Below are 72,089 nucleotides of genomic sequence, written 5' to 3' on the forward strand. Positions count from 1 at the left end.
AATTCCCCTGTAGTTACTGCAGGTCTGCACATCTTCCTTATGCTTAAAGATCGGTACCAGCACACTCCTTCTCCATTCCTCAGGCATCCTCTCCCCTTCCAGAATCCTGTTAAACAATCTGGTTAAAAACTCCACTGCCATCTTTCCTAAACATCTCCACGCTTCTACCGGTATGTCATCTGGTCCAACCGACTTTCCATTCTTCATCCTCTTAATCGCTGCTCTCACTTCCTCCTTACTAATCCTATCTACATCCTGCTTCACCAACTCCACATCCTCCAACCTTCTCTCTCTCTGATTTTCCTCATTCATCAGCTGCTCAAAATACTCCCTCCATCTTCTCAACACACTCTCCTCATTAGTCAACACATTTCCCTCTCCATCCTTTATTGCTCTAACTTGCAGTACATCCTTCCCAGCTCGGTCCCTCTGCCTGGCCAATTGGTATAAATCCTTTTCTCCTTCCTTAGTGTCCAACCTCTTACACAGTTCCTCATATGCCTTTTCCTTGGCTTTCGCCACATCCCTTTTTACCTGCTGCCGCATCTCCTTGTACTCCTGCCTACTTTTCTTATCACTCTGTCGATCCCACTTCTGTTTTGCCAACCTCTTTCCCCTAATGCTCTCCTGCACTTCCTCATTCCACCACCACGTCTCCTTGTCTTGCTTTCTATTTCCAGATGTCACACCAAGTACTTTTCTAGCTGCCTCCCTCATCACTCCTGCAGTAGTTGCCCAATCATCCGGCACCTCTTCACCACCACCAAGCCCCTGTCTGACCTCTTCCCTGAACCTCACACTACACTCTTCCTCCTTCAGTTTCCACCATCTTATTCTTCTTTTAATCCTTACTTTCCTCCTCTTCTTCTTCGCCTCCAAAATCATCCTACAGACCACCATCCGATGCTGTCTAGCTACACTGTCCCCCGCCAACACCTTACAGTCTCCAATCTCCTTCAGGTTGCATCTCCTACACAAAACATAATTCACCTGTGTGCACCTTCCTCCACTCTTATACGTCACCCTATGATCCTCCTTCTTCTTAAAATACGTGTTCACCACTGCCATTTCCATCCTTTTAGCAAAATCTACCACCATCTGCCCTTCCACATTCCTCTCCTTAAAACCATACCTACCCATCACCTCCTCATCACCTCTGTTCCCTTCACCTACATGCCCATTAAAGTCTGCCCCAATCACCAATCGTTCTTTCCTAGGTACACCATCTACCACTTCATCTAATTCACTCCAGAATCTTTCCTTCTCCTCCATCTCACAGCCAACTTGGGGAGCATAGGCACTGATGACATTTATCATCATCCCTTCAACTTCTACCTTCACGATCATCACCCTATCAGAAACTCTCTTCACCTCCACTACACTCTTACTGTACTCTTCCTTCAGAATCACCCCTACACCATTTCTCTTTCCATCCACACCATGATAAAACCCACCTCCAATGTTCCTGGCCTTACTCCCTTTCCACTTGGTCTCCTGAACACACAGCATATCTACCTTTCTCCTCTCCATCATATCAGCTACCTCTCTCCCTTTACCCGTCATAGTACCAACATTTAAAGTACCAACCCGAACCTCTACTCTCATACACTGCTCCTTTTCCTGCCGTCTCTGTAGATGTCTTCCTCCTCTCCTTCTCCTCCTTCGGCCAACAGTAGCCCAATTTCCACCGGTACCCTGTCGGCTAACGATACCTGTGGCGGTCGTTGTTAACCCGGGCCTCGACCGATCCGGTATGAAATTCTCATTTGTGATCCGCATATTTGATTTGGCACATGTTTTACGCTGGATGCCCTTCCTAACGCAACCCTCCCCAATTACCCAGGCTTGGGACCGGCACTAAGAGTGCACTGGCTTGTGCACCCCTAATGGCTGGGTTTATATATATATATAAAATTATTATTATTATTATTATTATTATTATTATTATTATTATTATTATTATATCATTATTAGGGAAGAGATGAGTCTCCATGAAGCTTTGGCTTCATGTAAAGCATATTGCTAATTAGTTTGTGATTTTCTGCTAGGTATCTGGTATTAATATCCATGCTAGATATCTACAGCATGTCTTTAGACTCAACCCTTTCTTTAGTTGCCTCTAGCCTCCACTGACTATCTATTAGCCAGGCTGTGCACCAAGTCTTTGTGAATAACAGTCTGTGTGCTGAACATCACACTTAAATTGAGCAAAAATTCAATTTATCAAGCGAGAGATGCCATTTGTCAGTGGTGTGATTAGATATTGTTGAGGGGGATTTTAAGTAAACACTAAAGCAGGTGCCATGCACATTTACAGCAGATCTTATGACTTCACTGCTCAATGTTTATGGGTAATAAAAGCTTAAACCTTCAAATCCCCCTCCATTTTTATCCTGCCATTGCTCCATCACTGCTGGGCAGAGTTCATGTCTATAAAATGTGTGTGTGTGTGTGTGTGTGTGTGTGTGTGTGTGTGTGTGTGTGTGTGTGTGTGTGTGTTGTGTGCAATCGTGTGGACAAATTAGAACTTTTGAAATTAAATGGCCATTAAACATTATTTTGTGGTGTAGGATATTTTGCTAATTGTTGCATAGTCAAATCAGCAAAGATGATACATTGCCCTATTACACATGTAGTTAAAGCTCTGCACAATCGTGAACTGAAAAATGTCATTATTACCAATAGCAGTAGTGATTACTTTTGCCGGAAAGAGAATTTTGATCAGATGTCAGCATTTTTTGAAAAATAAATTAATTGCCCTATGCATCATAAATGGAATTAATTTGATTACGGATCAAACTTTTGGGAACAGCCAGAATATTTTAATAAATAAAACATTTTTCTTATCATTTTGCATGAGCTTTACAGAAAAAAAAATAATAAGGTCTATAAATTAATTATTCCATAAAATATCCGTTACCAGCTATTTCTGATGCATGGACTTTCTTCATTTGGTTTTTCCAGGCATTCATGAGAGGCTGCAGGTTTGTGGAGCTGGTTAGACAACCTTTTGACCTAACTCCTCCCAGAGCAGTCTAAACAGGTTACAGATGGGTGACTGAGTAGGCATTTGCCTTACAAACAGCATTAGATCTTTCCTCTCCAAATATCCTTCACAAAATTGTTTGTTTGAAGTTGGTAAAAATGTAATATAACTTGAAAAAGAAAACAAGGAAAATTGTTCTAAAACTTTTTGTGCAGTGTATCGCTTTATCTTTTTAATAATATATGTATGAAAAAGTACTTATAAATATATAGTTTTGCAAAGCAGTGTTTTCAAATCAAGTAGGCAAAATCACAAGTCTTTTCTTTTGCATAAAGCACTAATGTTTTAGGGCTGTGTTCCAGGTTTTTGAAAAGCCATGCTAATTTAAGTAGCTGTAATGGCCATAATTCAGCCTATTGATGAAACAGCAGTAAAGAACTCTCACTGTCAGATTTAATGAACACTGCACGCACAGCAATAATTACATGGCCTGACCTTTGCACTTCAGCCTGCAAGAAAGCTTCCCCACCCGGCACCTTCGAATAAGGTACCAATCATCGGTTCCCTGGTTGGCTTCATCCTGCTGTCCCTCTCAAAGATGGAGTGGCAGCTCTCAGCGTGTGCTTTTGTCAGATAAGGATGATTGGCCCTCCTGGACAGCTACCTTTAGCACCAGCTTCATAAAGCAGGGCAGTTAAAGGTTCTCATTTTGAAATCAACGTCCTCGAAAAACTTGGGAACACCTGCTTTTTTAAATGACGCTTGTCTCCAGGTCTGAAGCACTTTATTGGGTGGTGTTTGGAGCTGGGGTTCAGTCAGGGTGCTGGGGAGCATTTTCAGAAGGAGGGGCAGAGTAGGGAAGTTTGAAGAGGACGCGTTGGCTTTCAGCCATTGTTGGAACAAAAAGGCGACTCTCTTTACATGCATAGCCAGACAGAGAGGACTGTTCTGGCTTCCAGTAAAACCAAACAGGAAAAAAAAAACCACACACATACATACAAACTTAAGCACACATACACACAAGGAATAGACTAGAGAAAAACAAACCATCTCTGAATCTCCTCAATTTCCTGACTGCAACATTTCAGTGTTTTTCTCCTTTTCTGTTCATAAGCAATATTTATCTAAATGCCTGAAATCAGAGAGCTATCAACTGCTTGGCTTTGATGCTGTTTGCATTCAATATTGCGTGTGAGTTGGTGGGTAAAGGGATGCTATCCCTCAGTAAACATTAGCGTGAATGAATAAATAAATGAGAGTTTGTCCACAGGTGCAGAGAACGATAGAGAAAGAGAGAGAGAGAGAAAGAGAGAGAAAGAGAGAGAGAGAGAGAGAGAGAGAGAGAGAGAGAGAGAGAGAGAGAGAGAGAGAGACTAGAAAGAGTTGATGTAAAGTAGGCTGAAGTAGATTTACTTCAAATCAAATCAAATTTTTTGCATTTTGGCCTGCTCTATTAAAAAGTCTTCCAGAAGACATATATTTTATTGGTATTTCTTACAAGTGCAGTTATTTATAGGGAAAGAAGCAGCAGCAAAATATATCATAATTACAATTTTGCATTTATTTATTATATATGAAATATGACTTACAGTTGAACTGGATATTTAAAGTTCTAGTGCAGCAGTATGTTTTTGCCAGTCTTGGTATTTAAATACAAATCCCAAGCTTTTAGTAGCTTTAAACCTTAACTAATAACCTAAACATAATCTCACTGATTTCTTAACAATCATGGTTAGACTGCAGTAACCACAACTACCAAATAAATATTTAAGCAAAAAAAAATATATGAATATGAAAAAATGAATGCATGCTTGTTAACGAAACCATTTCCAATCACAAAAGCCTTAAACCTTCTCAAAGTTTTACTTTGTGGGCAATTTTTTAAAGCATGTGAAGGACCCAAAATAATTGCAGTTTCCTTTTGAAGAAAACAAAAAGCTTTCTAAAGAAATATTAAATTGTTAAATTCTAACTTGTAGAAAGTTAAAGGCAAATCTTAACCTTATTTATTTTGTATATAAGACAATATATGGTCTGTAGTACAAAAATTATAATTAAATAATATATTGTCTTATCAGAATCTCGAGAACCCAATTCCAATCTTAACCTTAAAAACGTTTTATTCAACTTATACCTGGTGATACTAATGAAGTTTGAGACACTAATAAATGTTAAATAAGAACGTTTTGTTCTTAACCCCTGGGGCCATTATGTCTGTCTATTAAAAAAAAACACCAGACTAATACACTTATGTCTACTAAATGTCACTCTGACTCTCTTTTAGTTTTCCCATCATTCCTTTCACTCCCCCTCTCCTTGTGTTAAGTATTGTGTGGTTCTCTGGGCAGTTTGTCACTCAGTATCATTAAATGTAAGACTTAGCTTTTAGCCAGATCACAATAATTAACTGGAGAGGTTACAAGCTAATGAAATGAAAAGATCCCCAAAATGGTGCTTGTTAATCCGTCCTATAGCAGGGCTTTATTAAAATAGGCAAAGATGGTGGGGTGGAGGTTAAAAAAAACCCTGCAAATGCATAATCAATAACTATGAACTATGAAGAATGTTCACATACATTCATATTTGTTTTTATTAGATTTGGGTGTGTGCATCTCCTTTCATCTCATAAAAACAACATTACTGTTAGGGAAATTTTAGAGACGGCTCTCCTAGGGATGTGGTGTGAAAATAAAGAGGGCAATTATAGCAATTTAGCAGTTAAGTTGCACATTGTACAAAATCCCATAGTAGGAAGTTGGCATGTCTGACATGTTTAAATGAAAAGAAAAACATTTTCGTTAGTGGTATGTTTAGGGGAAGCCACAATGATAGGATGATAAAAAATAATTGTGTGTATTTAACACATCCATGTACATTCTTTAAAGGTCAGCATCACACCTGAGAACTATATATTGTACCTTCTAAAAAACTGCTGCTGTAACCTTATTCAAAATAATCACAATACTGGCAATCTGTTCAACACACTTAGATGCAGTGATGTTTACCTTTACTCTTCTAAAGCTATTCAATGTAAGGTTATATGATCTCCTTATGCTGGCTTTCCCAGAAAAGGATTGGATTCTCTTTTCAGTCTGGTTCCTTTAATGATTTCATGATCACATTTTTTTGTTGCCAGTGTAAACTATATCTTGTTTATTAAACCTTTCTGAACAGCTTTCAGCTATTGTTAAATCTACTATAAAAGTGCTTAAAATATTTATTTTGTGAGGTGTAAATCAAATGTAAATCAAATTTGGTTGGTAAAGTAGTCTGTAACATTCTACGTAACATTTTATACCAAATAATTATAACTTCATCCACAGTAACTGCTTTGTCTTTTTTAGGGTTGAAGTGGATCCACCCTACTGCCAATTGCTGCCACTAAATTTTTGCAGATTTATAAAAAAAAAAACAAAAAAAAAAACAGGTCAGTAATCAGAAGAACTTTGATTGATTGCATAGGCTTTAAGGACCTTAGATGTAGCTAGGTGGTGACATAACATGGTGCTGGTCTCTAAAATATCATGCCAAACTAAAGAAATGTTGAATTTTCATGAATGTTACAGTTTTTATCCAAGTGGATGGTATGTTATGATTCAGCTTAGTAATGCAAATGTGCTATACACATTCTGTGAATTTAAGTCCTTCAATATGATTTTATATGAAAGGATATACGCAGTCTTAAACTGGTTCACACTCCTTTGTTTTCTCAATTTTTCTCAGACCAAATTTCTAAAGTAATTCTGGATAACTTTAACGTAACTAAAGTTTATTTAAAAAAATAAAAAAATAAAAAAATAAATAAATTGGTCAAACAGTTAATACTAACATATTAATATTGAGAAGTTTAAAACATCTGTTCACACATTTGCATTTGCTATTTTTAAACCTCTGACAAACTTTAGAAGTTATTTTATATCATCAGAACAGCTTGTAGACCTTCTCATTTTAAAATACAGCAAGAACCCATTGAGGATACCACCATTTGCCCTCAGCTATGTATAGGAAAGCATTAAAAAGTTACTTTTATGGCAGTTATTCTAAAATTTTAAAGCTGAATTAGTTTTTTATTTTATAATGAGACATTTTCTAATTAACTCTAGGCACAATCTTAGTTTCAGTATATGTATTGTGGTCACATGCTGTGTAATAAAAGCTCACAAACATTCTGTTTTTATTATTTAAACATCAATACAAAGCGTGCCCAAGATTCAACATATGAGCTGTCATTAGGCTGATAAGCTCACTGTCAGAAGAGCCTAGCAGAGTCCAAATGAATAAACCTCAATTAGCAGTTGTTTTGGGCAGCATTACTCTAAATCAAGAATGCCTCTGACAAAAGGAACTGGAGATAATATGGGGCAAAAAAAGTGTGGGTGCCACAGAAAAGTGAGAGAAGGAGAGTAAGGGGGTGGAGAAGGGGAGAAGACAAAGAGAGATTAAAATTTTTTGAATTAAGTGCACACTCGGCCTATTCATTTGGTATTCTGCTCAAATCAAGGCTTTTGTTCAGACCAAAGTAAAGTGGCATCAATCATCTCGACCTGGTTTTTGTGTGGCTGAAGTATTTATTATGAATTTTGCCACAATGAGAAACCCAACCCTTCAAACTGAATTTCCAATCTGTCTTCCATATAACCCAAGCCAGAAAGGAGGAGAGAGCTGGGGGTAGACAGAGAGACAGACAGATAAATTGATGGGGGAAATGAGAATTATAGGTCTAGTAAAAGATAAAGAGAGAGAAAGAAAGAAAGAAAGAAAGAAAGAAAGAAAGAGAGAGAGAGAGAGAGAGAGAGAGAGAGAGAGAGAGAGAGAGAGAGAGAGAGAGAGAGAGAGGAAATCATGAAAAAAACAAAGATAAAAAAGAGAGAAGCAGAGGAGAGAGAAGTTTACTACTACCAAGCTACTTGCTCTCTGGAACCACATCAAAGTGACAGAAATGTCCAATCAGATTTGTCTTACAGGCATTACATGATGAATATGGTGCAGCCATGGCACAAAAGGGCTTTTGTGGGGACCTGGAGCAGAGGCCATTCACACCCCCAAACAGACAGCCAGAGTGGAAGTAAATGGCCAAAAGGCCCTCACTGAAAAAAAAGCAGCCAAACTTGTGCAGCACAATGGTGCATGCAAATGACTGTGGACCCTCCCACAAACCCCTCATGGCTCAGTGAGAGAGAGAGAGAGAGAGAGAGAGAGAGAGAGAGAGAGAGAGAGAGAGAGAGAGAGAGAGAGAGAGAGAGAGAGAGATAGGTCGTCTGAAGTTTAGAGCTCCTTTTATTTCTGCTAAGAGGTGTCAGTTGAAAGTGTTAGACTGAGCACATTCAAACCCTTTTCTTATTTTATTCAAAAACCTTCTTTCGAGATAGAAGTCCACTGACTTTTTTGTCAGAGTGTGCAGTGTTGCAGAATGGAGACAGGCTTTCTACTGAAATAGAGCATTAGAACACTAGTGAGGTCTCCTGACATTAGACTGCATTAGAAGAAAGTGTAATAAAACTCTGGCAAAGGAAAAAAAGCCACTGTGCACCTATTTCTACTGCAGGGTCAGTTGTTGAAGGACTTTTTAAAGGGCCTGGCCTGTGTAGGTAGCAGCAGGTAGCTACATGTAGGGAACACATATTATGTGGTTTCACGAAGAACGACAGCCACCTATAAAGAGTTTAAATTTACCAATTTAAAAGAATGTAGTATTTCATGATTCAAGGTTACAGACACATTTGCACACAACTGACAAATTGATTTCTTCAGCTCTTTAATGAACCTTACATCATCGAATGTATGTGTGTGTGTGTGTGTGTGTGTGTGTGTGTGTGTGTGTGTGTGTGTGTGTGTGTGTGTGTGTGTGTGTGTGTGTGTGTGTGTGTTTGTTTGCACAGATAGATATGTACTAAAGATGTGTTACAAAGTGTCTGATTGGGTGGAAAGACTCTTTGCACCCTTTTTTGGTGCATGTTTTGGCTAAAAATTAACATCTACTGAAAGCAAAACACACACACACACACACACACACACACACACACACACACACACACACACACACACACACACACACAAACAAACACACACACACATAGCTTGGTGAACACATTATATACTTGAAATTCATTCTTTAGTTATGGCCCAGAAAATACTACATCTGATTCATCGCTCTTCAGCTTGATTGAATACATACATTAAAATGATTTATTTTACATTTTATTTTATCTATAATTTGGAGTAAAAAAAAAAAAAAAAGCTTATATACTGTATACAGTACATTGTTTAGACTTTTTCTTGGTATGCACAATGTGTCATTCCCCACTATTTTGTTGGCAAGAAATCAGCACTTGGCAACTACTGAACAGATATTATTTGGGTGCTGGAACACAGTGTGTTTGGGTTCTTATACATACTTAGTTATCTGGAAGAAATACTATTGGAGACTACTATCATCCCTTTAGTTTTTGGCATCAAGTCATAGTGAGGTATTTTTATTCACCCCTTTGAGCCCCTTGATCAGGTACAACTTCCACATGTGCAATTTATAGATATACATTGACTGACAGTCCACTTTGCCTACTTTAGTACACAAAACTAGTGCAGTTGAAGGGATCTAATCCAAGCATTAACAATGTAATGGCAAGAAGCCAACTTGGATTTATTGTACTGTGAACCACAAGAATAGAAAACTGAAATTATTATATCTTAGCAGGTAGAAATATCTGGAAATTCAGGGGTTTTTTGGGGGTTTTTTTGGATTGCTTTAAAAAAAATTGTCTTATTCTGTATGAAGACAATTGTGCATGTTGTAATTGTTAAGTTCAAGACAAATATAATCATTTCCCATTGGGAAAAGATATGTTAAATGTTGAAATTAACAAATGATTAAAATAAGAGTAATTGTTTAATATTCGCAGAGTTTATATTATATTTAGAATTCTGTGTAACGAATTATTTATTTAATTTATTTTACAGTGAAAGCAGTTCCTGGCTGCAAAAAGGTTGAGCACCCCTGACCTATACACAATGAGCTTAAAGGGTCTATTGATCATTTTAATTACTACATTACTGTTGAGTGAATTATATTGAATTCATCCTCCTAATGATTGTTTTGTAAATATAAAAGGTTATATAAACAGAAGAATTGCTGCCATAAATCATTTGATCTTTTTTTACAGGTCCAGAGTTCACAAGATCGAGACTGGGGCAGAATGGCCAGCCGGCAGTAATCAGTACATACGGGTCACTAAGTGCCAGCACGTGGCCTTGCACCTGCTGACAGATCCAAGAGTTTGTAGAGGGGTAACAGGGGTTTAAAGGGGTTGCCGGGATTTATGTGTGTGCTGAGTGAGACTTCGATGAAAAAAAAGGGTTAATGAATGAGAACAATCTTTTTAGCAATACATATTTTTCATTTGCAAAAATTTTTTCATTATAGTGCAGTAGGTCTATACATGTTTCGGTATTTACGGTAACATGCACTTTTGATGTAAACCACGACTCTATAACACAGAATTGTATGTTTGAGAGGCTGTAAATTGGACTAACCCTCTTTTAAAAGGTCATGATGTGTGGTCCCATCTCTTTCATTACTCTCATACTCTCATTCTCTAAATGCAAACGCCTGCAGGTGAAATTCAACTTATCATTTCATTTCACTGCAACTAGTGTTTGGTTAGAATGGATAAGTACTATAACATGGATAATGGGCAACAACAGTGTGCACAATAGAGCTGCATGTATTACACTCTCAGAGATAATACAAAAATAATGGTTTTGGCACAGTGGGCCTCTCTAAACCTACCCCTTATTTTAACAGATGACTTGTGTAAAGACCTCAACATTAAAGGTAAAATAATCTACAGTATGTCCATAGTGTCTAGCTTCATGGTTTTATTCCCAAAATGCAAATTTACCTTTGAATCTTTCTTGCATCTTTGTTCTAGTACTAGTGCTTTGAGTTTCTCTATATTCATACCTGTCTTAGTTTTAATTGTATTATTGCACATGAAATGTGTCTGGATGTGAATTAAGTCAGTAACAAGTTCAGCATGTAAAAAAGAGGCAGTTTGTATGTATAAATAGAATGAATTTATTTATATATTTATATATATATATAAAAAAGCATTTTACACAAAATACAGCATATCTGTTAAATCACATATAATGTACATTTTCTTAGTCTACAGAAGGAGAGAACAAGTGCATATATTGTAAAAAAAATAAAAAAAAAATAAAATTAAATAAAATTAAAAAAGCATTTCCATACACGTTGCCCATTAGCAAGGAGCATCATGTTTAATCAGTAATGTGTTCTATCCCATTATTTCAGTGTTACAAGCAACAACGTGCTGTATATTAAATTCATTCATTCATTTACAGCATAGTCGTTGTCACAGAGAGGCAGTGTACTTTCTTTTTTGTTTTTTTGTTTGTTTTGTTTTGAGCGGCATACAAAAATAAATCTTCATTTTCTATTAACAATACAGCATATTGTACAAGTTTCATATAAAAAAAAACTTTCAGGTCCGGAACTAGCTAACTCCGCAGAGACACACTAGATATCACCTGCATATTTCTGTACTATCACTAAAAGTCAACATTCGCACTGGGCATGCGCAGCATTTTCCCGCGTGAACGCGCGCGTTTGAATCAAAGCAGTGCCACTGACTGTCTGTCTCTTCTGGCTGGTGTGGATTTATAATGATGAGGGATGACCTACAACACAACAGTTTATAATTGCACTTTTAAACATCTTTACGCCGAGTTCAATCATTTCTCCAAACGGAGAGAGAAATACATTTTCCCCCAGTGGTGTTCGAGGTAAGATGAACATAATCACCGCTCTAATCCTTGTCTTGCGGTCTTGTCTTGTCTCTGATCCTTCAGAACTGTTAGGTTCTGGATTGATATTGGCATTTGCATTGAGTCGGCGCTCAGTAAGAAGACTGGAACCCAGGTGCGCTCGGATGGAGTTTTACGCGTAATGCATACTTCATCAGTATCTGTTGAACCATGTGGTGAAGTCCAGCAGCTCCTGCTCCTCGGAGCTCAGAGGCTCGTAACTCCCGTCGTCAGAGGAGTACGATGAATGTGGCGACTCTGGGTCCGCGGAGTAGCTGTTGGAGAGAGTTGGAGAAGGCACGCCGCACCGAAACGCCGCAGAAATGGCATCGTGCTCGTCTAAGAGTTGCTGCAGAGCGCGGATGTACTCTACCGCCGAACGCAGGGTTTCTACTTTGCTCATCTTTTTGTTGGCCGCGCCGTTCGGGACGTGCTGGCGCAGGGTCTGGAATCCCATGTTTACTTGCTTGACCCGGTTCCTCTCTCTCTCGTTGCGCCGCGCCACGGCGACCGGCTGCTGCTGCGGAATGCTGTAGCCGAGACCGGTGAAGCTGAGCCTCCTCTTGCAGCGCAGGAGTTCCGGAGAGCTGGAGCGCTGTCTCTTCAGCACTTTGCTCTTGCTCTGACTCTGGCTCGCGCTGGACAGTGCGAACTCTTGACGCCTCTCCGAGCGTCCGAAATGGTATTGACCCTGAGCCAGCTGCATCGTTGACATACTGGTGGTAGTCTCCATCTTGATCTTGGGGTGCGCCAAGGCGGACTTGTACAATGTTTCCACTCAAGAAGGAAAAACAAAGTGGCAACGAAAAACTTTCGCGTCTCTTTTGCGTGTGTGGCCAGTTCTCGCTTTCTAAATGTCCAAGTGTCTACCGGCCCCCTACCAGTCCTCGATCTGATACAAACTTTGGCAGCACCCGACCCTTTTTCAACACGCGTCCGACACCCCACCCCCTTAAAAAGACGCACGCTCGTGTGGGAGTCTCCGCCCCGCTGCGGGATTCTTGAGCTGCGGTTCGGCGGGCCAGGCGCGTGGCTGCACGGTGCTCAATAAACAATCCGCCGCTTTCACTGCGCCAGCACGCGCTGCGCTCATTTACATCCCAATATCTGGAGGCTGAAAGCCTATTGGTGGATGCAAAACGCCTTGCAAACTAGCAAGAGAGAGGGGAAAAAAGAAATAAAAAGAGAATAGGGTTTTTTTTTGTTGCTGCTTTGAAATGCTTTTCTTTTATTTAACAATGTACCCATTGGAAATAATACAATTTATCGTTTTTTTCCCCACTTCCCCTCCCGGTCCCAAGCTTTTAAAATCCCAAATACCAAACAGACTCGGTGGTATCCAAGGTGCTGCCTGTTTGTAGAAAGTGAATGCCAGAGGCGCCCGGCCGAACGTGTGCCCTTTGCGTATTTGCGCGGTGCAAACTGTGCACCTAAAATGTGTGCATATTAGAGAACAGCAAACAGAAGCCAAATCACAAATGAAATGATGGACTGGACAAAGGGCTGTTGATGCAAACTTAAACTTTATCTTAAAGGCTGCACTTTTCATTTCGTTCTATTAATCAGTGCCGCAGATGTGATCCATTTGTGGTTCTTACCCACACTTATTATTAGCATATTCATTACTAATGTTTCTGCACAATCATGCACCAAAATAAAATTTTTATACAAGTGCTTGCAAAGTAAGCGTGCTGTCTCCACATTCAACTGCATTTTAACTATGCTTATAAAAAAATTAAATTATTGATGTTATTTACTGGATTCTTTCTTCCTCTTCAAACTTTTTCCTCAACTGTAGCCAATATACTTTTGTTTGAACGAATCATTCGGAGACTCGGGACAGACTACACACACTTTTTTTTTTTACTTCACACCATTTCTTCCCTTTGCCACGGCTTACAATGCGATTATTATTCGTATTGCCTGAAATAAACGCATGAGGTTTCACAGATCATCATTCATTTTTTACTGCCCAGCAAACAAACAAAAAAACCTCAAGAATGTTAATAAAATAGATGTCATGTGACATCCAGTGGACACTAGTGGTAATGCAGTTCACTTTACAGTGGCATTTCAAAAATGGGTTGAACTCTATTTCGAATTATACACCGATCAGCTCTATCTCCTAGAGTCATAGACTTCACAAGACCTCTGAAGATGTGCTGTGATAGTGGCTCCAAGATGTTATTAGCGGATCCTGTAAGTTATGAGGTGGAGCCTCTCTGGATTTGTTTGTCCAATAAATTCATAATTTGCTCGATCGGATTGATATCTGGGGAAGTTGGAAGTTAAATCAATACCTTAAACTTGTAAACCATGTTTTCCAAACCACGCCAACAACTGTTGAAAAGATCACAACCATTAGGGAATACAAATACACCCAAGAAGGGCTGTAATTGCACCAGTCTTTAGGTAGGTGGTATGTGTCTATTCACATGAAAGCCAGAACCCTGTTTCTCATGAAAACATTGCCCAGAGTATCACATTGCCTCTGGGAGTGGAACAGACAGGTTAGCATTTGCTCCTGACTTGCATTAATGTGTCGTTGCAGGTTCATAACTTGTCCTTCCTTGGGACACCTTTTTGGTAGGTACTAACCACTGCATACTGGAAAAAAACCCACAATTTGAAAATGCTCTGTCTTAGTCATCAAGACAACACAATTTGGCCCCCTGTAAAAATCACTCAAGTATTTACACCAAATAATTTCTTGTGCCTACAACACATCACATACTGTCCAAATCCCCTTCCATATCTCACCAGGTGCCAATGTACTGAGATAATATTATTCGTGTCACCTCTCAGTTGTTTTTATGTTATAGCTTAGAGATGTCTAAACTTTATCTTACGAAGGACCAAAAATCAAACTTGAGTTAGACACGTGGGCTGAAAAATAAATTGCATTATACCAAACTGTATTATATTAAAATGAAAGTTGCCATAGTTCCCCTCATTTATGATTTCATAATTTTTTAGAAAAGAACAAATAGAAAACATTAGTTTGTAATCAGTTTAACTAATGTAGTTCTACTTCCAAGTTTTGTAGTTCAGTGCACCTATAAATAGTACAGTATGAACAGTTAGTATTACAGTCCAATGCCAATATCAGTGACCTCTAAGACTGGAGCTGGTCCTTTTTTTATTATTTTAAGTTTTTCAAACTTATGCAAATTACAATTTTCAGCTTGAAAATAAAATCATGTTATATTCTTCTTCATCTTCTTTCGGCTTCTCCAGATAGGGGTCGCCACAGCGGAACATCTTTCTCCATACTCCCCTGTCCTCTACATCTGCCTCTTTCAAGCCAACTACCTGCATGTCTTCCCTCACCATATCCATAAACCTTATAAACCGGCTCCATCCTCAGCATTCTCCTACCGATATACCCCATTCCCCTCATCTGCACATGTCCAAACCATCTCAATTGGGCCTCTCTCACCTTGTCTCCATAATGTCCTACATGCGCGGTCCCTCTAATAAACTCGTTTCTTTTCCTGTTTATCCTCATTACTCCGAATGAAAATCTCAGCATCTTCAGCTCTGCTACCTCAAGCTCTGCCTCCTGTCTATTTGTCAATGCCACTGTCTCTAAACAATATAACGTAGCAGGTTTCACCACAGTTCTATAAACTTTGCCTTTTACTCTTGCAGATACCCTTCACCCACTCCCTGCCTGCACCCTTTTCATCACTTCTCTATCACACTCTCCATTACTTTGCATTTGTTTTCCCTAGGTAACTGAACTCCTCCACCTTCACCACCTCTTTTCCCTGCAACCGCACCACTCTATTGCTTTTCCTTTCATTTATACATACAGTGAGGAAAATAAGTATTTGAACACCCTGCTATTTTGCAAGTTCTCCCACTTAGAAATCATGGAGGGGTCTGAAATTGTCATCGTAGGTGCATGTCCACTGTGAGAGACATAATCTAAAAAATAAAATCCAGAAATCACAATGTATGATTTTTTTAACTATTTATTTGTATGATACAGCTGCAAATAATTATTTGAACACCTGTCTTTCAGCTAGAATTCTGACCCTCAAAGACCTATTAGTCTGCCTTTAAAATGTTCACCTCCACTACATTTATTATCCTAAATTAGATGCACCTGTTTGAGGTCGTTAGCTGCATAAAGACACATGTCCACCCCATACAATCAGTAAGAATTCAACTACTAACATGGCCAAGACCAAAGAGCTGTCCAAAGACACTAGAGACAAAATTGTACACCTCCACAAGGCTGGAAAGGGCTACGTGGAAATTGCTAAGCAGCTTGGTGAAAAATGGTCCACTGTTGGAGCAATCATTAGATAATGGAAGAAGCTAAACATGACTGTCAATCTCCCTCGGACTGGGGCTCCATGCAAGATCTCACCTCGTGGGGTCTTAATGATCCTAAGGAAGGTGAGAAATCAGCCCAGAACTACACGGGAGGAGCTGGTCAATGACCTGAAAAGAGCTGGGACCACCGTTTCCAAGGTTACTGTTGGTAATACACTAAGACGTCATGGTTTGAAATCATGCATGGCACGGAAGGTGCCCCTGCTTAAACCAGCACATGTCCAGGCACATCTTAAGTTTGCCAGTGACCATTTGGATGATCCAGAGGAGTCATGGGAGAAAGTCATGTGGTCAGATGAGACCAAAATAGAACTTTTGGGTCATAAATCCACTAAACGTGTTTGGAGGAAAAAGAATGATGAGTACCATCCCAAGAACACCATCCCTACTGTGAAGCATGGGGGTGGTAGCATCATGCTTTGGGGGTGTTTTTCTGCACATGAGACAGGGCGACTGCACTGTATTAAGGAGAGGATGACCGGGGCCATGTATTGCGAGATTTTGGGGAACAACCTCCTTCCCTCAGTTAGAGCATTGAAGATGGGTCGATGCTGGGTCTTCCAACATGACAATGACCCGAAGCACACAGCCAGGATAACCAAGGAGTGGCTCTGTAAGAAGCATATCAAGGTTCTGGTGTGGACTAGCCAGTCTCCAGACCTAAACCCAATAGAGAATCTTTGGAGGGAGCTCAAACTCCGTGTTTCTCAGTGACAGGCCAGTAACCTGACTGATCTAGAGAAGATCTGTGTGGAGGAGTGGGCCAAAATCCCTCCTGCAGTGTGTGCAAACCTGGTGAAAAACTACAGGAAATGTTTGACCTCTGTAATTGCAAACAAAGGCTACTGTACCAAATATTAACATTGACTTTCTCAGGTGTTCAAATACTTATTTGCAGCTGTATCATACAAATAAATAGTTAAAAAATCATACATCTCTCACAGTGGACATGCACCTACGATGACAATTTCAAACCCCTCCATGATTTCTAAGTTGGAGAACTTGCAAAATAGCAGGGTGTTCAAATACTTATTTTCCTCACTGTATGTACTCTGTCTTACTCCTACCGAATTTCATTCCCCTTCTCATTCCCCTTCTCCCCAACCTCCCCTGCTCTCCAGCGCATATCTCCACCTCTCCAGGCTCTTCTCAACCTGCTCCCTACTCTCACCACAAATCACAATATCATCTGCAAACATCATAGTCCAGGGAGACTCCTGTCTGACCTCATCCGTCAACCTGTCCATCACCACTGCAAACAGGAAAGGGCTCAGGGCCGATCCTTGATGCAGTCCAACCTTCACCCTGAACCAGTCTATCGTTTCTACTGCACACTTCACTGCTGTCACACTGTCCTCATACAAGTCCTGCACCACCCTCACATACTTCTCTGACACACCTGACTACCTCTTACAATACCACAACTCCTATCTCGGCACCCTGTCGTACGCTTTCTCTAAACCACAAACACACAAAATGCAAATCCTTCTTTGTCAACATCCTCAAAGCAAATAAAGCGTCTGTGTCAAGTCAAGTTTATTTCTATAGCGCTTTTTACAACAGACATTGTCTTAAAGCAGCTTTACAGAAATCAACAGTAAAGGTGAATGGTGTGCATTTATCCCTGATGAGCAGCCATGGTGACTGTGGCAAGGAAAAACTCCCTTAGATGTTATGAGGAAGAAACCTTGAGTGTGATCATAGTCTTTAAGCAATACAGAACACTGGAGCGTGAGAACTGACATAGAATAGCCTTTATTTGTCACATATACATTACAGCACAGTGAAATTTTGTTATATGCATTTCCAAACTTGCTCAGAAGCTGGGGTCAGCCATGATACGGTGCCCCTGGAGCACGGAGGGTTAAAGGCCTTGCTCAAGGGCCCAAGAGTGGCACACACTTAGCGATACCGGGGGTTAAACCCCCGACCTTCCGATCAGTAACCCGGCACCTTAACCACTGGAGCTACCACTCCCCCACTCTCCTCCACTTCTCCTTTCCTTGCTGTCTCTGTAGATGTCTTCCTCCTCTGCTCCTCCTTAATATCAAATATTACATTTAAAATTAAGACCTGTATAAGTGATTTAGTTTTTCCTCATCTCATATATGGCATGTCAGGCCAAATCAAAAGCCACCAGGGGCCATCTTTGGCCTGCAGGCACTAGTTTGGCATCTCTGTTATAGCTGGTCTGTGTATTTTATAGACTTCCCGTCTCCAGATCTCAGTATAAATTTCCTTTAGTTCCGAATAATTAATCTGAACTTTTAGACTGTCGAGCTCGTTTTTAGTATACATTAGTATTAATATAGAGATTTTTAAGTAGTCAAATCTTAGTCGCCCAGCAGAGGGAGGTAGTAATCAAATTTCTGCATTCCTTTTACATAGCTCCGCATCAGTTCAGTATTTTTACCACTCCTTCAAAGTACAGCCACTCAGCGTCTTACACAAGTATATTAGTATGAAAGTTGAATGAAACTAAGGTACTTTATGGTACTTCCCACTGAATATTTTGCATGTTGTTTTTTCAAAAAATGTTTATGAATGCACAATGTTCCTATTAGCAAATTCTGAACTGTTTATAAACTAAATATATATTAAATTGTATATATATATATATATATATATATATATATATATATATATATATATATATATATATATATATAAACTTATTTTTCACTTCATGGTATTTGACTCTGTACTTCTCTAAATTGACGTGAGTTTTGTATATGACAGAAAAGGGATGTGAGACTTGTGTATTACGAGGATGGAAAAGGGGGACCCCAGACCAGCAGAACCAGGCCAGGACTGTGTGTGTTGAGAACAGCCACATGAATGCTGGACTGTACTTCCAGAGCTGTAAGAGGGAAGTTCATCAGTAAGAGTGAGATTCATTTCCTGTTTCCTCAGGTTAATATGGAAGATGCACATGTAGAGACCTGCTGGTGAAAAAGCACAGTATTTTCCTCTAGGACTGCAGTTCTGTGGAACTATATCCACAGCTGTTTTTACACTTTTGTCTTGTGGTTGGAAAAAAAAAAGTTGAATAAACGTTTCACACATTGAGAAACATGTTTTTCCCCAAAAGGTGTACAGACATAGAGAGAGAGAGAGAGAGAGAGAGAGAGAGAGAGAGAGAGAGAGAGAGAGAGAGAGAGAGAGACAGAGAGACAAACACCTGTTGATGAACTGAGATGAAACTGCTGTGTAACACATTAAAACACACATTCATGTGATAACTCACAAACTCTGTCACTGCACTTCTGATTGCACTCCCCTGTTTCCAGACAAATAATCCTCAGTATGCATTTGTTACTTACCAAACTTTAGTATTTGTGATTGCTGTTTTGGTTGTGGTCCTGATGGTATCCTGATTCTTTTATTTTGTATTTGTCGGTATTTTATTGTTTGCCAGTTCTTTCCCTAATGACTTGGATTTCTCTGCCAGTCAAATACTAACTGCACTTGCATCCATCTTGGGCTTCTCTCTCTGACTGATTATTTCACCATCCCCAATGATGAAGCAGGAAAGCAGGCAAACACAGCCTTAATGTGTACTGTGGGACAAATACTGGTGGCCTAAAATGCACACTGTTACCAGATCATCACTTCATGTGTTGGCAGCCTTCAAAAAAAGGTTTCTTGAACTCTGTCAGCTGGTAAATTCTGCTAACCCCTTTCACCCCTTCTACTCTACCACTTCCACCCTACCTGCTTGGGTGCCAAATCCTTGTTAATTAGAAGGCTAACTCCACTAAACCACTGGCAAAGTAAACAGGTGCACCGTCAATCTCAAGAACAACTGTCCCATAGAAATATGAAGAGCTTCTTTCTTTAAGAAAAGACTTTTAGTAAATAGTTTATTTTGTGCATTTAAATCCATTTAAGCCTACTCTCCCTGAAAATGATTAACTCGTGCAAATTGTTATCTTGATGTGTCTGAGAGTAATTGGCCTAAAATTAAATAATAAAAACTGTAGATTACATCCATGTACTCTCCCTGTCATGTAAGAGTGATGCAATTCTCATGGCATAAAAGATGTGTAAGTGTTTCTGTGTACTTTGAAAGTTTCGGGCTATGCCTAGATGTTTTATTTATTTAAATCATTGATTTAAATAATTAGCAAAAAGCCACCAGTTCTTTTATAGTTCATTTTATTTTAAGGACAGACAACAGCGAAAATTTGCATTCAACATGATTTCTGGGAGTTAAAAAGCTACAAATCTAAATATTAAGCTATTTTCTGTACCACACTTTAAAAAACACAGAGGCTACTCAATAAACTCAACAAACTAAATGCATTGGGGGTTAACAGGGACAAACCGGCTCAGTAATATGAACCATAACAAATATGGCAAAGAAGAACTGTGAGGATTCAAAAGCTGGACAGATGATGTGTTATAAGTGTAAAGGCAGTTAGGAAAGACAAAGAGTGGACATATAAATGAAATAATAGTTTCTAAGATACCGTTTAGAAGGTGTAGAGTTGAAATGCATGCACTGCCAAGCTTAGGTCCTTTGGCAGGACCCCCTAACCCAAGACCCTGTAACTTTCGGAGAGAAGAATCAGCTCTATCAGCAATGTGATACCGCTCTGGGCTTTATTCCTTACAAAATTGGGTTCTAACATATATCATTTGATAATTGTATTAGTTTTCTGTAGTACCCTGTAGCTATGATTTTGCACTCAAATGTAATTCCCTTTTAGACTTGTTTGTAATGGTTGCATTTTGTTTGGTAAATAAATCAGTAATTGAAAGGACTTTTCTTTGCCATTATAACACTACAGTCAGCGTAAGTGAATGAAATGATGATGAAATCGCAGTTTAAACAGTGTCTTTTGACAGGGAAATGTAGTAGAGGTGCGGCCCTCAAACGGAAAACCCATATATGGATCGAATCGCCCTTTTACGTCCGATTAACGTCACACTCTATAAACACTCGGTGGTTCTCGGTGAAACACACACCGCAGCTCTTCTCAGACTAAAGCACCTGAACACCTGGTCAAGCAGCATGTCGGTGGCAAACAGGTAGAGTGCATGCAAAGGTTCATTTAAAACGTTAACTTGCACATTTATATCTATATAATATAACTTCTATAATGTGCGCACTTAACAATAATCATGCAATCCAACATTTTCTGTTGTTGTTGTTGTTGTTGTTGTTGTGAGCAGCGCAGTGCGACCACAGTTTGGACAGTGGCTCCTAGGGCAAGTGCAATCCGGACGCTACGATGGACTTTACATGACCGACAGAGACACTTTCCGCATCCCGTGGAAACACAACTCGAGGAAAGACTGCGGAGACGAGGATAACAAAATATTCCGAGTGAGTAGCTGGATAAGATCAACGTGTCAAAAAACTGTGGGTGGTTATAAAATAATAAAAAAAAAAGTTCTAAGGCGCTAATTTATAGTCAGGAATTTATTCTGCACATTTTGAATAATAGGCCTAGTATCTGAATCTTGTTATTGTAGCATGTTAAATCTTGTTGCAATCAATAATTAATATACCAATGCTTTCAAAGCTACACGCCATGGTTAAAAGTTCAACTAAAAGGTTCAAGGAATGGTATAGCACCTGAGATAGGTTGGAGATTTCTAGGTGTATTAGATAGTTTCAGGTCTATTAGAATGACAATAGTGTACCTTGTAGCATATACTGTAGATGGACAAGACCTATGAGTATTGAGAGATAAAGGCTTCACTATCTGTATACTCCTTTACTGCAGCTTTACTGCTTTTTATGCCCTCCATATAAATGAAGGAAATGTTATGTTTTGCTTGTCTAGGAATGGGCTGTGGTTAGTGGTAAGATCATTGAGTATCCCAATGATAAGGCAAAATGGAAGACCAACTTCCGCTGTGCCCTCAACGGTTTGCCACAGTTCAAGATGATCCATGACAACTCCAAGGACTCGGAGAATCCCCATAAAATCTATCGCATCACGTGTCCTGAAAGTAAGATACCTGATGCCAACAGAGTAATTAAAGCCTCTAACTTGGCCTATAAGAAGGTGAGTCATGTCTGTCTTCTTCCATAGACAATCAGCAGTGTCCAGGCATTCACATTGAAGACCTGTACAGCTCCACGAACAACCAGTGTGAAAAAATGGAGGTAAGGTTCCAAAAGACTAAAAATATGAATAAATCCTGTTACGCTATAAAGATTTTCTTCACTATTAAAGATGTTTCTTCACTAAAATTGAACATAGTACATGACATTTATCTGTCTCCAAGTAAAGCGATTGAGATTGATGTGTTTCACGTTTGTACTTTGATTATAGTAGGGTGTACACTTTGTTATTTATTAAATATTGATCTCATTTTTGGTCATCATCTTATTTTAATACAGTATGATTTGCCAAACCAGATGGTCGCCTTGCATCTAAATCAACAACACACAGGTATGTCCCAAATGTTATCTTTTCTCAAAACCTTTCCAAAAAGGTCCAATTCTTTGCCCACTACGGTCTGGATATTAATTTATGGCTATAGAAATTTCAAAGTGATTTATATTTACTATAACATCCTATTGTATTATTCTATATACAGTGACATACTTTAGAATAAATAAAAGAAAATGGCATTTCTATTTGATAGAATTGCTCTTTAGAACACAGATGGTGAATAAAATTAAATGGAAATCAATGAAACAATGTGAAAATTGTATGTAAAAAAAATTAAAATAAAATAAAATACATACATTTAAATAAACTACAGTAAACTACCATCACATGTATAAATGCCCTCAGATGCCCTGAAAAGTGAAAAGAAAAGTGAAAAGAAATCTAATGCTACAGCATCAAATGACACCCTATTCTAATGTGTTAAGCTTTGTTGCAACTGCTTAAAAAGGTTTTGGCCATATAATGCATCATTACAACAGTTACTATAAAATAATTTTTAATGTCACATTTAACTACCTTTAGGATTATAAATATGCATGTAAATGAGGAATCATTATTCAAAAGAATGACTAATATAATGTGATTTATTAATCATTATTTACATTTTTGTTTTAGAAATACAATGTTGGCCAGCCTCTCAACAGCCTTTGCAAAACTACTTTGTGCCCCAAATGCCACTTATGCAGCAGCATTGTCTTCCAAATAACATGCCAGTTTTAGCACCATCTTTAGCACAGCAACCCTACAATACAGGTATGGACAAGACAAGTTGTTTACTGTTTCTTATTTAGATGTGTTTCTTGATGCAATAGTTAATCAACAATGATACTAAAATTATGACTTCATATTTCAAAATACACATTTCAAACATGACGTTACCAATACATTAGTTCCACATATAGATAAAAAAAAAACAGTGACTAATTCTTTAGTCTTGTACCTTCTCAGTGCAACAGTCTTTCAACCTGCCTTCCATAAATGAGTTGGAGATCTCCATTCACTACAGAAAAACAGAAATGCTGAAGAGGCAGTATACAGCTCAACACATTCAACTCCACTCACAGTGTGATCTCTCACAGCTGAGTGGCATGTCCTTGCCCTTCCCCAGCACTGAGGAGCTCACTGACCACAAACAGGTCCAGTTCACAAAGCGACTTCTGGACAACATCAAAAGGGGCCTGCTGCTGCAGGTCCACCCCTTAGGCATCTATGGCTTCCGCCAGGACAAGTGCAATGTGTTTGTCAGCACCTGCGACCCTGTTGAGATCCAAAACCCAGAGCCAAGAAAGCTGCCCCAGAACCTATATGTACAGCTATTCAGCTTTGACAAGTTCAAGCAAGGTAGGAGATCAATGACAAAAAACGTTTAACAAATTATCTGGAGACTAGCATCTGAGGTTGGGAAAAATGTTCTGTCATCTAACTTATTATCAAGTGTTTATGCAATTAATAACAACCAATAAAATCATGCCAACGTTGGAAAATAAGTTATTTAAGCCTGTTGTTTTCACAGAAGCTTGCAAAAGAAAATAATAATAGCACCCTACTGTACAGTATCAAGTGTTTGTTCATCTGGATGTATGTAACTTATCATAAATGTAGATCATCAGTTGTTGGCAAATTGAAGTTAAAGGCAAATCTAAGGTTGCTATGTCTAAGAACACAATTTTGACATTCAGATGTTTCAGAATGACAACTGTAAGATGCACAGTTTACATGTCACATGTTTAAAAGTTTTAACAGAACACTAAGGCACCCTGAAAAACTACCTAAAAATGACCTGACTAGATAATTACCATTACCCATTTAGGGGAAATGTAAGCTAAAACCTTTAATTACGTGGCAGGATTGGCATTTAAAATTACATAAAGAAAGACAATCACCAATTCATTTAGAAACGTCCCCCACATCAGTTTATTGTTTTGAAAGTTCATAAGAGACTTTCTTTCATGTTATCTAACTTACACCAACATCTGCATGTTCCACATGGAAGTGAAACTTCAGGATACTATTTTTATGTAATGTTTGATATAGTTTGCTCAGACTTATGTGAACTCTACTGCTTTTCTTTTCTATAAGTTGTGTTTCTGAAATAAAAAATTATTGATGTTAAATTCCCTCATTTTAGTTTATCAAAGAATTAGCAATGGAAATAACAATAACAAGCAGGACTAGCTAGTTATAGTTCCATATAAATATGCTTAGTTAAAATTTTAATAAATTGTGGACTGGATGTACTTAAAAATATTAGTTCAGGAACATTAATACAGTTTTCCACCAAAAAAAATAATTATATAAAAATGTAGTTATCACCAGTTTCATGAATGTTTTTTAAGCCTTTACCTTAATTACAGATCTCATTGACTTTAAAGAGAACAGACGTGGATCTCCTGAGTACACCATCTATTTGTGCTTTGGAGAGAAGTTCCCAGATGGAAAGCCACTGGAGAGAAAGCTGATCGTCGTGAAGGTAAAACGCTGTCTGAAATACCATCACTTGAAAAACTTTCCCTTTTGCTTGCTTGGAGCATCAGTTTTATTTTTATTATTATTTTTTTGGTAGGTCGTGCCTCTAATTTGTCGTGAGCTTCATAAGATAGCACAGCTGGAGGGAGCCTCATCTCTGCAAAATGACAACATCAGCCTGCAAATCTCCCACAGCAGCCTGTATGAACTGATTGAAGCCACTTTCTCACCACCTCCAGCAGTATAAAGTGTTTTGCTTTCATCCTGACATTGCACACTGTTTTCTGCATGTCTACTGATAAGCATGGTTTAAACCATAACACTGGCTTCGCTCATATTCTCTGCCATACAGCACTACTTGGCTACAGCAAAGCAAAATACAGTAACCGTACAAAAAAACCCAACAACTTTAGATTCTTTATTGAAAACATGCAGTTTTTTTCAAAGAAACTCTTTATGCTTTATTCCCTTCTGCTGTCAGAAACAACTTGGTTTAGGTTTTATCTTTTATTAATGAAATTTCTTTGCTTAGCCCAAAGGGCTACACTTATAAACCTTTCTTTTCTGTTACATAAAAATATTCCTTTTAATATATATTTTGTCATAAAAACAGTAAATAAATGTATACACTATCAATATTCCTTGTAATTCTTTACCATCTTTATATGTGGGTGTGGAAAAATGAGGGAACTTCTGTTTTTACTTTTATTAAATAAATTGGTACAGAAAGTTATTTACAAATCAGCAGAATAGATTCATAAATTCACCATGAGAATCAAGTATAATTCAGTAATAAGGCGGCACATTTCACACAAAGGGGATTATCAACAACCTGCTTTTAGAAACTATGAACACATTATTTCCAGTTTTTGCAAGTTTATTACACTGATTCCGTAGAATGCAGAATTACTGATTCTGAAATTAAAAGTCATAAAGAAAAGAACATAAGCACCTGGTTAAAAAGATCCTCCCCCGTCCCAAAGACACATGTCAATTGGGTTATAGCCTTTATGTTCAAGAATCTTTATTTCCATGATGCACTAAAGCACCACTCTGTGTATTGTATCCTGCAGTTAAAATCTCTGTACAAAAACAGGTATTTAATTGGTAAATCAACTTGTAGGAAAATGTTCAATAGAAACCATGAGGGGGGAAAAACAACTGATGATTTATATCCAAGTTATAATCTTCATCTAAATACACCATTTTTAACATTTTTCTATGTGGCTTGGTATATAAACAAAACATTTGTTTCAGTTTAGCTGAAATGTCATGTGTCAAAACCTTGCAAATGTATATAAAGTACTCTGAAGCTTTAAAGGAATCTGATAAAATGAAAGAAAAAAAATTTCACCAGGTTGATGATAGTAATTTAAAATGGACAGTACAATAGTCTCTTCACCGATGGTATTTCACAAAGGTTTAATAGCAGATATTCCACAATGGGAAACTATTCGGGTCTTTATCATCTGTGATCTGGAAATACCATGCCTGACAGTCATCCTGAAGCTAGTTTTGTTAAGTTTTGACTGAGGAAACTGGTATGCAAATGTTTAGATTTGAATCTATAGCAAACTCAGTGTGCTAAATATACATCTACACTATCAATATCTCCGTTATAACGAAAACCGTTACTCTAAAAAGGTCGGGTTCTAATTTTTAATGACAGCAGTACAATACGCAACAATACTGGCAAACTAAAACGATGAAAAAAAAAGATGCCGACTGGTGCAATTTCAAATTTTGCTTCGTATTAATGTCTATCAAATATTTCAAAACTGATTCTGTCTAATTTGACAAGATCAAAAATAACCAGCCTTAACAGTAGTGTATAAATTTGCTAGAGAGAAAACCGCACTTACTGTCCACATGCACACTATAAAAGGGTTGTGTTCAACCCAGAACCAGAAGCTTAGTTATGTGCAGCAGCAGCTCCACAGTGTTATCAGACACAAGCCTCAGAATCTTTGGGGGCTTCATCGGTCTGCTTCTCCTCTGCTTTACGATGTTTCCTGGCATGTTTATACTTATCCACATATGCCTTTACCAGGTTGGCTACCTTCACTGGATTAATTTCACCGCTCTTACTGTGACACACCTAGTGCACAAGAGCAGGAAGCAATGTTACTTTAAACCTTAAATGGAAAACCTGATTCAGATGAAGTCATGTGACTCACTGCCATACATGATTACATGGTCAAACCAGTAAGGAAAAATATGTTAAAAATGACTTGCATACCTTCTGCACAGCCTTCCGTAAGATCTCTTTGTACTCTTCCTTGGTTATTTCCCTTTTCTGATAAAAGGGTTTGATGGCCAGTTTCACCTCCTCTACGGCCCGTTCCTGCATATGAAGCTTCTTTATGTACTACAGGTAGCGAAAAAAAGGTTTACAGATTTAACATTTGGTACACTGTATTTCCACAGGCCCACAAATGGGCATTAATTTAACCATTACCCCATATCTTAAACTCTGGACTGTGGACCCTAACTATATGTTCAACTAAACTAAATCTTAATTCTAACCTTATTCTACTAGTGTGTTTTTGTTTTCGTTTCCAGGTGCCACATCAAAATCTCTTCCTAATATTAATTTGTAAAAATCTGCCAAAAATCTTACTCGTGTGTCACACACCTTGTCTTTCTGATCAGAATTTTGCAAGAGCTCTTCTTTGTGGGATTTGGATTTCTCCTGGCCAGAGTTGACTTCCAGTGCTGGAGAACCGATGCTTGTGGATGCTGATTTGGACCCACCCTGAACAGCAGCTGCCACCTGGGATAAAGAAAAAACAACACCGTAGTTATTTATTTTGCTGTGCTTATCTAATTACCACCACCATTGATCTTGCAATGTCAATATGGACAGAAATGGAATGTGCAGGTACAGTGATTTTTTTTATTTAATCTGTTTGGCCATCCTAACAGCAATCACTACAGAGATACTCTAAAGAGAAAGTATTCCTGTGACTCCTTGTGCTCTTCAATTTAAAACTAAACATTTTAACAGTCTGGCTCCATTAACTAATCAGGTCACAGGCTGTCTCACTGCACTGTTTATGTTATTATGCAGGCTATAAATAAACCGGACAAAAATTCACTGAAATAAGAAAGGCAAATCATTGCTTGTTTTGACTGCAACCAAAGACATGAAAGGCACAGTCTTTCGGTTTCAGAAATTCTCTAGATAGATTATAATAAAAACAGTTTAAGATGATCATGCAGACAAGACATTGAACATTAATACAGATTTCAATATGAGAATTCAAGCATTTGCAAACTAATGCCAAGATTTTTTTCTTCTGAATGATCTTCTTGATCTATTTTATAATATATATATTATAATATATATAATATATAATATAATAATCTATTTTTATCATTCTTAATTATTAGTCTTGATTGTTTCTGCTGCAATTTCAAATCCTCTAAAATTAAAACCATTCACTACACATTTCAGCTCGACTGCCTTCAGGCGATTCTCCTAAATGAACACAGAGTTTAACAAAACCCCAACTGTGGTTAATGAGAAATTAATGTGTGTGGTAATTAAAACAGCAGACATGCAATCTGTGCAAAACTGCTAAATTCTACACATAAGCATTTCTTAGAGGGTCATTGTTATGCCTGAATAGTTATGATATGGGTTCACTTTCATTTCCACAGAAAGATCTGATTAACTTTCAGTTTCAGTCTCATGACAGACATTCCAGCTCTGCCCTCTAAAAACAGACAGAAGTTACTCACAAAAAAAAGAAAGAACAAATCTGCTGCCACCTTGAGGCTGTTTTATTCATTTGCACGCTTTCTTCAGTCCTCAACCTTAGTTATTTTTATGGAACAGTCGTCCCTCGATTTATCGCAGTTCGAATCTCATTTTCAATTTTCATTTTAGCATTTAACTATATTGTTACGTGAATGATCCCGATTTCATTCCATGATAAGAAATAAGTAGCATTATACAAATAATCGTAGGTTTCCACTTATTTATTTGTTATAGTACGCTCCGACATCAAAAAAGGGCTAAAGAGTTAAAGACATACGGCACCAGATTTAGCCAATGAAAATAAAGAATACAGTGACGTGTATAATTGACTCTGCCCCTTTTTTTTTACATCACAGGACAATTCAACCAATAAGCAAACAGATAAACTGTGCATAGGCAATGCTACCGCACTGTACTACAGTATTCACCATAAATGTGATATTTCTACGAATTTACACAAAATTCATATCGCTATATTCTTGCAAATGTTTGCTGTGTCTGTTTAAAGAGTGTGGGAGGATGATTTATGGCTTAAACAATAAAAAATAAAAATCTTTTGTGGGATGCCGTCCATTTATTGCGGAAATTCTTTTTTTTCGCAGTCGGTTTTGGCACGTACCTACCGCGATAAACGGGGACGACTGTATTGAGAAATTGAGATGGAGAAAAACCTAACACAGGCACGTTACCTGGCCAGTGGTCTGCATGGAGGAGGAGGAGGAGGAGGAGGAAGCCTTGCGAAACCCTTCCTGCTTCAGTTTCAATTTGAATAGTGCAAGCTCTGAATGTGACCAGAGAAAAGAAAAACTTGAAAACATTTCCTAAAACATACCAGCACTAATCCAACTTTAAAACTAGCAATCTCTCCTTTTTTATTTATTAGTTTATTTTATTATTTTATTTTAGGTCCCTTACGAGGGAAATATCAAGGTCCGTGACGTCAGAGTGACGTGGGGCCCCCTTCCCGTGGGCTCACCACCTGCAGGAGGGACCGTAAGGGACGGTGCTGTAAGGATTGGGCAGCAGTCGAAGGCGGGGGCCTGCTTAGACTGCTGCCCCCGCGACCCGAATTACGGATAAGCGGGAGAAAATGAATGAAAGTTTATTTTAGGGAGAAAAAATAAATCCCTCTCTGACTATGAAAAAGAATTCGAATGTGTGCAAACTTTAAAAAAAAAAAAATATGTTACTGGAAGGACAATCTAGCCACTTTTAAATTAAGTACACTTTATTATTATTCTTATTATTTTTAACTATGCTGACATTTAGCAGCAGAATAATTTATAGAGTTTGACTGCACCAAACTGACTAGATTTTTTATTTTAGTAATTATTTGACTTTTTTGGGTTTTTTTTGTTTTTTTACATTTATTTGAACTAACACAAAAGATATGTTATTGATGGGGACTATAAAGCATTTCTGTCATTCATGCTGAAGTAAGCTGGTAATTACTCAGGTGTAACTGTAAATGTATGCACCTGCAATTGCAATTTTGCAATAATTCTAACTGCTCTTTCTGCTTCAGTCATTTACGCTCACAAAAAAAAAAATAAAAGTGCACTTCGGTGCTTACTAGCCACAAAGCACTTTAAATGTTCCAATTAACATTTAGCCGTGCAGGCAAAATATGCCTAGTAGTTTCCTTACACAATAACACACAATTGAGAGCATGGTTATTAATACAAAACATATATATATATAAATTTAAGATAATCTACTCACTGCTCATTTTGTCTGGCTGGGACACCACTGGTTCCTCTATATTCCAGGTGACACGTTTACCCTGTGATTTGGATTTGGTGCCTGCCATAACTAACACTGACTCCACTCCCTGTTTGACCTCTGCTGACTCTTGGCTTGTTTCACTCTGGGTCTCCACAACACCTGGATCATTAGTTATAGGTTCATCTTTCACCTCCTTCTTAATGAAGTCGAAATTGTCAATCAAATATTCCACATTGATCTCTTCATCTGAAGAGTCCACAGGTTCTTTTTTGATTGAATATGCTGCTTGCAGAGGTTCTACCTTCATCTCCTCTTTTGGCACTGCAGGCAGACTTGTTGCTTTACAATCGGTCATCTTTTTACACTCTGTGGGAGCAGGGCCAGGTGGAGATAAATTAATCACAAGAGCATCTTCACTGCAGGAAGAGGAGGACTCCTCATCAGGCCAAATCTGCTCTACTTTGACCTGTTTGGGCTCTTTTAGTACCTGAAACTTTTTATTTTTACTAAGTGGAGAGTATTTTTCTTCTTTATATTCAATAGGTTTGGATTCATGTGACTTGTGTAATACACTAATTGAAAGAACATCCTCTGATGTTTGCTTTCCAGCCTCTTTAAACTGTGAATTCTCTAGACTACCAGAATCAGTCTCCTTTTTAATCGACAGTGTAGCGTCATATACATTTTGTCCTGTATGTAACTCCTCCTTCAGCAACTGTGCATTTCTGTCGATACTAAGAGTCAGTTGCTTTTCCTCAGCAGAAGTGGATGCTACACTTTTGTCAATGGGCCGTTCTCTCTCATGAGGGACTTCTGAAACATTCTCTCTCCGTTTTCTGTCTCTAGAAGTTGATCTGGATCTTTTCCTTTTTGATCTTGTTTCATTTCTATCCCCTGATCTTGAGAAAGATCTATGTGAAAATGCTTGTTCTCTCTTCCTCTCTCTGGACCTTGACCTAGATCGAGATCTTGACCGCGAGTGAGAGTATCTTTTCTTCCTGGACCTTTTCTGTCCATCTTTCTCCCTGTTGTCATTGTGGTCACGGCTCTCAGGCTTTCTTCTTCTCTTCCTTGAGCTTTCGCTGCTGCTGGAGCGAGCCGAGCGCCTCCTGTCTCGCTCTCTAGATCTTGAGCGAGATCGCCTTTGCTGTGGAGATCTAGAATGTGACCGCCGTCTGTCTTCAGACCGTGAGTGTTTCTTCTCTTTATCAAAATGTTCCGAGGTTTTTAAAGAACTGTTGGAAGCACATTGTGAACTTTTCTCTTCTCCTGAGCGGGCGCTTGAAGATCTTATTGCTTTATCCATGCACTTGTCATTTAAATGAGATCTTTCAGATACGGATGACGGTTTATGTGTAAACCCATTTCCTTTGGTTTCCTGAGACACAACTGGAGATGTGGATTTCACAGGAGATGATTCAAAATCTGGTTCAGTTTTTACCTCAATCTTGACCTTCTGGTTATAACTGGAGAGTGAGCTAGATCTTGAATGATCCAGAGATTTTGTTAATGGCACTTCAGAATTTCCACTTTCCTTAGCATCAGAGACCACAGAGCTTCCAGTGTAAGCCACAAGAGCAGCGAGACTCTCAGACTGAGTTGCAAGCATGGTAGGTGGTTGATGAGAAGGTGATGCCCACGAGTCATCCATAGGAGACATTGGCTCCTTTTTAACTTGCACTTTCATTTCAGACATTTCATTGTGTACTGGTGAATCCAACTCCATGGGCTCTGCTTTAATTTCATTTTCAGCATCTTTATTTTGAACCTCAGATTGAACAATGGATGGAGGGCTTTGTAGAATCACGGCATTTTTTTTCTTCTCTTCTTCAGAGTCAGAGGCATCCGATCCTGTGGGATTAAAGGGATCATAGACCTCACTTTCCACAGAGGCCTTTTTAGCCTGGGAACAAGACGTCCGTTTCTCTTTCTGGTTTCTCTTTACAGATCCCTTTTCTTTTGCATGCAGGACTTGATCTGGTGCGGAAAGCCTTCGAGCATGCCATGGGTTTCCACTGCTGCTAATGCGAAAACTAATAGCAGAAGATGACGATGGCTGTGAATTTGATGTTAAACCAGCAGAGGTTGATGGAGCAGAAAAGGAGTTAGAAAAAGAAGAAGAAGGCACAGCTCTGCCCACTCTCTGCTGCTGGCTGTGGATCTGCCTACTGTGTCTGCTTTGACTTCCTCCCCGTTGATCAACTGACCCCTGCTGGCCATTTTCACCTGCTAAACTAGTAATAGAAGATCGTGGTAAGTTGTTGCTTTTGCTCCCAGCACAGCCATTTGCCTCAGAACTGTTTTCTCTCTTAATCTTTGGTATTCTTGGCAAAACAGACACATCCACCCATACTGGCTTGGCAGGTGTTTTTTTTACAGGGACATTTGAGGTATTTTGCCTCTCCACAATAGGAAAGTCTCTGTTTGTAACCCTTGCAGGTGGTTGGCCTCTGATGCTACTGGTGCTCCACTGACTGAATCCAGTTCCAGCTGAGTTTGTGGGAGTTGGCCTGTGTGGAAGAGGTGCAGATAAGTGTGGGTGTGCATGGCCAGATGAAGTTGCATTGGAAGTGCTTGGGCAGGATGGTGAATGCATTACTGGCGCAGGAGAGGGCCATGCAGAGCTTTGTGGTGGGTTTGTTAAAGGGCTGCAGGAAGGCTCAATGCTGGAGTGAAAATCAGCTGCTCCCGTGGAAGGTGTCTGTTCTGAAGCAGAGTTTTCTGAGATGCTTCTTCTTGGAGATGACAAATATGCTAAAAGGAGAACAATTATGAGACACGTTCAGACCATGATATAGCATTACACAACACAGAATCAGATTCAACAAGGATTTATACAGTGTTTCTCAATCATTATTTTAAATAATGCATGTGTTATTTTTATGCAAAATGTTTTTAAGCCATGCTCCTGGAGCTAAATTCATAGTAGATTGGGACAGATAAAGGTTTAGATTATAGGAAGTATATTTTTGATTATTTTAGTTAGGTATATTTTATAGTATACATGAATAAATAGAAACTTTACCAGGTTTGGGGGCTTTAAGAGAGCCGTCTCTGTTGATAACCACATCTGAGCTGTCCATTAGCAGTAAGCTTTGCCCGCTGAGGATACTGCCCAGCAAGTCGGGGACTGGTGCAGCCTCAGCTACCTCTTCCACTTGAACACTGTGCCCTTGCCTATCACACAACCACACACGTCACAATGAGATATACTTTAACTACACACACACCACAAGTATAAAACTTTTAAATTTATAGTAAGCTAATACAAAATGTGTCTACGTTACCAGCAAAAGAAATTCACATATCTTTGCACATGGATAAACTGTATTCTCTCAAAGAAGCATAAATCAAATATCTAGTTTTACATGCTAGATAAAGCTGACATAGTTACACTTTAATAAAATGGCAATTATCTATTGGCAGATCATGTTTGCTTCATTTTAGAAAAGAAGCACAATCATTCAAATAAGACCATTTTAAAGCTTGAAATAAGTAATATTATAATAATAATAGTAATATATACAATAATAAGCGCAACATGCTGATATATTTTTACTAACATGGCTGTTTACCTGGACAAACCACCAAGTATTGGTCTGGCCACGGGCTGATGTGAGCGCAGAGCAGAGCGGGATAATCCCTGCCGTTTAGCTTCCAGTGAAAAGGGCTGAACTGGAGCCTGCTCCGTCTCCTCATCCCTAAAAAACAATTTAAATCTTAAAGCCTAAAAAATACACACCAACACAAAACTGACTGAGTGTATATGAAAACATTTTAATTAAATTTCAATATGTAATTGTCATTTTATAGTTAAATAAGGAGTTTTTGAACAGTCAACCACTTGTCAACTACTTGATAAATTCTCATCATTTACTTGAATCTAAACTTATTTAAAGAGAACATCTGAACAACTTACTCATCATCAAAGGAATCCAAATCAAAGGGGTCTCCGTAAATAGAGAGCGAGGCTGCCCCGATGTCCGCTCTCATGCTACCCAGTGTTTGCTCACAAGGACGATATACAGAGGGGATAGAAGAGCTGCGATTGGGATTCTTTAAGCCCAGACTCTGTGCAATGCGGCCCTGAGTTGTGTTCTTCTTTCTCAGCCCCTGGCAGGTGACACAATGGATCCATTTATGAGTATGACAGGAGCTTTCAGTGCAGGTTCAATATTAACACCAATAATTAACTAATTAACAATTAACAAATATTAAAAGATGCAGCCGAGGTTTGACTGAATCAGGTTACAACATACCGCTTTTTTTCTTAATTTCGTTCTCCTCCTTCGCCTTCGTCTTTTCACCTTTGTGGTTGAGGTTTTACCCTTAATGTTCTTTCCTTCTTTTATGGCTTTCTTTCTTGGTGCTACAGTAAAGATATAAATAAATAAAAATGAATAGTGAATAAAGTATATTCAGCATGTCAAAATTTGATCCAAAATTAAATATAAAATCACATATTGCGGATCACAGGATTCTGGGAACAGTGTGAAATATGCCATGTTCATATTTTCCAATTGTATTAGCTACCTTTCCTGCGTCTCCTGCGAGCTCTTGGACGGGGAGTTAAGTCCCTCACATACACAGCTGTATTAAGTCCAGCAACTACTGCATTGATGGTCTCATCCAGCCAGGTAGATCGCATCAGGTACTGAGGTGCCAGCTGAAATGGCAATAAAAGCTATTAAGAAGCGCTGCTACGGTTCTGATAGTCCTTGAAAACAGGTGACTCCAGTTAGAGTGTAACGGCTCATTGAGTTATATCGACACAAACTTTATTGATAAGTTGGGTACACTGGTTTGGTTCACATTTCGAAGGCATAAGGTAGGTATAGAAGTATATTGGAGGTGTGTAACGGTACACAAAATCCACGGTTCGGTTATGGGGGAAAATGCATATTACATAACTCATTTTTTATTAACGCAGTTTATTATTAATGATTTTTGTGATCAACATTTGAACAGTTTACATTTTTTTCAACTATTTTAAATAAAATGCTTGTTTGGTTAAATAATATATATATAATTATGTTTTATTATACTTTATAAAAATACGATGAATCAAATGAATGCAGCACACTTTTATTATATTAATTAAATTGAGTAATCAATTAAACTGAAATAAAATTTTATAAATTAAAAAAAATATGTATTTGATAGTTTACATTTGTTAGACTCTATTTGGGTAATACAGATATGTAAGTGTGTGTTTTACATTTAATATTTAACTATTCCAGTGACATGATCTACATAACTGTTCTGCTTATTTCAGCATACATTAACAAAAGTCCTCATTCCATCATTAATTCACTCCACATGTAAAATTATCAGGATTTTTCTCTAAATTGAAAGTGGCTAGCGGCTAATGCTACGGATTCAAGATTAATTTAAATTTCTCCTTAAGTTGTATCCTGCATGTAACGACGTTTGTGACAACTTAAAAATATTCATTCTTTAGCGGTTTAATGTATGTGCAAAACAAATGTTTTTTCCAGTACGAAGGGAGTAGCCAAAGTGACAGTGCACTAACTCTAGTTTCTTTTTTACACAACAATGCCAGGGGTATATGTTTTCAAGTTTAATAATAATAATAATAATAATAATAATAATAAAAATAAATGCACTCTAATTGCGAGGCGGAAAAACTAAACAACTTGTGGTCTGTCACTATACACGTTCCAAAAGAAACTCAGATTTTAACAATGTTTCGCATGGATTGCATTCAGGATTGCATTTAATACATGTGTGTACTAAACCGAAAGCCCTGTACCAAAAGATTTTGGTACAAACACGTGTACTGTTACACCACTAGTATATGGTGAGTGGGTGTGGATGGGCTAGTATGGGTTTCTTGTAGTGTATGAAATAGATAGATGTTGGTTGAATGATAAGAAGTTTGCTGCTCGATAGGCTGTATGACAAAGTATGCCCACTGCTGCTCAGTGGTCTGTCTTTTTTAGCACATGGCCGAGAGCAATGCTACAGCAATAACTTATTATGAATGTCACTGTGAAACTTCCTCTAGTGGTAAAGCATGAAAACACATCTAAAAGGAAAACCTTTTCTATCAAAGCAGTACATTCATTTAGCATGAATGAATAATTCCAGTAGGCATGCTATGCTACAGGTCTCAGTCAAGATTTTAATGCATGTCTCCATAAACACACACACAATCCATAAAATTACATTTTGTGTGTGCCCTAGTCTAATAGTTATAGTAATAGGAATAGTTAACAGTAAACCATTGTCTAACCCTAATGTGTTAATATAACAGCAACATTTCATGTTTCACTGTCCAAATAACTTGTTGTTTAGGCAGTCAAGTTAACTGAGGGATGCAGATCACTGGTACAACCTAACTGCAACTGGCATGCATAAGTAGCATTTGTTTAGAACACTCCACAAAAGCAGGTGCAAAGGTGTGCACGTAGTGAATTAGTAAAGATTTTACAAACATTACAAACACACTGCATTTTAGACACTTTAAAGAAATTAAAATGACAAAGTACATCACATTCAAATTGTACTTTATGTTCCAAACATCCAAGTCTGTGTTAGCTAACCGAGAGCAACAGGGTTTGCAGAATGTGATGCCTTTAAAGAAACTGATAATAAGAATCAATTATCTATACAAATCTAAGCACCAGTATGTTAGGAAAGCCAGACATAAGCATCATGCAAACCTGTGCAGCAGTGCGTGCCTGTGTGATGCGGTGTCTGTTGATGTTGGCTCGGACCCTCTCGCTGTGCTGCGTCCGTGCAATTGCACGTGTGGGTCTGGGGCCTGCTGCTTGAGAGTGGCTGGTGGTAGGAAAAACATTGCCTTCCTCCTCACTCAACTGCTCAGCCCCTGTAACAGACATTGAAAAGAGTTCTTAGTCGGTCAGGTACAGATCATGTAGTTATAGTGTCCATTATAAAAAGAAAAAGACAGGATATAAAAATTTTATAATTTCCTGCTTACTTCTGTTGCGGTTGGTTGGTGCACATTCAGGGCAAAACCACTCCTCAACAGGAACAGCATTCAAGGGAGGTGTTAAACACTCCATATGGTACCTTTAAGAGGGCACCAAAAAGGTCTAGAATAAATCCCTCTATAATAAAATACATTTTATTTCAATCCTGATTAAATTAAATCACATGAAACTGCTAAAAAAACCCCACAAATATTTAAAACATCGTAAATGTCTAATTTTTTTTTTTGCATAACTAAATTATTAATACAATACATTTTAAAGTGAATTAAATTTAATAACATTCTTTCAAGATTTTTAAACATTTTAATGTTTACAAGACTTGTTAAACATACAAAAGTAAAAACTCCTAGCCAGTTGCATGATATGATAACTGTTTTTTTTTTTTTTTTATTGTCTAAAAGTGTATATATTTTTTATTATATACTGGAATACTAGAAGAGGTTGGAATATTACAGCTTTGCTGAACAATCTTGTTACAAGCTTTTACATTTGCTTACTACATCTAAAATGTCAAGTACATCACCACATTTCAGAAGCCTTCAGAACATTGTGGTAACTGCATAAATATGCAAAATGTAAAATCAACGATCTTGTGTTTTACAAACGTTTACTGTTAAACAGGACCCTAAGAGACTTATTCACAAGTACGACATGAGCGCCTCGTCTCACCCGGCATCACAGCCATCACAAAGCAGCAGACGATCTTCTCTGTCTGTCCCTCCACACACCTCACAGCTGGTCTGCTCCAGATCCACATTCACCTGCTCCTCTTGCTCTTGTGTCACTGGCCTCTGAACTGTAATCTACATGTACACAACACAAAAAGTCCAATTTTCTATTTAGTATGGCTTCTCATTACTAGTCATTATTATTCATTCGATCGATATTTTATTCTATGTCAGTTTCTAAAAACTGTGGTGCAAGAACATCAATTTGATTCAAGTTCAACAATCACTGTGAGGAGAAATCACACTTTGAATTGTTTCAGACATCTTTAGAGAAACTAACTGGTTTTTAATGCTGCATATACAGTGGTGTGAAAAAGTGTTCCTGATTTCTTTTTTTTTTTGCATGTTTGTTACACTTTAATGTTTCAGATCATCAAACTAATTTAAATATTAGTAAAAGATAACACAAGCAAACACAACATGCAGTTTTTAAATGAAGGTTTTTATTATTGAGGGAAAACAAAATCCAAAACAACATGTACCTGTGTGAAAAAATATTTGGCCCTAAACCTAATAACTGGTTGGGCCGCCCTTAGCAGCAACAACTGCAATCAAGCCTTTGCGATAACTTGCAATGAGTCTGTTACAGCGCTGTGGAGGAATTTTGGTCCACTCATCTATGCATAATTGTTGTAATTCAGCCACATTGGAGGGTTTTCGAGCATGAACCGCCTTTTTGAGGGTCATGATTCAGCATCTCAATAGGATTCAGGTCAGCACTTTGACTCGGCCACTCCAAAGTCTTCACTTTGTTTTTTCTTCTGCCATTCAGAGGTGGACCTGCTGGTGTGTTTTGGATCATTGTCCTGCTGCAGAACCCAAGTTTGCTTCAGCTTGATGTCACGAACAGATGGCCGGACATTCTCCTTCAGGATTTTTTGGTAAACAGCTGAATTAATGGTTCCATTTACCACAACAAGTCTTACAGGTTCTGAAGCAGCAAAACAGCCCCAGATCATCACACTACCACCACCATATTTTACTGTTGGTATGATGTTCTTTTCTGAAATGCGGTGTTACTTTTATGCCAGATGTAATGGGGGACACACACCGTCCAAAGAGTTCAACTTTTAACTCGTCAGTCCACAGAGTGTTTTCCCAAAAGTCTTGGGGATCATCAAGATGTATTCTGGCAAAACTGAGACAAACCTTTATGTTCTTTTTCCTCAGCAGCGGTTTTCATCTAGGTTCATTTTTGCCCAGTTTCTTTCTTATGGTGGAGTCATGAACACTGACCTTAACTGAGGCAAGTGAGGTCTGCAGTTCTTTGGATGTTGTTGTGGGGTCTTTTGTGACCTCTTGGATGAGTCATCACTGTGCTCTAGGGGTAATTTTGGTCGGCTGGCTACTCCTGGGAAGGTTCGCCACTGTTCAATGTTTTTTCCATTTGTGAATAATGGCTCTCACTGTGGTTCACTAGAGTCCCAAAGCATTTGAAATGGCTTTATAACCTTTTCCAGACTGATAGATCTCAATAACTTTTTTTATCATTTGTTTCTGAATTTCTTTGGCTCTCGACATGATGTCTACCTTTTAAAGATCTTTTGGACTACTTTACATTGTCAGGAAGGTCGTATTTAAAAGATTTCTTGATTGCGAACATGTTTTGGATTTTGTTTTCCCTCAATAATAAAAACCTTCATTTAAAAACTGCATGTTGTGTTCACTTGTGTTATTTTTTACTAATATTTAAATTAGTTTGATGATCTAAAACATTAAAGTGTGACAATCATGCACAAAACTAAGAAATCAGGAAGGGGGCAAACACGTACACACCACTGTAGTAAAACTGGCAATAAATACAATACTTAATTCATTTCCAAATAGGTTTGGACAAATATATTATTTGTGTCTTAGACAACCACACAATGAAATAAAGTGATGAGTTCCATACCGTCTTCTGGACATTTCCTCCGTAGCATTTTCTCAGTAGGATGTTACTGAAGACTATGCGGTCAATGGGACAAGAGTTGGCATTCTAATAACAAAAGAGTGCAAAAAAATTATCTCAGAGTTCAACTCTAAAGAGAGAAGACTGTTGATCGTACAATGCCATGTCCACCTTGGCCCACTCCAGAATGCAGTCCAGACAGAAGTAATGTTCACAGTTCTGCGGTGTAGCTACTGGCTGCTCATGGAAGGAGTTGAGGCAGATTGCGCATTTCTCAGCATCCTCATCTGAGCTGAGCCCAAAATCAGTTGGTTCTGTCCCTGTGGCTCCCTCCAGCTCCTTTTCACCATTCTCTTCTATCAAACACAAAGTGCATAACATGCATATTGCTCATAAATTTGCCTGCTCCTAGACATTAAAGAATAAACTAATGGAACATAATGGAGCTGCAAAAAGATAACTATTTTACTTTCAAATTTTATCATTTGTATCATAAGAATGTAATTAAGCATGTAAATCAAAAGTAGGTAAATGCACTGGACTTACATTAAACAACAAAACAAAATTGTCTGAATGCTTATTTCCCCTCACTGTAAGTTCCAAGACAGACAGCGTAAGTGCTATGAAGAAACTGAGGTAAAGCTCTGCTACACATCCTGTAGCTTGCTTTACTTAATTTACATGATTCTGTCTCCGTAACAAAACAAAAAAATTCACTTTCACTCCATTTTCCCGAAAATTGCAATTTACTATTTAAAATCAATATATATATACACACACGCTGTATTTCATGTCTTAAAATACAAACAGCTTCTTTAGAGGTTCATGAAGAATATAGCACTAAAGTGTTGAAAGAATCAGGTTCTTACGATCACTCTCATCTTCCTCATCCTCGTCCCCTTCACCTTCCTGGGAGTCTTCTTCACTCTCTGTACCTTCCTCATGCGAGTCGTCATCATCTTCCTCTAAATAGTGCAAATATTAGATCAGAAACAACGTCAGCAGCAATTAGGTTCAACTTAATGCTTTCACACTTAAAATATCATTTGGGACAAAAACAGCAGCAGTAATACATTTCTAGGTACTATTTAATGTGTCTTCATATACATACACTTACAGTTCTTTAGTTGTTTATCCGAGATAACGTATCTGACAAATGTGAGTACACCACTAGAGTAATCAATGTGCAGCTTGTATAGCAGTACAGATTTACTGTCCTCTGAAAAGAACTCAACATACAGCCATTATTGTCAAAAAACATGGCAACAAAAGTAAGTACACTAGAAGTGATCATGTCAAAACTGTCAATATTTTGTTATCTAGCACTGCCTTAATCCTCCTGGGCATGGAATTCACCAGAGCTGCACAGGTTGTTGCTGGGATCCTCTTTATGACATCACGGAGCTGCTGGATGTTACATATGGCGCTTCTCCTCCTTCCGCTTAAGGATGCACTAAAGGTGCTCAGTAGGGTTCAGGTCTGGAGACATACTTGGCCACTCCATCATCTTCAGCTTCAGCTTCCTCAGAAGAGCAGTTGTCATCTTGACAGTGTGTTTGGGGTCATTATTATTATCAACTGGCATTCGACCCAGTTTCTGTAGGCATCATGTTCTGCTTCAGAATGTCACAGTACATGTTATAATCAATGGCAGCTCCCCAGTACCAGCAGCACTCATGCTCCAGACCATCATGTTAACACCACGCTTGACTGTAGGCAAGACACAATTTTCTTGGTACTCCTCCACAGGGTGTCAGCACACATACTGGACCACATCTAAGTCAAACAAGTTTATTTTGCTCCCATCAAACCACAGGACATTGTTCCAGTAATTCATGCTCTTGGATAGGTTGACTTAAGTAAACTGTTTGCAGGCTTTCCTGTAAGTCAGCTTCAGAAGAGGCTTCCTTCTAGGATGACGGCCAGCAAACCAACATGTTGCAGTGTGCGCCATATAGTCTGAGCACTGACAAGCGGACCTTCAGCTTCTGCTACCTCTAAAGCAATGCTGCAGAACTTGACGCACATCACGAAGGACTCAACTTCTTGAGGTCTGTTCCGAGTGAAAGCAGTTTTTGGGTGTTACCAAACTTATAGTATAGGCATCTTTGTGGAGAGCAACAATTATAGTTCTCAAATCCTCAGAGCTCTTTACCATGAGGATCCATGTTGAACATCCAGTGGTCAGTATAAAAGAATTTAACTCAAAACACCAAAATGTAACTGCTTTAATACAAGATACATACATGTGTATGGTCCTGTGGCTTTGCATGGCTATACTTTTTAGACTTTTGTTGCCAGCTATTTTGACAATTATGACTGTATGTTGAGTTATTTTTAGAGGACAGTAAATCTGTACTGCTATACAAGCTACACATTAACTACTCTAAAATATATTAGAATCTCATTTCTATAGTATTTTCACTTGAGATGTACTAAAATGGTTGTTGAGATGTGAGTGGGTGTACTTAGTTTTGTAGGATAATTTATCTAGAAATAATAGCAGTAAATGAAACCTGAGATTTTGATCTAATACCTCATCTTTATCTTTTCTATTTGTGTCTTGAGGGGACTGCATTACGAAAATATGCATCTTGTTTATTTAGTGGAATAACAGAACTGAACAAACTCCTTGTATATCTGCTACACCAAAACACCACAGACTTTTTTGTATCATGAACTAAAACAAGTGTGAAAAATTGGCTTAGGCGGAAACAGTCATCTTTCAAAATTTGCAAAAGTCAATAAAATCTAAATAAAAGAAAGAAGGTAACACATTTTTATTCTGTCTTTGCCTCCCGGTACAAAATGATTCACGGCCCGGTGGTTGTGGACCCCTGTGCTACACCACTGCATATAAGCTTTCAAAATAAGGCATTGAGTATCTGATATGTGTGTCAGATTATAACCATAATGTTTGCTATTTTCTCATACTTAATATATAAGGCTTTACATTTTAACAAAGACTTTATGAGACCTGCAGACATCCTGTAATATCTTTCTTTCTGTTCTCTCAGAAAAGAGGACTTGAACAAATAAAGACTTGAGAAATAAAGTCTATTAGTACACTATACCTTCATCAGAGAGAACAGATGTGGTGGGCCGTTTGCCTTTTCCATGAGAGATGTTCTTGTTGATCAGCTCATCCTGGCTGTCCTGGTCATCCATGGTTCAGCATTCGAAATTCCACAATCTTTATCCAGTGCAGATACAGTCTTCTGTATATATAAGTACTGGATTTAAAAAACAACAACAACAAAGTCATACATACAAACAACACAAACCACCAGACGACTAACTCATGATTGTTATCTCCACTTACCCATTTCTGTATATGCATTTCACTTTAAAAACACACTGATCCCAGTACAGGCACAACTGGATTGTCCATTTGCATCATTTATGCCATAACCTTATAACCTTTACAACAGTGTCTGCACATTTTTCACTGCTATAGACTTATAACTATTTACTTGTACTTTTCAACAGTGTCTTCACACCTCTTCACTGCTATAGACTTTATATATATATCTATATCTATATCTATATCTATATATATATATATATATATATATACAGTATACAGTACAGACCAAAAGTTTGGACACACCTTCTCATTCAAAGAGTTTTCTTTATTTTCATGACTATGAAAATTGTAGAGTCACACTGAAGGCATCAAGGGCTATTTGACCAAGAAGGAGAGTGATGGGGTGCTGCACCAGATGATCTGGCCTCCACAGTCACCGGACCTGAACCCAATCGAGATGGTTTAGGGGTGAGCTGGACCGCAGAGTGAAGGCAAAAGGGCCAACAAGTGCCAAGCATCTCTCGGGGAACTCCTTCAAGACTGTTGGAAGACCATTTCAGGTGACTACCTCTTGAAGCTCATCAAGAGAATGCCAAGAGTGTGCAAAGCAGTAATCAAAGCAAAAGGTGGCTACTTTAAAGAACCTACAATATGACATATTTCAGTTGTTTCACACTTTTTTGTTATGTATATAATTCCATATATAATTCCACATGTGTTAATTCATAGTTTTGATGCCTTCAGTGTGAATCTACAATTTTCATAGTCATGAAAATAAAGAAAACTCTTTGAATGAGAAGGTGTGTCCAAACTTTAGGTGTGTCCAAACTTTTGGTCTGTACTGTATATATATATATATATATATATATATATATATATATATATATATATATATATATATATATTTACATGCTGTACATATACTTACATGTTTATCTGCACTGCTCAATTTGCACAATTGCTACTATTTGCACTTCTGGTAGCTGCTAAAATGCATTTAGTTCCTGTGTACCTGTACTATGCAATGACAAAGATCTATCTATCTATCTATCTATCTATCTATCTATCTATCTATCTATCTATCTATCTATCTTACATAAAACTAGCGAACTCTGTCTATGTAAAACCTTAACGATGATAAATGCTTATTTTCACACACTGACTATTAATAATAACTAAACTATATACCAGATCAGACTGTTCTTCTGACATCACATTATCTGGTGTGTATTTATTTGTATGAGTCACACGCTTTGTTTTGGTTCCTGTATGAGTAGGGAAAAGTGCCAAACAAACGAAGGCTACAAACACTGCAATCAAAAGTGATCATTTTTGCTATAGGGATTCAACTTGTCAAAACAGACAACTAGTGCAAAAATAAACGAGTTTTCACGCTGTATTTACTGTCTGTCAGCTCAATATGTGCTGTAAAAGCACAGCTGACTGTTATTAGCCAAAGCGCTATGCTAATTTTTACTGTGCTAGCTCAATGCTAGTGTTATGCTAGCTCAATGCTAGCTCTGCCCTGCTCCACTCGGGCTAATTTTAACTCCTCTGCTGCTAGGCTGCTTTATATACCGACCAAAGCACTGTATGCTGCTCAGCCGGTTACAGTTGGGTTTGTTGAACTCATGCATGTTTTTCTGCACTGTATTGAGTGTGTGGAAGTTGTGTACCTACCCTACACGCCTGTATTTGATATTATTTATGTATGTTGAAGTCCACTCGTGCACACGACTGGCTTTTGGAGTTGACAGACGCTACCGGCTGCACGCGCGCACACACAGAGACGGAGATGGCGGAAAACACTCAAATCACAGAAGCCCTTAAAGATACAGCGGCACTTTTCACCTCGAACTCACTGAACCTCCTGTCCTACATCGCTTTATTTTTATTACTTTTATTACCAGATTCCGCTGGTCATGCAGGGACATCAGTTGTAGTTGTAGTAGTTATAATGGATTTTTTCTTTACACCTCTACAAACTATTATGCAACAACTGGAAACGTGACAGTTTTCTCTGTTGAAAGTTATCTGAAAGTTGGTTAAATGACAAGACCACGTAAAATATATTTTATAGTTATGCTTATTTATTCATTACTATATAACATAAGAATTAAGCTTTACTTAAGTAAATTATATTTGATAGATGTGTGTGTGTGTGTGTATATATATATATATATATATATATATATATATATATATATATATATATATATATATATATATATATATATATATATATATATGTCTGTGTGTGTGTGTGTGTGTGTGTGTGTGTGTGTGTGTGTGTGTGTGTGTGTGTGTGTATGTATGTATGTATGTATGTATGTATGTATGTATGGTGATGACATCATTGTCCCAACTTTTTTGAAATAGGGTTTGTGTATCATCATATATATACATTATCTCAGTTTAAACATTTGATATGTCATCTATGTTGTATTCTGAATAAAATACTGAAATTTTAAACTTTCAACTTTTTTTGGAATCGGGTTTGTGTGTTATCAGATCTGGATTGTGCAAGCAGTCAATAAGCCTAAAGAAACAACATGGCTCCTTTTCCATACTTCAACACCATGTTACTCAAAGTAAGCCAAACAAGTATTTCAAAAAAGGCAAAGAAATAAAGCAATTTTTAAACAGGTCTCATTAAATAACAAAACGATTTACAATTTAATGTCACAAAGTAGACAAACTATTAGATTTCAAACATGGTATGAAATAAAAACCTAATTCGGCAAAGAGAGGCTGGAACCCACAACTTTGTGGGGACCTGCTGATTGGTAAACCAGCACCTTACCCGCTGAGCTATCAGGTCTGTCGTGGCCACGCAGTCAATAAGCCTAATGAACCAACATGGTTCCCTTCCCTACTTCAACACCATGTAACTCATGTTAAAAGTAGGCCAAACAAGTCTTTCAAAAAAGACAAAGAAATAAAGCAAATTTTAAAACAGGTCTCATTAATTAACAAATAGATTTACAGTTTAATGTCACAAAGTAGACGAACTATTAGATTTCAAAAGAGAAATGTTTTTTTTATTACCTTTGCAATGGGGGGATTGAACACCCAACCTTGGGGGACCTGCTGATTGGGAAACCAACACCTTACCCACTGAGCTATCAGATCTGTCTTGTCCAAGCAGTCAATAATACTAATGAAACAACATGGCTTCTTTTCCATACTTTAACACCATGTAAATCAAAGTAGGCCAAACAATTCTTTAAAAAAAAAACAAAGAAATAAAGCAATTTTTAAAACAGGTCTCATTAATTAACAAAACGATTTACAGTTTAATGTCACAAAGTAGACAAACTCTTATATTTCACAAAAGAAATAAAAACATAACTTTGCAATAGGGGAGATTGGACCCCCAACCTTGGGGGACCTGCTGCTTTGTAAACCATCACCTTACCCACTTAGCTATCAGATCTGATTTGTACAAGCAGTCAATAAGCCTAATGAACCAACATGGCTTCTTTTCAATACTTTAACACCATGTAACTAAAAGTAGGCCAAACAAGTCTTTCAAAAAAGGCAAAGAAATAAAGCAATTTTTAAAACAGGTCTCATTAATTAACAAAATGATTTACAGTTTAATGTCACAAAGTAGACAAACTCTTATATTTCACAAGAGAAATAAAAACATAACTTTGCAATAGGAGAGATTGGACCTCGAACCTTGGGGGACCTGCTGATTTGTAAACCATCACCTTACCCACTTAGCTATCAGATCTGATTTGTACAAGCAGTCAATAAGCCTAATGAACCAACATGGCTTCTTTTCAATACTTTAACACCATGTAACTAAAAGTAGGCCAAACAAGTCTTTCAAAAAAGGCAAAGAAATAAAGCAATTTTTAAAACAGGTCTCATTAATTAACAAAATGATTTACAGTTTAGTGTCACAAAGTAGACAAACTCTTATATTTCACAAGAGAAATAAAAACATAACTTTGCAATAGGGGAGATTGGACCCCGAACCTTGGGGGACCTGCTGATTTGTAAACCATCACCTTACCCACTTAGCTATCAGATCTGTCTTGTCCAAGCAGTCAATAATACTAATGAAACAACATGGCTTCTTTTCCATACTTTAACACCATGTAAATCAAAGTAGGCCAAACAATTCTTTAAAAAAAAAACAAAGAAATAAAGCAATTTTTAAAACAGGTCTCATTAATTAACAAAATGATTTACAGTTTAATGTCACAAAGTAGACAAACTCTTATATTTCACAAGAGAAATAAAAACATAACTTTGCAATAGGGAAGATTGGAGCCACAACCTTGGGGGACCTGCTGACTTGTAAACCATCACCTTACCCACTTAGCTATCAGATCTGATTTGTACAAGCAGTCAATAAGCCTAATGAACCAACATGGCTTCTTTTCAATACTTTAACACCATGTAACTAAAAGTAGGCCAAACAAGTCTTTCAAAAAAGGCAAAGAAATAAAGCAATTTTCAAAACAGGTCTCATTAATTAACAAAAAGATTTACAGTTTAATGTCACAAAGTAGACAAACTATGAGATTTCAAACATGGTATGAAATAAAAACCGAACTTGGCAAAGAGGGGCTGGAACCAACAAATTTGTGGGGACCTGCTGATTGGGAAACCAGCACCTACCCGCTGAGCTATCAGGTCTGTCTTGTCCAAGCAGTCAATAAGCCTAATGAACCAACATGGCTCCTTTCCCTACTTCAACACCATGTAACTCATGTTAAAAGTAGGCCAAACAAGTCTTTCAAAAAAGACAGAGAAATAAAGCAAATTTTAAAACAGGTCTCATTAATTAACAAATAGATTTGCAGTTTAATGTCACAAAGTAGACAAACTATTAAATTTCAAAAGAGAAATACATTTTTTTTACCTTTGCAATGGGGGGATCAAACACCCAACCTTGGGGGACCTGCTGATTGGTAAACCAACACCTTACCCACTAAGCTATCAGATCTGATACTTACAAGCAGTCAATAAGCCTAATGAACCAACATGGTTTCTTTTCCATACTTCAACACCATGTAACTCAAAGTAGGCAAAACAAGTCTTTCAAAAAAGGCAAAGAAATAAAGCAATTTTTAAAACAGGTCTAATTAATTAACTAAAAGATTTACAATTTAGTGTCACAAAGTTGACAAACTATTAGATTTCAAAAGAGAAATGAATTTTTTTATCTTGGCAATACGGGACTTGAACTCCCAACTTTGTGGGAACCTGCTGATGGGTAAACCAGCACCTTACCCAATGAGCTATCAGAACTGATGTGTCTAAGCAGTCAATAAGCCTAATGAACAAACATGGCTTCTTTTTCATACTTCAACACCATGTAACTCATTAAAAGTAGGCCAATCAAGTCTTTCAAAAAAGACAAAGAAATAAGCAATCTTTTAAACAGGAGTCTTTAATTAACAAATAGATTTACAGTTTAATGTCAAAAAGTAGACAAACTGTTATAGTGCGAAAGAGAAATAAAAAGTTCACCTTGTCGACGCCTGCGCTTGAACCACCAAAATACTGGGGACCTGCTCATCAGTAAATCAACACCTTACCTACTGAGCTACCACTCAACTACCACTTCCCACTTCTGATCCGACTTGTGCTAGCAGTCCATAAGCCTAATGTACCAACATGGCTTCTTTTCCACACTTCAACACCATGTCTTCTTCTTTTTTCGGCTTCTCCCATTAGGGGTTGCCACAGCGGATCATCCGTCTCCATACCCCCCTGTCCTCTACATCTCACCACATCCATAATCCGCCTCCTTGGTCTTCCTCTTTTTCTCCTTCCTGGCGGCTCCATCCTCAGCATTCTCCTACTGATGTACCCCATGTCCCCTTCTCTGAACATGTCCAAACCATCTCAATCGCACCTTCCTCACCTTGTCTCCAAAAAGTCCTACATGCGCTGTCCCTCTAATAAACTCATTTCTAATCTTGTCTATCCTCGTCACTCTCAATGAAATCTTTAACATCTTCAGCTCTGCTACCTCCAGCTTTGCCTCCTGTCTTTTACTCAATGCCACTGTCTCTAAACCATACAACATCGCACGTCTCACCACAGTCCTATAAGCTTTCCCTTTCACTCTCACAGATACTCTTCTATTACAAATCACTCCTGCTATCACTCTTCTCCACAAACTTCACCCTGCCTTGATGCAGTCCAACCTCCACCTTGAACCATTCTGTCGTTCCTACAGCACACCTCACTGCTGTCACACTGTCCTCATACGTGTCCTGCACCACCCTCACATACTTCTCTGACACACCTGACTTCCTCATACAATACCACAACTCCTCTCTTGGCACCCTGTCATACGCTTTCTTTAAATCCACAAACACACAATGCAACTCCTTTTGACCTTCTCTATACTTCTCCATCAACATTCTTAAAGCAAATAATGCATCTGTGGTGCTCTTCCTCGGCATGAAACCATACTGCTGCTCACAGATGGTCACCTCTTCCCTCAGCCTGGCTTCCACTACTCTTTCCCATAACTTCATGGTGTGACTGATCAACTTAATCCCCCTGTAGTTACTGCAGGTCTGCACATCCCCCTTGTTCTTAAAGATCGGTACCAGCACACTCCTTCTCCATTCCTTAGGCATCCTCTCACCTTCCAAAATCCTGTTAAACAATCTTGTTAAAAACTCCACTGCCATCTTACCTAAACATCCCCATGCTTCTACAAGTATGTTATCTAGTCCAACTGACTTTCCACTCTTCATCCTCTTAATTGCTGCTCTCACTTCCTCACTTCCTCCTTACTAATCCTATGCCTTTTCCTCGGCTTTCGCCACATCCCTGTTTACCTGCTGCTGCATCTCCTTGTACTCCTGCCTACATCTCTCTGTCGATCCTAATTCTGTTTTGCCAACCTCTTTCTCCTTATGCTTTCATGCACTTCATCATTCCACCACCACGTCTCTTTATCTTCCTTTCTATTTCCAGAAAGGAAAAAGGTACTTTCACACCAAGTACCTTTCTAGCTGTCTCCCTTATCACTTCTGCAGTAGTTGCCCAATCATCCTACACCTCCTCACCACCACGAGCCCCTGTCTGACCTCTTCCCTGAATCTCACACTACAGTCTTCTTCCTTCAGTTTCCACCATCTTAGTCTTCTTTTAGTCTTCACTCTACTCCTCTTCTTCTTCAACTCCAGGGCCATCCTTCATACCACCATCTGATACTGTCTAGCTACACTGTCCCCTCCCAACACTTTACAGTCTTTAATCTCTTTAAAGTTGCATCTTGTGCATAGAATATAGTCCCCCTGTGTGCACCTTACAGAGGCTTTAGCCATGTTGTTAGCAAATCATTGCCCCCCTACTTCATGAGCAGCACTAACATCTTGATGCTGGATCAGTAGATTTTTAAAATTTGCATCCAGATTGGATTATATCTGTACTATTCACCTCTTTAGCTTTGTAAAGAGATATGTATCTGGCCCCATTCTCCCCTTCTCCATTAGGTCATGCCAAAGCTATATCATGGCATTACTACTAGCCAGAGACTGTCAGATATGGACTGAGGGTATAATGAGTAGCTCTGTTATCTAAGTGGTTAGCAATTACAATACATTTATACATTTATAATTAAGTCATAAAACATTTATATGAAAAAGCGTGTTAGTAGTTCACTTTTTAGGCCCTGAAAGAGCACAGAGCTTTGCCGAATGTCTGTAGTTATCTAATACAGATAATCCCCCAGTTACAATGGTTCGACTTATGATTTTTTAAATGTTGTGATGCCGATAGCGATATGACAAAATTGTAAAAATGTTTAAAATTTGGCACAACGGACACAGGCATCTGTGTACGATGTACGATACATTGGACGTGCAGCTTGGATGAGCGTTTCTCTCCCCTGTGAGATGCCCCACTTTCGCTAGCGCTCGACGGAGTAAAGTTGTCTCAGTGTGTATTTCTCTCTGTTTCAAACGGTTTCAAACAGCAATTTAAGTGATAAAAGCATGTCTTTCAACTGCCCAAGTATGTCTAGTGCTGGTAGTGAAAAAAGAAGAGGAAAGCCATCAGTTTAGAGCAGAAAATGGAAATTATAAATCAGCATGAAGCCGAAAATGTTGTCATAGTCATAGTACCATCTTCAATTTACGATATTTTTTACTAACAATGGAGTCGTCATAGCATATTTCCATCGTAAGTGGGGGACATAACACCATTTGAATATATTGAAGTGAAAAATCAAAAAGATAATCCAGTAGAGTTAAAATAGCAGCTGCCAATTTTAGGTACAATGATTGTATATTATCAGGACCTGGTGATTTGTTAAACTTTTTTTTTTGGAAGTTTATTAGTGATCTGTTAAAAGTAAACTCTTTGTGAAAAAGTGTATTATCGTTTAATTATTATGATTTAATAAAATTATAATAAATTACAACTACTACTACTACTACTAATATATTCCATTAACCAAATCACTTTGGTTCATTTCAATCATTTTTTAACCTAAATTGACAATTAATGAATGTAGGTTCCCCTGGCATACAACAGTCCATGCAAAATAAGGATTGAAAGACAAGGTTGGGTGTCCAAGTCCTGCATTGCAAAGTTAGGTTGTAATTTCTCTTGTGAAATCTAATAGTTTGTCTAAATTGAGACATTAACCTCTTTTTTATTAATTTCCTATTGCCATTAATAATGAGTGTTTGAATATAGACAGATCCACAATAAATTACATTAAGGGCTTCAGTTTTAACAGATCTATTATATTCAAATTATTTAATGCATTTTCATGTAATCTAACAAAAATAATGTGTGTACCCTGAAGTTTCATTCTGGTGCATCAACAGTAAATGTACTTAATTTTGTTAATTTTATAAATTAATATACATTTATAAATAAATAGTGTAATTATCTATTGTGTAATATACATTACATTTATATTTTATTATTGACTGATAGATGGCGCTAGAGAGTGGGAAGGACGTGACACACACTTCCAGAACAATGTAACCGTGTGTGACCTCTAGGGGCGCATAGATTACACAGTCACACAGATTTTGTCTTGAAATGGACCCCATGGGGTCTTCAGAGAAAACCTTACTGGGCGTGTCTAGACACTGTTTGGGAGGTGCTTGTATGACTTTGCCAGTGGGGACCTCAATTTAGGTCCTTACGGTGACATGGGTCCCCATGAGTTAGTGTGCATTCAGGTCGAAGTCCCCACCGGGATAGGATAACAAGAACACACACACACACACACACACACACACACACACACACACACACACACACACACACACACACACACAGAGGCGGAAATGGCAGAAAACACTCAAATCCTCAAACTCACTGAACCTGCTGTCCTACATCGCTTTATTTTTATTACTTTTAATACCAGATACCACTGGTCATGCAGGGACATGTAGTTATAGTGGATGTTTTTGTAACACCTCTACAAACAATTATGCAATAACTGAAAATTGTTTATTAATAAAAAAAAAATGTCTCTGAAAGTTATCTGAAAGTTGGTTAATGACAAGACCACTTAAAATGTATTTTATAGTTATGCTCATTTATTACTACATAACTTAAGGATTAAATTTTAAGCTCTACTACAATATTTTATAATTCAAAAGTATATATATTTATATTGTATTATATATATATATATATATATATATAAAATACAATATAAATATATATACTTTTGAATTATAAAATATTGTAGTAGAGCTTAAAATTGAATATATATATATATGAATATATATATATATATATATATATATATATATATATATATATATATATATATATATATATATATATATATATATATATACATACACAGTGAGGAAAATAAGTATTTGAACACCCTGCTATTTTGCAAGTTCTCCCAATTAGAAATCATGGAAGGGTCTGAAATTTTCATCGTAGGTGCATGTCCACTGTGAGAGACATAATCTAAAAAAAAAAAAATCCAGAAATCACAATATATGATTTTTAAACTATTTATTTGTATGATACAGCTGCAAATAAGTATTTGAACACCTGTCTATCAGCTAGAATTCTGACCCTCAAAGACCTGTTAGTCCGCCTTTAAAATGTCCACCTCCACTACATTTATTGTCCTAAATTAGATGCACCTGTTTGAGGTCGTTAGCTGCATAAAGACACCTGTCCACCCCATACAATCAGTAAGAATTCAACTACTAACATGGCCAAGATCAAAGAGCTGTCCAAAGACACTAGAGACAAAATTGTACACCTCCACAAGGCTGGAAAGGGCTACGGGGAAATTGCCAAGCAGCTTGGTGAAAAAAGGTCCACTGTTGGAGCAATCATTAGAAAATGGAAGAAGCTAAACATGACTGTCAATCTCCCTCAGACTGGGGCTCCATGCAATATCTCACCTTGTGGAGTCTCAATGATCCTAAGGAAGGTGAGAAATCAGCCCAGAACTACACGTGAGGAGCTGGTCAATGACCTGAAAAGAGCTGGGACCACCGTTTCCAAGGTTACTGTTGGTAATACACTAAGACGTCATGGTTTGAAATCATGCATGGCACGGAAGGTTCCCCTGCTTAAACCAGCACATGTCCAGGCACGTCTTAAGTTAGCCAATGACCATTTGGATGATCCAGAGGAGTCATGGGAGAAAGTCATGTGGTCAGATGAGACCAAAATAGAACTTTTGGGTCAGAATTCTACTAAACGTGTTTGGAGGAAGAAGAATGATGAGTACCTTCCCAAGAACACCATCCCTACTGTGAAGCATTGGGGTGGTAGCATCATGCTTTGGGGGTGTTTTTTTGCACATGGGACAGGGCGACTACACTGTATTAAGGAGAGGATGACCGGGGCGACGTATTGCGAGATTTTGGGGAACAACCTCCTTCCCTCAGTTAGAACATTGAAGATGGGTCGAGGCTGGGTCTTCCAACATGACAATGACTCAAAGCACACAGCCAGGATAACCAAGGAGTGGCTCTGTAAGAAGCATATCAAGGTTCTGGTGTGGTCTAGCCAGTCTCCAGACCTAAACCCAATAGAGAATCTTTGGAGGGAGCTCAAACTCCGTGTTTCTCAGCGACAGGCCAGAAACCTGACTGATCTAGAGACGATCTGTGTGGAGGAGTGGGCCAAAATCCCTCCTGCAGTGTGTGCAAACCTGGTGAAAAACTACAGAAAACGTTTGACCTCTGTAATTGCAAACAAAGGCTACTGTACCAAATATTAACATTGACTTTCTCAGGTGTTCAAATACTTATTTGCAGCTGTATCATACAAATAAATAGTTTAAAAATCATATATTGTGATTTCGGGATTTTCTTTTTTAGATTATGTCTCTCACAGTGGACATGCACCTACGATGACAATTTCAGACCCCTCCATGATTTCTAAGTGGGAGAACTTGCAAAATAGCAGGGAAAATAGCTTGTTTTTCTCACTGTGTATATATATATATAATATACAGTACAGACCAAAAGTTTATATATATTATATAAACAGTACAGACCAAAAGTTTGGACACACCTGCTCATTCAAAGATTTTTCTTTATTTTTATGACTATGAAAATTGTAGAGTCACACAGAAGGCATCAAAACTATGAATTAACACATGTGGAATTATATACATAACAAAAAAGTGAACTGAAAATATGTCATATTGTAGGTTCTTCAAAGTAGGCATCAAGAGAATGCCAAGAGTGTGCAAAGCAGTAATCTAAGCAAAAGGTGGCTACTTTGAAGAACCTACAATATGACATATTTTCAGTTGTTTCACACTTTTTTGTTATGTATATAATTCCACATGTGTTAATTCATAGTTTTGATGCCTTCAGTGTGACTCTACAATTTTCATAGTCATGAAAATAAAGAAAACTCTTTGAATGAGAAGGTGTGTCCAAATCTTTGGTCTGTACTGTATATATATAGGAACTATATGTATTATATATATATATATATATATATATATATATATATATATATATATATATATATATATATATATATATATATATATATATATGAACTATATTTTGCATTTACCCCACTGCAAGTATTACTAACTTCAACTAGGAAAAAATCATTATATTTTGACACCCCCAATCTCTCTCAGAAGCTTAGTGGTGGGCGGTCAAGGCCAGCAAAGCCTTCTCTGCTGGCCTAAACACTATCAGAAGCACTAACCTACATTAACAACATAAATTCATTGTTCCATGAAATTGTATTAATTTATTCACAACTGTTTATTCTCTTCATTTCGTAGTTTTTCTCTTGGCTGCACTGCTTCCAGTACGTGTATGTGGATGTTAGATTTCTTGTCCAATCAGATTTCAGCCTCTATGTTCTGCCATGTCAATCTAATCTGCCCAGGGCTTTCAAAGTCTGCACTACTGGCCTTTTTACTATAGTCTTTAATAGCACTGGGTCTGTTTCTTCAACCAATCAGATTTCATATTCGCCTTACAGGGCCAGCTAGCTGGCCCAGAATAGTGTCAGCCTTTTTCAGTCCTCTGATTGTTTTTTCAGAGGGAAACTGTTACAGCCAAGTTCGACTGGCACAACATGTCTGTAGTGATCTGCACACATTAATACATCTAAGATAGACTTTTTCATGGCTACGGAGGAAGAGAAATTTATTTGGTCTTGTACATACTTAAAAATCGATTTTTAAGAAAAGCTAGACATCGTGAGGAGGTCGGCCAACCCCAAAGCTAGCTAGCCTGTCTTAGCCCAGGAAAGGGTTTGTTCGCCACTTCCAGACCAATGAATACGAGCGGTACCACTGGATTACAGCCTCTGAGGAGCGGTGCAAATTATGAGTCTGCATCTCTGGTGATTAGGTTGCATTTTATTTAATTTTATTATGTTTTTTGTCATGTTATAAAACAAATATGGATTCTGAACTGCTCCAGATGATGTAGGTGCACAGTTGTGTTTGTCATGTAGAGGTTTGGAGCTTGCTTTAGTTCAATGGTATTCACCCTCCATATGTGAAATCCCTCTCTCTCTGTAATGCCACATGTTGTTACATTGTGTTTTTGTATAGTATTGATGGTTTCAATAATTGCCACATGATAGTGGTGGTATTAAGAGGTGGATTAGGTCAGATAAATTCCCTCTGAAGGCCCAGGTACCAAATGCATTTCATGTACATATATAGCCATATATAGCATATATATATATATATATATATATATATATATATATATATATATATATATATATATATATATATATATATATATATACACACACACACAGTGGAACCCCGTTGTACGAGCATAATTCGTTCTTGAAAATTGCTCGTGTGTCCATTTGCTCGTATGTACGAACTGATTTTCCCCATAGGAATGAATGTAAAAGTGATTTAATCCGTTCCGAGATCTCATTCGATTGCTTTTTTATGCACTTAAAAAGTATTTGTAGCCTATTTTTAAAAACAAATACACCGCAAATTACCGTAATGTAAACATAATTTAACAATTACTCGTGTGATAGTGGTTGATTGCGAGTGTGAGACGTGCAACACGCTCGTAACCTCCTCGGTTTCCATGGTAATTCTATTTACTTTCGTTTTCACAGCGCCATCACTGATTTTCTTGGGAGACATTTTTCAAGATTTCTAGTGAAATAAAAATATAAAACTAAAAAAAGTTACTGTGGGAGAGCGTATGAATACGGGAGCCACTTTTATTAGTTTTTTTTGTGTCGGTCTACTTAGAGCCCCACGCAGCCCCTCCGATCACTTGAAAAGAGAGAACAATCATTAGGTCACATTAACTTCAGGTGAGGCAATCCCCTGCCTATCTGCTCCCGGACCCGCCCTCCATTCACAAACCGCCGCTCGGCCACGCCCCCGCTGCCACAGTTACGTTTTTGCTGCACTGAACAACGAGTTCACTGTACATATTCTCACCATATATTAACCCTTACAGTCACACAGTCACCTTGCTCTAATTTAATTTGATCTATAATCTTCATATATATACAGTACAGACCAAAAGTTTGGACACACCTTCTCATTCAAAGAGTTTTCTTTATTTTCATGACTATGAAAATTGTAGAGTCACACTGAAGGCATCAAAACTATGAATTAACACATGTGGAATTATATACATAACAAAAAAGTGTGAAACAACTGAAAATATGTCATATTGTAGGTTCTTTAAAGTAGCCACCTTTTGCTTAGATTACTGCTTTGCACACTCTTGGCATTTTCTTGATGCCTACTTTAAAGAACCTACAATATGACATATTTTCAGTTCACTTTTTTGTTATGTATATAATTCCACATGTGTTAATTCCCCCCCTCCTTGAACTGCCACCTTAATGTGGTGGAGGGGTTTGAGTACCCGAATGACCCTAGGAGCTATGTTGTCCGGGGCTATATGCCCCTGGTAGGGTCTCCCAAGGCAAACAGGTCCTAGGCGACGGGTCAGACTAAGAGCGGTTCAAAAACCCTTATGAGAAAAAACAGATCTAGGACCGTGACGTCGCCCGGTATGGCGCAGCCGGGGCCCCACCCTGGAGCCAGGCCCGGGGTTGGGGCTCGTATGCGAGCGCCTGGTGGCCGGGCCTTCCCCCACGGGGTCCGGCCGGGCTCAGCCCGAAGGAGCGACGTGGGGCCGCCTTCCCGTGGGCTCACCACCTGCAGGAGGGACCGTAAGGGGCTGGTGCTGAGAGGATCGGGCAGCAGTCGAAGGCGGGGGCCATGACAACCCGATCCCTGGACACGGAAACTAGCTCTAGGGACGTGGAATGTCACCTCGCTGGCGGGGAAGGTGCCTGAGATTGTGCGTGAGGTTGAGAGGTTCCGACTAGAGATAGTCGGGATCACCTCTACGCACGGCTTGGGCTCTGGAACCACACTCCTCGAGAGAGGATAGACTCTTCACCACTCTGGAGTTGCTTATGGTGAAAGGCGGCGGGCTGGTGTGGGTTTGCTTATAGCCCCCCCAGCTCAGCCGGCATGTGTTGGAGTTTACCCCGGTGAATGAGAGGGTCGTTTCCCTGCGCCTACGGGTCGGGGATAGGTCTCTCACTGTCGTGTGTGCCTACGGGCCAAACGGCAGTGTAGAGTACCCGGCCTTCTTGGGGTCTCTGGGAGGGGTGCTGGACAGTGCTCCGACTGGGGACTCCGTCGTTCTACTGGGAGACTTCAATGCCCACGTGGGCAGCGACAGTGACACCTGCAGGGGCGTGATTGGGAGGAACGGCCCCCCTGATCTGAACCCGAGCGGTGTTCAGTTATTGGACTTCTGTGCTCGTTACAGTTTGTCCATAACGAACACCATGTTCAAGCATAAGGGTGTCCATCAGTGCACGTGGCACCAGGACACCCTAGGCCGTAGGTCGATGATCGACTTTGTGGTCATTTCATCTGACCTGCGGCCGTATGTCTTGGACACTCGGGTAAAGAGAGGGGCGGAGCTATCAACTGATCACCACCTGGTGGTGAGTTGGATCCAATGGCGGGGGAGGAAGCTGGACAGACTCGGCAGACCCAAGCGTACTGTGAGGGTCTGCTGGGAACGTTTGGCCGAGTCTCCTGTCAGAGAGATCTTCAACTCCCACCTTCGGCGGAGCTTTGACCGGATCCCGAGGGAGGCCGGAGATATTGAGTCCGAGTGGACCATGTGGTGGCAACCGGAAGTAAGGGATGCCGTCAAGCTGAAGAAGGAGTCCTATCGGGCCTGTTTGGCTTGTGGGACTCCTGAGGCAGCTGACGGGTACCGGCAGTCTAAGCGAACTGCAGGTGGTTGTGGAGGCAAAAACTCGGGCCTGGGAGGAGTTCGGTGAGGCCATAGAGAAGGACTATCGGCTGGCCTCGAAGAGATTCTGGCAAACCGTCCGGCGCCTCAGGAGAGGGAAGCAGTGCCCTACCAATGCTGTTTACAGTGGAGGTGGGGAGCTGTTGACCTCAACTGTGGCATTCGACTGTGTCCCTCGCGGCGGCCTGTGGAGGGTGCTCCGGGAGTATGGGGTCCGGGGCCCTTTACTAAGGGCTGTCCGGTCCCTGTACGACCGAAGCAGGAGCTTGGTTCGCATTGCCGGCAGTAAGTCAGACTTGTTCCCGGTGCATGTTGGACTCCGGCAGGGCTGCCCTTTGTCACCGGTTCTGTTCATAATTTTTATGGACAGAATTTCTAGGTGCAGCCAGGGGCCGGAGGGTGTCCGGTTTGGTGACAACACGATTTTGTCTCTGCTCTTTGCAGATGATGTTGTCGTGTTGGCTTCATCAGACCAGGACCTTCAGCACGCACTGGGACGGTTTGCAGCTGAGTGTGAAGCGGCTGGGATGAGAATCAGCACCTCCAAATCCGAGGCCATGGTCCTCAGTCAGAAAAGGGTGGCTTGCCCACTTCAGGTTGGTGGAGAGTTCCTGCCGCAAGTGGAGGAGTTTAAGTATCTTGGGGTTTTGTTCACGAGTGAGGGAAGGGTGGAACGGGAGATTGACAGACGGATCGGTGCAGCTTCTGCAGTAATGCGGTCGATGTACCGGTCTGTCGTAGTGAAGAAAGAGCTGAGCCGCAAGGCGGAACTCTCGATTTACCGGTCAATCTACGTTCCTACTCTCACCTATGATCATGAGCTCTGGGTCATGACCGAAAGGACAAGATCCCGGATACAGGCGGCCGAAATGTGCTTTCTCCGCAGGGTGGCTGGGCGATTCCTTAGAGTTCGGGTGAGAAGCTTGGTCACTCGGGAGGAGCTCAGAGTAGAGCCGCTGCTCCTCCACATGGAGAGGGGTCAGCTGAGGTGGCTCGGGCATCTGTTCCGGATGCCTCCTGGACGCCTTCCTGGGAAGGTGTTCTGGGCGCGTCCCACTGGGAGGAGACCCCGGGGAAGACCTAGGACACGCTGGAGAGACTATGTCTTCCAGCTGGCCTGGGAACGCCTCGGTGTCCCCCCGGAAGAGCTGGAAGAAGTGTCTAGGGAGAGGGAAGTCTGGGCATCTCTGCTTAGACTGCTGCCCCCGCGACCCGGCCTCGGATAAGCGGGAGAAGATGGTATGGTATGGTATGTGTTAATTCATAGTTTTGATGCCTTCAGTGTGACTCTACAATTTTCATAGTCATGAAAATAAAGAAAACTCTTTGAATGAGCATGTGTGTCCAAACTTTTTGTCTGTTCTGTATATATAATATATATAAACTTTTGGTCTGTACTGTATATATATATATATATATATATATATATATATATATATATATATATATATATATATATATATATATATATATATATATAAGGTACTGTTGGCACCACACAGCTGCAGTGACCCTGATTTGATCCTGTGCTCGAGTTACCGTGTGAAGTTTTAGCTTCTTCAGTATCCTCTCCACTTCCAAGAAACATAGCATTAGGTGAATTGGCTACACTATATTAGCCTACGTGTAAATTTGTGTAAGAATTGGATTGTTCATAGTTGGCTTTGGGGTGTATGCCAACCTGACCATGTAGCGTTTTTGCTGAGTAAGGTGATTGTCTTTTTTTCCCCTTTTTTTTTCATTTCTACAGGTTTCTCTGCAAATAAAAGTTCATGATTTGCTTAAAGAGTAAAGGATTTTGTTAAATAGTAACACAAAAGGATTGAGTAATACAACGAAGCTGATTGACATAAATGAATAAGGTAAAGAGGAAATTAGGTCATGGATTACTACTGACACAAGGACTGCATTTAAGGGCTAGTGGTTAGAATTTAAGGGCTTAATGTTAAACTACCTTGGAATACCTTCACACACAAATGCTAAAAAATGGTACTGACATATTTCAATTACCAGTTACCAAATCAGATGGAATATGAGCATGTATTTGGTCATATGTAAGTGTAAGTCTGAAGACCACATATTGCATTCCAATCAAGCAGGAACTAAAAATGGCTGCACTGCAGATCCTGCCGTGCCATGCCGAGAAAGACTTCAAGAGTTTGTCCTGATGTCAGTCTGTCACTGTCGATTCTTTGGTTACAAAGAAACAAGGGTTTGTCCGGATACAAATGTTTAAATTGAAGAACTAGAGGCATTACATATAAACAGGACTTCATCCACTACAGACAGAAAACAAACAACATAAAACTATCCTTTACACTTTTATCTGGGTTATTATTTTATTTGTAATCCAATATCCTGAAGCATGCAGCCTCTGGGCGAAGCGTCCATGCCTGCATGCACGTAAAGTGTTCTTGTACAACCAAAAGATATTAATCATCTTGCAAATGCCATGCAAGCAAAATACACCCAGAGACTTCATAATTAGCTTTAAAACAAAACGAAAAAAAAAACAAGAAATATCCACACGAACCTGAAGTATAATGTATTAGAATAAATAAAGTTTATGAAAACCCTAGTGTTTCAAGTTTAATGTTTTTTTTTTTATTGAATGCAATTGTTTCTACAATGTTTTTTTTTTCTGTTTAGTTGTTTAAATGAATGTATTATTTATTTATTTATTCCTTTATTATCATTATTGTGTAAAATGTTCTATTTAAAATGTTTGTCTTTGTTTCATGCTTTATAGTGAATCTGTATTGTAACTTGACGTAGACGAAGGGAAACTTGAATGTAACAGTATAAATAAGAAGTCAACAAAAATAAGTCATTTTATTTCATGGAAATAGCTTGTTCTCTCTCTCCCTTTCACATCCTCTATGTCTCTCTCCCCTCTCGCCGTTGCATCCTTGCTACGTGCACATCCACACCAGCTTCATGGCAACGCGGTACACAAGCAAACTGAGTCCAACCACTTTGTTTTGGCGGCGAGGGGAGCGATGTTTTTATTAAACACCCAAATGCCCTAAAACGTCGCGTCCAGTCGCCGACTTTACACCACATACCGCGCTTAAGAATAATTTAACATGTAACAGTGCTATAACGAACTCGTAATATCTCCAAACACAAGATCGAACACAGTATAAAAATGGTTCAGTCTCAAAGTAAGACGTGCAAAACCGAACGCACCGCACCCCAACTATAACTCAGACAGGGTCAATCAAACAATGTGTTATAACGCCCGCCTCTCAGAGCCTCTCATTTGAGAATTATATTTTAAGGGCGTGGTTAATTCGGAAACCCTGTCCTACAATTGGCTAAATATTTGGCTAATAAACATTCATTTGCATAAGCATGTCAGGTTGCAGAGACAGAGGAGTGGGCAGGGTTGGTGGAGCGCGAGTGATCTGAACTTCTTGCGCTCTTCTTGTGAACCCTTTTTAGAAATAATGTTACTTTATTAAAAATTACTGAGTAATAATAAAAAACACAACAGGCCTTCAGACGTTTTTATGGGACTGTCCGCTTAGCAGATGAACTCATTTTTTTTTCTGCCTTAGATTGCTGCTGTTTAATGAAAAAACTTGTGTGGTGAGTAACCGACTTAATTATAGTAATGGGTAATTTATTGTCAAAATATTTGTCTATAGTTAGTATGGAAGAGAATTGATTTTTTAGTTATATACCGTTATATAATTGTGTTTAAATGTTTTTTTCAGTAAACATGGTGGATTTTTAAAAAATAATCTAAATGTCTTCAAGGCAGTAATTATTATTATTATTATTATTATTAGTAGTAGTAGTAGTAGTATTTTATATCTTAAGCAAAACCTGAAACACTTTGAAATCTTGGGATTATTTTTTTTCTTTGTGTATAAACCACTTAAGTAGGTTGCACGTGCAGACCTCTTCAAACCGTTTCAAGTCGTAGGTATATCCCGGGGAAAAAAAATTGTGACCCAGAATAATGAAACCCAATGCTGAAGTGTTTTATATCGGACACAATGATGGACTAAAAGTATGCGTGTTTTTTGTCACGTATCAGTATCATGCCGTTGTTTCTGTGAGTGTTTGATTGCTCCGTGGTTCCCCGCAGGTTCGCTCGTGCGTTTCTTTTACCGCTGAGTTTCTGAAAGCAGGTAAGCCACTGACTAACGCACACTGCGCCTGTTCTCCGCTCCACTGTGCGTGTGACAGCGGCTAACCAGCTTTTGGATGCCCCTCTCTTGACCTCAGCTTCACTTCGGAACTGGAGAAACCCCCAACTGGAGACTTTGTTACACTGCATCTCACCGGAAGCTTCTTCTCCTTCACTATTATTTTTTTTTTAAACTCCACTCGCGGTTCCAGTTGTAGAGCGTGTACGTGCTTCAGGTCACATGTACACCATCACCATTATAAATGTGTCATCTACACGCCTCTGAACTATTTCACCATCTCTAATATGGCAGTAATGTGTACATGTCAGTTTAATAGGACTTACCACAAATATACTCCACGAACCAGAGTAATCGACCTAAAATACAGTACAATGTAATTGTCTATTCTACATGTGTGTAGGCTTCTTCACGGTCTGTTACATCAGAAATATTACATAATAATATGACGTATAGAATCGCATAACCTTTTGACCACATTTTTCTTTTGGGTGTATACCATACCAGCACACTTCTACAGCCTAGATATGACCATACAGTAATACAACCTCTATAGGACCAAACCTCATTTAAGGAATAAAGACTGCATGTTTAATATACCTTATTGCAGTAGTATGGTGTAAATTTAGCAACTTTTACTATAGTGGTGCAGTTTGTGAATTGTGACGGAATGTGACTATATTATTACAGCAGTCTAGCCTATAGATTTACCACTAGTATAGCCGAGATGTCATTATGCTTTTATTGCGGAAGTACAGTTGCATAGTGTGGATGTTTCAATACGGCATTGTACACATGATGCGGCTCTACCTTACTCCAGTTATATAGTATTTCCTTGATCATGCTTTGCTACAGTAGAGTAGAACGTACTTTACTGCAGCAGCTTTGTGTACGTGTAGCCGTACCTGACTACAGTATTGCTATGGTAGTATTGGCTGGATGAGATCATACTTTATGTATATGTGTGTGTGTGTGTGTGTGTGTGTGTGTGTGTGTGTGTGTGTAATAATATAGTAGTGTAGCTTATATATGGCCATATTTCTTCTACTTCTATTAGAGTTTACATGTAACCAAACACTGTTGGCCATTCATGCGTACAGTTACGGCAAGAATACAAAAGTGTAGCCTGCTTGTGAAAATGTAGTTATAGTGGAATAATCTGTAGATCGGTGATCATTTATTAGCATAGTTTTAATGTACAGCTTGCATTTAGCCATCATTTATTAGACTTGTCTGTGCCTTTGTGACAATATATTATAGTCATACATTTTTACAGTATAATGCCAATGTGACTATTATTATTAATCTAGTGTAGGCTACATCTGACTATGATGACAGTAGCATAGTTATAATAGTCTGTATATGATCGTACTTTGGCTTTGTTCCACAGCTGTAGTGTGTAATAAGAAAAGAATGTGAGGAGTGTAAGCATTGGTAAGTCATCAAGTCATTGTCATTAAGTTAGAATATAAGCAGTTATGAGTCTTAAATAAGTACAGCCCAATTGTGGCCATAAAGTAATTATCACTATTACTGTAGTAGATCCTACCTGTAATTGTTAATTTAAATACATTATTGTACTATAATCTACTGTTGGCCTTAAATTACATTTGTCTGGAACTACTATAACTTTCCTGTGGTTGTAAAATATTTGTAGTTTGTAATACAGAAGTCATGTTAATGAGTATGAAGAGTTACAGCATTTTAAGAGCTTAATTGCTATGCTACTGTATAATAAACATGAATTTAAAGTTTATCACCTTTTTGTTATTTTTTCTTTCACTGTTGTGCCAGTCTGATTATCAGTACTAAGGCTAATATTGACAAAAAAATTTATAATCTAGTTACATACCTTTTTAATCCTGTGAGCAAGTCTTATTGACTGCCTTAACATGCTTCATAAACATGACCACTATCACACCTGTTTTTTTTTTTTACCTTTAAACATGAACACAAGCATTCTGTCAGGTTCTATTTTTCTGTCCATTGTTTGCAGCACGTTGCATTTACTTCTCTCTCATGACATCCATGTGGAAGTGAAGCTTTTGCCGAGGCAGCTGGGCGTGTATAACTAGCACCAGTGTTTATTCCATGAGAAGTGCACAAAAGGGAACGTGTGATAAGATAAACTCGGCTGAACTGTTGACCTTCCTGTGTAGCAATACCTCACAGACGTCTGACAAAGTTTTCATCCATCTTTCCTCATGTCTCCTGTTTTTCCGCTTTATATTCGCTGTCTCCTGTGTAGACAGTGTGAACTGTGTTTGTTGGCAGGCAGGGCTGACGGATGCTGTAAGTCATAGATGCATGGGTTTAAGGTGCAGCTTCCTTTAGCCATCAGATGCTTCCCTGATGCTATCACTCTAATCAAAAATATGTGCACCAACCCGGACAATGTGATGAGTACATCACTGCAGGTTTGAGATTGGTTTATAAAGGATTATGATTCACTGAACAACCTGCTCATCTATATTTGTCACATATTCATAAACAAACTGAAAGGGAGAGGTTTTGCTGGGTAACAAATTATGTTACAGTAACAGGTTATTGTTAATTAGGGAATAGTAAGAGAATTTCATGTGCTGCTAATTGTATTATCTTACCATCATCAACAGACTAGATATGATGACAGTTGTGAGGTATGAGCTCATACTGAAAGTACACTTTCCCAGCTGAACAGGATGTGTTTTCTTTTGCGTTAGAGGAAATCTTTTTATAATCTGTGCTACACTGACACTTGTTGAAATCATACCAGCATTGAGTTACATCTGCTTCGAATGTGGTTGAGAAAATAACCGGATGTATCACAACCTGAAGAACACTTGAACACAGAGCCACTGTATATAAACACAAAGCACTGTCTTTATTAGACTTAAATACATGAACAAAAGTAATAGTTCTCTAGATAGACTTTTTCTGGTATTTTACAGTAAATAAATGTTTTGGAATGTAACAAAATGTAAACATATATTTGTATATACAGCAGATATATAATATATTGTTACATTGATGAGATGAGTAGGACCATGAGAGCAGTGGATGGCTAAGTACATGGGTGTAATAAGAGAGCGATCCTTGGCCCTCCGGGTTTTACCTCCAAGATGACTCCTTGGATGTCAGGACTGTAAGACACACAAGAATATGATATAGAGTGATGTGCTCAGTGTTTTCAAGTTAGGAAGTTAGGAGAAATAATTTCCATGCATTGTAAGCCATCCTGGCTTAGCCCATGCCACTGAGAAGCCTGGAAACACACAGACACCAGAGGAGAAAGGCACCCAACACCCAAAAAGGAAGCCATGTTTTTTTAATAAAAAATAAAAAAAATTCTTCATATTACATGATCATTATTTATAGCTTATATTGACAAGATGAGCAATATCCAGATTTTAGTTCTTTGGATCAGTAATTCAGCAGGCTTTGATTGGTAACTCCCACAGGCAGTGTTTTAAATAAGAGAATAACAGTAATGAGTGAGTTCACTGATCACTTCCTCTGGTGCATTTTCCATTCAAGGGAGCTGAGTGAGTCAGTTATTTCAGTGTTTAAGCATAATTCTTGTTAGACTGGCTAGAAAAATTAGGAACCTTTGCTTAATAACTTGCATCTTTACAATTAAAGTAAAATACATTTTTAATATTAGTGAGTCAGTCTGTAATTATTGATTCTAACAGCAGCCAAGGTTTAATACATAGCAAAACTCATTTCACAACTTTAGATCACTAAATAGTTCAGCATACAGGCACATTCATGCTTCCCTTACTCCAGACTAATACTGCATCAACTGCAAAACAACAATAATGGCATTTGAATACTAATATTATCATTACATCATTATTATCAGGCACACTGTCTTATGTTGATTAAACAACTGTTTCAGAGACTAGTGCTGTCAGTGGCGTTGTAATGAGTAGTCATGTCACACAGCAGATCGCGTGCATGCACATGATTTGAAAGATCAATTCACCTAAAGTTCGCTGTTGATTCTCCACTGTTTACCTCAACCAAGAGATGTGAACACACACACACAGAGATAATCAATAAAACAGAGCACAGGATCCTGAAATAAAGTGTGTGTGTGTGTGTGTGGGGGGGGGGGGGGGCAGAGCAAGTCTTTGCAAAATCAGAAAGGTGTAAAGATAAAAAGTAGAAATAACACTTTAGTTTATTATAAAAATTAGAGCCATGAAAACAAACCGAGTTTTCTGCTGTGTCTGCACAAACACTGTACCCATTGAAAACTCAATGACATACAATAATGTGATGAAACAGCAGCGTAGTCAGTCATTACCAATGGCATTAGCTACATTTTTCCCATGCAGCTTTAGAAAATGCTGCTCAGATCAGGCTCTCGGTCCTTAAACTAAAGTGTTCAGAAGGACAAAGTCAACACTTTATATGAAAGGCACCAGACAAGGACTTTACAACATTCACAAAAATGGAATGTTGCATTGATTAATTAATTTGGCAGATGACTGATTGAATGAGATCTGTCATCGAACTGCACATGCATTAAAGCTCTACTCCTTTGACTTTAAAGATGTTTATGCCCAAGTCTGGCATAAAGACCAGACGAGAGTAAAAAAAAAAATAAATGGAAAAAAAAAAGCCTAAACTCACTTAAGCCTGCTTTAAAGATTTCTAATGCTACATTGTTTGAGTTTCAAACACTTCATAACTTTACATGCCTTTTTAAATCTATGAATTGAATGAGTTGCTTTTCTGAATTCATAGAACCTACTTCTGCACAAAGAAGAGGAAGTTCACAAAAGGCTAGATTGCACAGAAAGGACTTATAATTCATTTATCACATAGTGACCCTTTTCTCAAAGATTTAAGCATTTGAAATAAACCATGCTTACATGTAAAACATGGATTCTGCCTAATATAACTGCGGTCTTTAAATGGACTAATTCGATGCAAACAGTCCTATACTGCACAAAGACTGCATACACAAGTTTTTGAATATTATAATCCTAACTGCTATGCATGCTGGTCTTACAGATATGCTTGTTTAAAGCCTTGTATGATGCCAGCCAGATAAGGTGTTAATGCAGACACACAGTTACAAGCTTTATTAGAGCAAGGTTTGGACGAGAAGGGGGCACCATACGGGAACCTTCACCCAGAGAGCGCTGCTGCCACCAGGCCTGGCTGAGTGAGGTGCCATGCCAGAACAGAGTGGATGAGCAGCACATTCTCACACATACACACCCTCAGGGTTCAGGCTGGACACCAGGGGGTGCTGCAGGTTGCGTGGATGCCCCAGAAACTGCTTAGCTGTGGGCCGCTGCAAAAAATCTGTGAACAGAGGAACATTCTTTTTTATGTACAGAATTATCTAAACGAGAAACATAGTCTACATAAACCAGCCAATGAGTGGATTTTAAAATTGTGGCAAATAAAATTTACAAAACAGTACAGTGCTTCATAATCTGATTATAGGCTAAAAGCCATATAGAGTTTCTTTATCAGATACCTTTAAAACCTGTTTGGTGCATAGTATATATATATATATATATATATATATATATATATATATATATATATATATATATATATATATATATATATATATAGTCTACAGTGCATAAGACATAAGACAGATGTAATGACTGGTGTATTGCATAAGACAGATGTATGTGCAATGCATGTGAGTTTGTGTTTTCTTATACCACTATCTAAAGATGTTTCCTGCAATAGTTGAGCCAGTTCCTGCTGGTCCAGCTGCTGGTGGAGGTCTGTACGTGAGGAGTTCTGGGCAGGGAGAACTCCAGTCTGCTGGATGAACTGCTGCAGGTTACACTGCCTCAGCTCCTTATTCAGCTCATCCAGCTGTTCCTGTTTAGCCTTGACACATAAGAGGGACAAAGTTACGCAATACACCATTTTCATATTACAAGCCAAGCTGAAAAGTAAGAATCACTGTAATTATATTTTAAATATTTACACATATATTTACACTAGACAATGCTTTAAACTGAACAAAAAAAATAGCTAGATCAGATTAGAATCTATTATGACATACAATAACAGTTAATGTGAAAAGTAAAAAAAATATATTTTAAAGGCTTTCATCACATGTAGTACAAAATTTCATAGCAACTAACCCAAAGAATTCAAATAAATCTATAGATTTATGCCTTGATCACATAAAATGTCCTTTATTTTATAATTTATAAGAACCCTTCGTCATTTTTGTGTGCTTGTAGTTTTCTCAAAAAAGAAAAATTTAAAAATTAAAAACACGTTTGAATATTTTACATTTGTTTTATTTTTTTTATTTTATTTTTTGTATTATTTAGCATTGCTTTATTGGAATGCTAAATTGGAATACTTTGGAATGGAGTTCAGTGAATCACTGCAAAAAATACAATTATGCACACGTTTTTATGAACACATTTTTTTCTCCTCTCAGAGCAACAAGACGAGATACTGTGTGACTAAACAATATAAAAACATCTTATGGTCAAATAGTGACAGTAAATCAGACACTGCATGTACATTACAATAGAAGGGAATGATAAAAATTTCAGAAAAAAAGAATTCTGCAATTTAACTGGAGACCACTAGAGGTAGACATGCTTCTTCTACATTCCTAACTTTATGCCTTGTGGCTCTTTTAACAGCAATCCAGGGATTTGTTCTCCAAGGGTGTGTTTCTGCACCTGCAGTCTGTGACTTCCATTAGTGAATTGACAAGTCAAGAGCCAGACAAGTCAAGACTAACAGCCATTTCTGTGCTAGACACCAACACCTAATGCTCGCTAAAAAATATGATAATTAACATTCTGCTGCTGGAACGTCTCTCTGAGGATTTCTATACTTAAGGGAATGTCCTCGTTTATAAGGAAGATTCCAGTTTCATTGGTATGCATGATGATTAACAGAGTTTGGGCCAAAAAGCCTAAAGCAATAAGGATGATTTCTGCATTTCATTTCCAACATTCAGTCCATAAAGCTAATTACAAGAGGTAATTCAAGTATCTAGGATTTTTTTTCTTCACAAAAACACATTATGAAAGCAGGTGTAAAATAATGAATGGAATCTTTATTGTAAACCTGCTGAGTAGAAAGGAGTCTGAATATTTTAAACAAAAACAGGTGCATTGTAAGCATTTTAGTTTTGATGATAGAACTATCCTGAGTCTGTCCACAGGACATAATATGGACATAATTATGTCTCCAACTGTGAAATAACGTCTAATGCTAACAAAAGACCACGTCCTCTCTGCTCACCTGCAGCAGCATTTTTGCTTTTCCCACAGCTTTCTCAGTGTCTATCAGCTCCGACTCCAGCTCCTCTCCTTGTTTCTGTTGACTCTGGAGCTTCACTTGTATCGCACTAACAGAGTCGTCTGACTGCGCGTGTGTGGGCGGGGCTTCAGCTTCAAGCCTTTCCCTTTGAATGTCCTGCTCTAGCTGTGTGGATTTTGAGGTAAGCTCGAGCAGGCTGGTGCCGCACTCCTCCAGCTTGGCATGTAATTCGGCCAGTTGTCTCCTCATCAAACGCTCATGCTGCATCTCAGTCCTGAGCTCCTCTTCCCACTGCTCCTCATCTTCCAGCAGCGTCAGCTCTGCGGCAGCCAACTCTTCCTGCTGATCCCACGCCTGTGTTTCCTGCTCCAGGAGCTCCAGGTGGGCTTCCAGTGCCTGTAGTCGCTCCTGCTGTTGGAGAACTTGCTTAAACACATCCTCTCTAGAAAGATCTTGCAGATGGGTGGTGTGAGGCAGTGGAGATGCTCTGGAGTCAGGCAGGAGTTTGGTACTTGGAGTCCTGCGGTTCTGTTTAGGTCTGGTGCGTGGGGAAGAAGAAGGACCCATGCTAAATGTCAGGGATTTTCTGGGTGCGTTGCGTTTTGGAGGCTCTATTTCAGAGGGTTTCTGAAAAGAGAGTGTGCGCTCGTGGCTATCACTGCCACTACTGCTGCTGCTGCTGCTGGGGCCAGTGCGGCGAAGGTAGAACTGCACCTCATTACTGTGCTGCCCAAGCTTAGCCAGCGACTCCAGAGGACGCTCAGTAGCCAAAAGCTGCCGCTCAGTATCTCTCAATCTCTGGATGAGGACATAACGACCCGTCTGGCCTGGAGGAGGCAAAAGATGCAGTGAGGCCACATGAAATCTTTAATGAAGATTCAACTAATCCAATGCATAGAGTAGGATAATTTGGCAGTACATAAACACAGGGGTGGACAAATCATAATCATTCAATAGTTAGCCCACTGTGCAAATAAAAGCTGCCGGTCCAATGTACTACAATTATAACTCCATTGCCCAGATTACAGTGGTATCTAACCTAATGTAAAACACGTGGTGAGTTATTTAGCTAGTTAATTGCAATAACACAGACAGTATTATAGAACAGTGCACCGCATTCATATGTCCATACATCCATATTTGGCTTAGGTTTTCAGTGTTTCAACTGCATGTTCCTGATTTTAAAAAGTTGGACATCTGTATATAGTGATTAATTCACCTAGTAAAAATAGTTCAATAGTCAATCGTGTCTCGACAGATGTGTGTAGTGCAGAGGGTGGTCAGATTTAAAAGAAGCAAAAACACACACCAGAGTTAGAGCACCGAGGCACATGACACCATGGTAAAGCCAATTTGGATGCTATAAAAATTAATATATGTATAGTGTCCACCCCAGAAGTAAAAAAAAATAGGCATTTCTATATTAGAGTTTAAATATCTGTTTTTAATATATAAACAGCTTGCTGGTGTGTAATGTATGAAGATACCTATGGCTTG

The 72,089-nt window shown here is 38.6% G+C and overlaps 4 protein-coding genes and 1 long non-coding RNA gene across 23 annotated transcripts in view; 2 read left to right on the top strand and 3 right to left on the bottom strand.

The window, feature by feature from the left end:
- Window positions 1–11,377: 11,377 nt before the first annotated feature.
- On the bottom strand, window positions 11,378–13,783 carry LOC310728363 (achaete-scute homolog 1b-like). The gene has a single exon (XM_083545702.1). It carries the CDS (start codon window positions 12,543–12,545, stop codon window positions 11,967–11,969), a length of 579 nt encoding a protein of 192 aa, XP_083401828.1. The 5' UTR covers window positions 12,546–13,783; the 3' UTR covers window positions 11,378–11,966.
- Window positions 13,784–21,032: 7,249 nt separating this feature from the next.
- irf7 (interferon regulatory factor 7) lies at window positions 21,033–25,671 on the top strand. 2 transcript variants are annotated; one of them, XM_083545695.1, is made up of 9 exons: window positions 21,033–21,190; window positions 21,335–21,488; window positions 21,952–22,120; window positions 22,204–22,277; window positions 22,515–22,566; window positions 23,185–23,322; window positions 23,518–23,910; window positions 24,924–25,039; window positions 25,133–25,671. In XM_083545695.1, exons 1-9 carry the CDS (start codon window positions 21,051–21,053, stop codon window positions 25,280–25,282), a joined length of 1,386 nt encoding a protein of 461 aa, XP_083401821.1. In that variant the 5' UTR covers window positions 21,033–21,050; the 3' UTR covers window positions 25,283–25,671. The 2 variants fall into 2 exon arrangements, with proteins under 2 accessions (XP_083401821.1, XP_083401822.1); XM_083545696.1 differs by having other exon boundaries at window positions 21,072–21,207.
- A 55-nt stretch (window positions 25,672–25,726) lies between these two features.
- Window positions 25,727–45,371, bottom strand: phrf1 (PHD and ring finger domains 1). Of its 13 annotated transcripts, XM_083545682.1 has the most exons (19): window positions 43,589–43,616; window positions 43,445–43,542; window positions 43,197–43,355; window positions 40,992–41,087; window positions 40,294–40,478; window positions 40,126–40,209; window positions 38,173–38,306; window positions 37,491–37,582; window positions 37,210–37,376; window positions 35,057–35,189; window positions 34,783–34,892; window positions 34,443–34,636; window positions 34,099–34,224; window positions 33,549–33,700; window positions 30,521–33,277; window positions 29,488–29,579; window positions 27,656–27,808; window positions 27,275–27,403; window positions 25,727–27,133 (listed from the first exon to the last, which is right to left on the bottom strand). In XM_083545682.1, exons 3-19 carry the CDS (start codon window positions 43,288–43,290, stop codon window positions 26,981–26,983), a joined length of 4,851 nt encoding a protein of 1,616 aa, XP_083401808.1. In that variant the 5' UTR covers window positions 43,291–43,355; window positions 43,445–43,542; window positions 43,589–43,616; the 3' UTR covers window positions 25,727–26,980. The 13 variants fall into 13 exon arrangements, with proteins under 13 accessions (XP_083401808.1, XP_083401811.1, XP_083401805.1 ...); XM_083545685.1 differs by lacking the exons at window positions 43,445–43,542; window positions 43,589–43,616 and adding an exon at window positions 45,337–45,371 and having other exon boundaries at window positions 43,197–43,340; XM_083545679.1 differs by lacking the exons at window positions 43,445–43,542; window positions 43,589–43,616 and adding an exon at window positions 45,110–45,230 and having other exon boundaries at window positions 27,671–27,808; window positions 37,228–37,376.
- A 17,178-nt stretch (window positions 45,372–62,549) lies between these two features.
- LOC310729227 lies at window positions 62,550–65,091 on the top strand. The gene is made up of 2 exons (XR_014534516.1): window positions 62,550–62,769; window positions 63,275–65,091. It is a non-coding gene; the product is annotated as an uncharacterized lncRNA (long non-coding RNA).
- A 1,084-nt stretch (window positions 65,092–66,175) lies between these two features.
- Window positions 66,176–72,089, bottom strand: part of rassf7a (Ras association domain family member 7a) — a 30,737-nt gene continuing 24,823 nt past the window's right edge. For 5 of the 6 annotated variants that reach the window (XM_083547281.1, XM_083547284.1, XM_083547282.1 and 2 more), the window contains exons 2-6: window positions 72,080–72,089; window positions 70,575–71,419; window positions 69,011–69,185; window positions 68,550–68,636; window positions 66,176–66,457 (exon numbers count right to left, since the gene is read on the bottom strand). The exon at window positions 72,080–72,089 is cut by the window's right edge. In XM_083547281.1, coding sequence (XP_083403407.1) covers window positions 66,426–66,457; window positions 68,550–68,636; window positions 69,011–69,185; window positions 70,575–71,419; window positions 72,080–72,089 — 1,149 coding nt within the window. In that variant the 3' untranslated portion in view covers window positions 66,176–66,425. The remainder of the gene's footprint in view (window positions 66,458–68,549; window positions 68,637–69,010; window positions 69,186–70,574; window positions 71,420–72,079) is intronic. The other variant, XM_083547285.1, reaches the window with a different exon arrangement.

Source organism: Silurus aristotelis, assembly GCF_946808225.1.
Source record: "Silurus aristotelis genome assembly, chromosome: 7".
Classification (NCBI taxonomy): Eukaryota; Metazoa; Chordata; class Actinopteri; order Siluriformes; family Siluridae; genus Silurus; species Silurus aristotelis.

Bases quoted from the DNA above. Each gene is read 5' to 3' on its own strand.
- irf7 (XM_083545695.1), top strand. From the start codon at position 21,051: ATGGATCGAATCGCCCTTTTACGTCCGATTAACGTCACACTCTATAAA. The intron at 22,278-22,514 runs GTAAGGTTCCAA...ATTTTAATACAG, and splicing joins ACCAGTGTGAAAAAATGGAG to TATGATTTGCCAAACCAGAT. The intron at 25,040-25,132 runs GTAAAACGCTGT...TTTTTTTGGTAG, and splicing joins GAAAGCTGATCGTCGTGAAG to GTCGTGCCTCTAATTTGTCG.
- phrf1 (XM_083545685.1), bottom strand. From the start codon at position 43,290: ATGGATGACCAGGACAGCCAGGATGAGCTGATCAACAAGAACATCTCT. The intron at 37,583-38,172 runs GTGAGACGAGGC...GCCCTCTTAAAG, and splicing joins TGTGATGGCTGTGATGCCGG to GTACCATATGGAGTGTTTAA. The intron at 35,190-37,209 runs GTTTGCATGATG...TTGCCATTTCAG, and splicing joins AGGCACGCACTGCTGCACAG to CTGGCACCTCAGTACCTGAT.
- LOC310728363 (XM_083545702.1), bottom strand. From the start codon at position 12,545: ATGGAGACTACCACCAGTATGTCAACGATGCAGCTGGCTCAGGGTCAA.